Source organism: Podarcis tiliguerta (genome assembly GCF_965153285.1).
Source record: "Podarcis tiliguerta genome assembly, chromosome: 2".
Taxonomy (NCBI): domain Eukaryota; kingdom Metazoa; phylum Chordata; class Lepidosauria; order Squamata; family Lacertidae; genus Podarcis; species Podarcis tiliguerta.
Genome location: NC_139535.1, coordinates 71,579,432 through 71,651,520, shown reverse-complemented (window position 1 = coordinate 71,651,520; position 72,089 = coordinate 71,579,432). Strand labels below are relative to the sequence as shown.

Sequence of the window (72,089 nt, the reverse complement as noted above, 5' to 3'; positions counted from 1 at the left end):
ATTTAATTTATTCAAATGTCACTGATCCATGATTTAAAATAATGAGGAAAACTACTTCCTTCAAAGGAATATTTTAACATCTTGTTATATGGTTTATCTATTCAATATTTTGCAAGAAGGACAAGGATTTTGCCTTATAATTCACCATTAGAAGTAAGGCTAACTCATAGTCTCTTATTATCATTAGGCTTCTGCCACTTTCATTGATGTGATTCAAATTGTGTAATTGAATGTATCACAGAGTAGTAATTTTAACTGTGTTAGCATCATGTTTTTGAATGTACATGAATTACATTTTCAGCTTGATGTCAGTGCCAGTTTCTACTTTAGTTGTATTGGTTATAAGAAGTGTTGTGTTTTACCACTATGGGCTGATTTATGAGCATTATTCTTAACATGTACACACAATGCACATGTTAAACTGTGAAGGAGGCAAACACATTTCATTTGGAACATATACCCATGTGCCTAGAAGCACCAGGGGCTCTTTGTGAAATATACACATATGTATGAAATAATGTGTGTGACTGTGAGACTATATATCTATATCTGTCTATGCCTGTGGCTGCTTGTTAAACAGTCTGCTGCTTCATGTGAGAAGGTGCTGCACAGTCCATACCACCTTCTGTGATCTGTATGCACAAACTTTTTTCATGCAAAATTTTCCATCTCATTAAATTAAAAAAAAAAACCCCCACTGTTAAATAAATACAAGTTCTGGCATGATTTGTCTACATACAATATTTTTGTTGACTGCTTCCCCCTGGTATGGCACATACCATTGATTATGGATCCTTTCTCTCTTATTCCTTTGCTGCTCTGCAGCTTGACACAGATAATTTTGTGTGACATTTTAGTAGAAGCCAAACTATGCTATGTCATTCGGTCTGTGTATTTGCTGCCTCCAGAGAGTTCAAGGTGGTGTAAATGGGATTCTCTCTTTGTCCTTGCTACAACCTGGTAGGCTTGGTTAGTGAGAGAGTGACTAGCCCAAGTTTCTTTCCTCAATAGGGAGCTGAACTTGAATCTCATCCTCCTAGTCAAAACTTACAGCCCAATATTACACTCTCTTTTTACAGTCCTGGAGCCCTGCTATTCAAGAATTCTGTTTCGTGGTTCCCTTTCCTCTCTCTCTCTCTCTCTCTCTCTCTCTCTCTCTCTCTCTCTCTTTTGCAAACAGCATCACATGTACATGCATGCAAGGGATGCAATTGAACAACTCCAACATTTACTAAGGGGAAAAACCTTTCTGTTGAAATTCTGAAAGAGGAAGCAAATATAAATAGGAAATATGCAAAGATTGGTACTGGGGCGAAAAAGGAAGTGGGAGTGAAATGCAAGCAAGAATACTGACCTGGAAGGTTAGCAGACAGCACAGATACAGTCAATATTGAAATGTCAATACTGTCTGTGTTATTGCTAATCCATGATGTAAAAGCTGGTTCTAAATAGCTCTGGAAAATACTGTTAGGAAAGAGGTTTGCTTCATGGAGGGACAAAGTTGAGTCTTTTATCACTCAGATACTAGACTTATAACAACACCACACCAGAAGATACAATTCTTAATGATCAGCATCTAGCTTTGACTATACCTACTGGGGGGTGGGGAACCGGATTTGGAGGTGCTAGCTCATAAGTAACACCAAAAAGTGAAATAATGCATTTTTAGGGTTAGACCTTTTAAAATAAAAGACAATAATGTTTAAGGCCAGTCATTTAACAATGTAAATAAACAGGCACTTGTGTTATCTCTTCTCACATTTTAAAAACACTTATCAATAGGTAAGGCAATGTGGTTCTGTTGACATACCTCACATATCTCTATTTCTAGTCCACAGTCTGGCTTGGAGTGTGTAAAGTAATTTCTAAAATGATAGAAGAAAATGGACACTTTAGAAGCAGATTGCTGTCGTGTAGCAAACTTCCAAGTGAAGGTAGGTAAGAAGTAAGCTTCTTGTGGTACTCTTGACTCCATTACTATGCCCAGAGTGGAAAGTTCTGGTGATATCCAGACATACATTTCACCAGTATCATCTGGTAAGATGGACTTTACATTCTGTCATGCTAAATAACATCCACTCCTTTGTTTCCTTGGGATCTGAAAAGTGTAGCCCTAATCTAACTAAAGTTAGTTGGGCTTAATGCCCCTGATATAAAAAGGAGAAGGTGGTCATGAATGATTGAGTTTCCACTGATTTGACTGAGACTTGAAGCAGAGATAAGTTTAGTTGGATAGGGTTCTAATTTGAATTGCTGTGATGCTGCAGTGAGCTAATACAGAACACAGTGGCTTTCTTGTAAGAAGGAGAGCTCACAATGAAGTACTTTGGGAGCAGATTGCACACGTGCTTCAGAATATTTCCAGGCTTCCTCTAATCTTGCACGCAGAACTCAAACCAACAGTTTGGACAGAGAAAGCCTTAACTGCCTCAGGCTTGTATAGGCACTAGTGCCCCAATACCATCCATAAATTATATTTGAATATAAGAGATAGATACCACTTATTCTCAGTACTTATTCCACATTTATAAAACACTTCTGGATATTTATCAGAATAATTGTCTGGAAGTAGTATTTTACGTGTGTTCTGACATGTGGTGACTGAGGTTTACCTTCTGTATTCATTTTATATTGCTTTAAATAACAATGTCACTCCTTTTCTCTGGAGCCTCTGGGATGGTGTTGAGGGCAGAATTTACAGTTAAACTTCCCTAGCAAAAGAGATACTTGCTACTTTTCCAGGATTAAACTAGCTATCACAGCTGACACCATCTACCTCTCCTTTCCATACTTTCATTTTACAATGCTATGAATGAGAGTTGAACAAACTTCAAGAAGGAATGGGAAAATTTTATTTAGGAGACCACTGTAAGCAGATGAAAACATTAGCAGGATTTTAACAACACTTGTAATGTAACAAATACTATGGACAATATGGAAAGATACAAAATATGGATGATGAAATATTATGCAGTTGAAAATGTTGACAATAGGACCTGTGGAGGGGAGGGTGGGAAGTCTGGAGATTCAGAGAAATCTCTATATATGGTTATGTATTTGGCATTGTTATAACCTTTCACTTGTAAAATCAAATAAAAATATTTTTTTTAAAAGAGAGATGCACAAAGATGCTGCCATACTTGTTTGATACAAAATCTATCATGAAAATGAGTTTCTTCTGTAAAATTAGAAGATGACTGCCTATAATATATGAGTATTACATAAATAAGTGAGTTTCCAATGAATGCTGGCTATGACTTACACTAATATAATATTAGAATATTTGCGGCCTAATTGAGGCCTGGATGCAAATGAATGATGAATGGATGGATGGAAATGAAGCATGAATTAAAACTGACATTCTATTGATGCAGTTTCCATTAGAGCTTTGTAGCTGCTGCACAATTCAAAGTAACACAATATTATGCTTACAATCATAATTGGAATTTCTGGCTTCACAGTTTAATTAGTTTTAGGAAACAGATTAACCAATCCATTAAGTGTTATGTGTTAAATTTAAAGTGACATATTCTCAGTTTGTCTGCTGAGCTTACATTAATGTCAATAGAGGTCTGCAAACTATGTGAGTATAGAATATGCATTGGTATTTGGAAATAACCATTGGTAGTTTCTGTTAGCAATGTTCGCATTCCATATAACTCCAAATAGCCAAACGTAAATTAGCTAGAATTTCTAATTATCTATTTGGAAAATCCAATATTGTAGACTGGTTTCAGCTATAGTAGCATGGTTTCAATTACAGTAGCATAAACATTGACAGTACCATGACAGTGATTTTGTGCTAATGCAGACACTTACTTCCAAGTAAAAATGCATAAATTTCACTGTAAGTCACTCTGTGTTCAATGGGGCTTTCTCCAGATAAGTGTGTATAGGATTGCTGCTTCACTATAGAATTAGGGTATTAAACCAGTATCTTAATTTCCTCCAATGAGCTCAGGTAAGTAGTCAAAATTCAACAAGCCGTTTAGAATATTAGTAATAGGTACTTGTTCCCCACTCCTAGACTGAAAGCAAATCCCATGGTTTTGAGTGGCACTTCCAATTCCTATGTGTGTTTACAACTCATTGAACTCCACAGAGTTCACTTCTAAGTAATCAACCAATTTTACTCAGAGTAGGCCTGCTGAAATGAATGGATCCAACTTAATCATGTTCATTAATTACAGTGGGTCTATTCAAAGTAAAACTTAGTTGAATACCACCCAGTGGAATTTACTCCAGGTAAGTGTGTATCAAATTAAACTATGTCCAGTGGGGCTTTTTGGTGGATTTCACTCTCTGAATGTCATATTATTTATATGTCCCCTCTCTGTTCCTGTATTCCCAAACCACTGCAATACCTGTATGCAAGCAGAAGAACTAATTTGTGGTCTTTGTGACTGAGGTTCTGTTTGCCCGGTTTACAGCTGCTGCAGCAGCTGTGATTCATAATACTTGAGGTTCCCCTACAGCCTTTTTCTGTCTTGCTCTCTCACTAAATTACAAAAAAGAGTTATAGGGTTTCCCAGAGCATTTGTGTTTTATTTAAAAACAAAAGAAAGCCCAAAGCTAACATTCTGTCTTGACAGATATGAATCACTTAAAAATGCATCCCTCTTCCACTGGCTTTGACAGTAGTAAGCGTGCCCTAGTTGAGAGCTTTGATTGTACACCAGGAGGAAGCAATGGACATTGGTTTTTCCCCCCCTTACTTGTGTTTTCTGATGCCCATTGTTGTTATCATCCATTAGAAATTACATAGTGGCAATAATCTTTGGCTATAATTTGCTTCTTTTTGAAAGGCACCATTATGTTACCCTCAGTGCTAATTGTAGTTCATTTTTGCAGAGCTTTAATAGTGGCTCACTTATTAAACTCTATTTAGCTGAAAGCACTTGATTCGAATGCCTTCTTTCTAATTAGCAGATTTTGCACAATATTGCACTAAGGAGATAAGTCTCCTATTGATCTGAATTCTTTATCAGATAAGTAGTAAAAATACATTGGAGTAATCACAGTAGGACTGCAAATGCAGAACAACATGTCTGAATCAAGAAGCCTCTGTTTTGCACCAAACAGTTATTGTTTTGCACTTTTGTTTATATAGTAAAAGCAAGATTATTAATGCCACATTTTGCTATTTCTGTAAATTGTTTTCTTTAAAGGTGATTATTGCAATTTTAATACCATAGATTGCTTCAGATGAAATGTAATGAGAGTTCCAATACAAATGAAAGCAATATATTTGTTCTCATGAAATTCTTCCACAGGCAGAGATGTAAATGGGAATGTACAAAATGAGACTTCTTGCATTGACACTGTAAGTAAAACTCTGCTTCAGTTACATTATGGTGATAGAAAATTATTTAATAAAGGCTACACTTTCACAGAGGTAAGCAAAAGTTGTAGAATCAGGGATGACAATGGACCGTACACTTCATATATTTAGCATTGCAAATGTTGATGCTCTTTTTGGAATGCTTCAGTTAACTGTGGTAAAATTCTGTGAGAGTTAATTTATCATTCCAAGTGACATGCATATCATCAACTTATCTCAGGTATATATATATATGAGAGGCATTTTGATGGTGAATTGTCTAGAGGTGGCCCATGAGAAGCTTTGCTTATTGGTAGGAAGGGCATATTTATGTTTTGTAAACTATCTTAGTCATGGATATATCTTACTGTGCAATGGCAAAAGCCATACAGAATTTACATTGTTTACTATATTTCTTTGGTCTACTGCCAAGACAATTTTTTTTCCACCTAGATACTTTGCAGGTTTTGGAGCTAAATATTTTCAAATGTTTGTAAACTGTGGTATCAACATGATTTAAAAACAATAGAATTAAGTCTAAGGGCAGTATTCAGCTATGTTTTACTCAGAGTAGACCCATGTAAACTAATGAGCATGAATAAGTTAGATCCTAGTTGAATACCACCCCAAGAAATATTGAGTGGAATTCAACATATTGCTAAGGTGATTGTTCTTTCAGAACAAGGATTTGTACTTGCCCGGAGGAATGCTCTTCTGGGGAATCTTGTAACCCTCAACAGCAGGTGTGGGGAGGTGACGGGGGAAACCTCCATTGCACTAACGGCATCCTTGTGTTGGCTTCTGCTAATGGAATGAGGTGTTTGATTTTAGTCCAAATTTTGGGGTTGATATGGGATCCAAACCAGGAGAATAGTCCCTGCTCATAGAATAATGTGGAAGGAAAATGTTTCTGGTAGGATCCAACTCTTAACATGTAGGAAATATTGGATATGATATTTCCCACACCTCATCTATGGATGCACTATGGTTTGACTATGCCGAAGTTCTTCCTTAATTTGCTCTATATTGTAATTTCATCAGGAACCATCCTAAGAGCTGATGGTTGACAGAACAAATGAGCCTTCTGTCTATTTGCCCATCTCATCTGGTCAGGCAAACTTAACTAGAAACGGCAGTACAGAAACTCCTGAAGTTGTCTAGGCATTGAGCAATTAAGCAGCTGCTTTGCAAAGCAGGCTTCTTCCAAAGATAACTATTCCATAAGCCTGTTTATTGTAAACAAGAGATTCATAACCAAAGGTTTCTTTAATCTCCCTTTTCCATTAGGATGAAACCATTTTTGGATGGGTGTAGGAAACAAAGCAACAAGGAAATGAAGATTTACTTCAGGTTTTGCATTTTAGCTGTTTTCCAGTAATCCTTTAACTATACTGGAGAAACAGATTCTTGGTGTCAGAGGTACTGGAATACAAATACTAGACATGTTATGTGGAACAATTTATGTGTTTTTCATGTAATAGGTTAATTGTAATGTAAGTTTGATTTTGTTTAAATGTGATTAAGCAAATCAGCTTTGCACTTGGGTTTAGGTATTCATAAAGGAATACAATGCAGTATGATTACAATACAATATAATATTTTTAATGTTGATTTTATGTGTGTGTACTGTACTAATCAGCTTCTCAAAATAAAGTATGGATCTATGAAGTAAATGTACAGGTCTGGGAGTTTGTATCTCAAAACTGAGTTTTAATTCCTGCTTCCATTACACTGTAATGGTGCGCTTGAATATTACCTGAATCTCATAATGTATTTCAAAAATATACAGGGTAGTCATCCTCCAGGACAGTGGACTGTGGGTAATACTACAGGGTCATAAGAACAACACATTATGAATTGATGGTGTAGAAGTTGGGATGCAGTGTCAGTGTCTCATTAGCGCAAGCAGGAGTCCAAGAACTATTCAGCTTAATGAAGTCTACTGGGAGTTAGAGGAAGGTTTCACTTCCTTCCAGCTTTCATTCTCCTGGTACATACCAACTCATTTCCTTCTATGTGGAATTGCCTGGAAGTCCCAAGACTCATAGCAGAGGATCATAGTTCAAGAGTCATACAGTTTCTGAGGCCATAATAATAATAATAGTAATAATAAGAAATAAAAATAAATAAATAAATTTTGGTCTGATCCAGCAGGGCTCTTCTTTTATTTATATTGCCAACTCATTAATTATCTCCAAGACCTCTCATTCTCCCCTGTCAGATTTTGATACATTTCTCAGCTCCTTACAGTCTGTCCTCTGCAAGGGTATGGGGAGAGACAGGGTGTCATCTTTAAAAATTTAAATGACAATTTAAAAAGAAATGGAAGGAGGGATTCATTGTAGCTCTCTGGAGATCATTCCATAGGCAGAAGCATCTCAGCTTGCTGGATGAAGAGTTTGGATTTGGATTTGATATCCCACTTTATCACTACCCGAAGGAGTCTCAAAGTGGCTAACATTCCCCTTTCCCTTCCTCCCCCACAACAAGCACTCTGTGAGGTGAGTGGGGCTGAGAGACTTCAAAGAAGTGTGACTAGCCCAAGGTCACAAAGCAGCTGCATGTGGAGGAGCGGAGACGCGAACCCGGTTCCCCAGATTATGAGTCTACCGCTCTTAACCACTACACCACACTGGCTCCCCCAGTGGATGAACGATCCCCTGTCTTCTCCCCCCATGTGCTTTATCGGTGTGTGTGTGTTTCTCCCTAAGTGACTTGACGCCTGATTACTTCATTGACCATCTTCCACCAAATGTTCCCACCAAGTCTTAATATTCACATAGGAAGCTTCAAATTTCCCCACCTATTTTGAGTGGTTACTAGGAATTTGGCCTTTTTGTTGGTGATATCCTGTCTACAGAATGCCCTTCCCAGAGGGGCTCACCTGGTGCCTATGTTATTCTCTTGGGTGCTAGGTTAAGTCTCACAGGCCTTTTAATACGCTTTTAACTGTACCCCCCCAAAAGACTTTGGATCTTGAATTAGAATTGTCCTTGTACGTGGGCTTATGCTGCTGCAAAACTTCCAGCTGCTGTTTTCATACTGTTTTAAATGTTTTGTATGGTTGGTTTTTCATGATGGGGATTTATTGTTTTTAACATGCTCTGAACTGCCTAGGGAACACAGCTGGATAGGTGGAATGAACAAATAAATAAATAATCAATGTTCCAGCAGGGATAATTACCAACAATTCCTTAGAAAAGAGAAATATATTGTAGAAACTGGGTTAGTAAGTCAGTTATGTGAAATTTTGATTTAAAATGTTGACTGGTGTATAAACAGTACTAAAGTACAAACGAATAGAATCCGAGGGTCATACTTCAGTGCACTCAAATGAGCAAAACAACCTTTGATATTAATACAGAAAGCCAACAACATAGGAAGTATAGGTGTATTTATTTAAAATGGTAACAGTGAGTGGTGTTTTAAAATCTTAGGTTTATTTTGCCTTTTGAAAAATTTCTGGCTCAGTTCCTTGTGCTCTCTCTCTTTGTACATTCCCTCATGTGGAACCTTCCAGAGACCACATGCCTGAGGTGATTGGGGCCAGAGCCAGAAGTCAGTAAAGCAATAGGCATGACTCTTACTTTTATACAATAGGCTGCATTCCACCCCTGCAAAACTCAGAGGTTTTTGCTTCCCCCCATCTCTCCATTCTCCAGCCAAGAAAGAAGCATTGTCTCCTTGCAAAGGCACATTCCAGACTGACAAAACCCCTTGAGGAGGATGTGGAGTGTGGCCAGTGAGGGGTATGGCCTGGGGAGGCAAGGGGGATAGTGGCAGTCCCAAGGGTCAGATAGGGAAAACTTGAGAGCTGTATTCAACCCCCAGGCACTTGCGTGTAGACAATATTGATTAAGTTAGACCGATGGTTTGACTAGTACTAGTTGATAGAGTGAATATAGGTCTGTGGGTAGACACTGTGTGCAAGCCAAAGCCTGTGGTGAGTATAACCAACTAGCTTATGGCTTTGGTGACTACATGCATCTCCAGCCTGTTATGGAGAGTTAGCTTCCAGTATCACATTCCCTTTTGAAGCAGTAGTGCTGGCATGGGAACTCATTATAGCCACAGCAAGACTGAGCCGTCTTGTAGAACAAGGATGTGGAATCACCAGCTTGTAGGCCAAAGTGTCCCTATCCTCATAGTCCTAGAATAGTGGTGTAGCAGAAAAAAATACTGTAGTCGTGAATGCAATAATTAGTGGTTCCAGAGAGGACATAGACCCGCAGAATTCTGTCAAGATGTAGCACACCTGACCTGCTACTGATTTTGCTGGCATATGTACATGTGTAGCCATTGTAGATATACAATGTGTAATTTAAATAATGGTTTGTTTTCTGTGATGTGCACGATAAGGAAAAGAGCTATTTGGAGTCCAAGACGAGAGAGAATACGCTTGCTTATTCATGTTTCAAACATGGCTGGGAAAGTTAAGGAAATAAATATTAGCAAGGTAATATATGTGTTACCAGTGCTATTTCCAGACTTTAAAAAGCAGGCAGAAGAGATGACTTTGTTGTTTTTTCTGCCCAGACCCTTAAGCATATGGGATCATCAGAAGTGATAGTGAAAATAGCAATTCTACTATGATTTGTTTATGATTTTGCGGGTAGATATGTCAGATTACATCTAATATGCGATAACATCTTCAAGTTTTGCTTTGATTTGTTGTTTCCAACTTGCTTTGCCTTCTGCTGCCTTAATAGTGTCTCCACTGAGATTTCATTCTAAGTCTTTGGGCAGGGCTGACAGCTTTAAACACGAAGCATCCAGTTTATACCAACTCATTAGTGCTACGTCACATAAATGTGCAAATAATTGATTTGGCAAGTTTCAAAGAGAAGGGTTTTCAACCCTAAAATCAACCTTTAAAACTTCTAAAATTGCTATAGGGGTTTCTACAGCCTTAATAAGAAAAGCCCGAACTATTTCTTCTTCTAGAATTGTCTTGTCTTCCACCACCTCTGAAATTATGGAAATTAGATATTGCTACATGTGTGGCTCGGGCCTCCAAGTAATAATGCCAGTCTTTTTTTTATGTTTTTAACTCATGAGTTGCATTCAGGCATCATGCTGGATGGAATGGTGGTTTTGTCCTGCAATAAGTAGTCAAGAGATGCTTCCTCTGATGTCCAACAAATAATTAAATTCAATCTTGGTCTCATCTTCGCTCATTGTTACCTCTTACATGCTTTCAGATATCATGAAAATAAGAGAAAGAGCCAGGCTCATGTCCTTTTGTCACCTCTTGCTTTGCTTATTCCTTTCTCTCATTGTCCACCTCTTGCCTCTTAATTTCCAAATGTCCATAACAGGCAGGGAACCAAAGGTAGGACCACTGGGGAGTCATGTCTCTTCCAGTGTGTTTCTGGATGTGGGGTCCAGTCTGAAATATCTGGATCTTGTACCTTCAGCATAATAGCTGAAGTTATTTTCCATCAGTAGACATAAATCAGCTCACCTTAAGCTGTGTTTTCACCCCCTCTATTCCTCTCCTAGGGGCTGAATGTAATCCTCCAGGCATCTCTGTCTAACCCCTGTGGCTTGCACCTTACTCATTGGTCCTCCCTCCCAAGTACTTTTACCCAGCTAGAATGTGTTTATACTATGAAAACACTGCTTGCTTGTTTGCCTGGATGGAGGTGTGTATGTTTGTGTTTCATGCTCCTATGTAACAACCCAGTTTTCTCATCAAGTGTATGATCACCAGAGAACCATTACTAATCCAAGCTTTGGATGATGTTACCAGGAGGATATACCAGGACATGCATTTAAATACTTGCCTGCCACATCCACACTTTGCATTGTTAGGTGTGCACTTTAATTAAAACACACACACTTAACCGTGCTATTAAAAATGTAATGTGCAACTGAAGAGGCTTTAAGTAGGGGATGGTAAACTATATTTTTTACAACAAGCTTTAATTGCCTTTTTTCCTTTACAACATACAAATGCAATTATGAAGCATGCACTGACAAAAATGTACATGCTGTTTTTGTTCTATCTTGCATCAAGAACATTCACTCATGGTACAAGTAGCACAGCAGAGGTACAAAGATGTTTGGTGTTTAATGTGAAAACAGCATCAGTTTTGTCAGCACTGGGGAATTCTCTTTTATTTAAAATTACTTCCCACCAGAAGTGGCAAAGTGGATTGGCTCCTTTGTCACATTTTCCTCTCCAATGAAATGAATTTGGGAATCAACACAGGGGTCCAGACCAGTGGCTGAAAGTCACTGTACTAGTCACCATGTTGTTTAGTGATTAAACATAGCTGTACTTGGGGCTAGGCTGAAATGCCTGGTAGTAAGATAGATGAACAGCTGGCTAGGGCAATTAAAGTCAGAGCAGATATAGACCTTGACATCTTCATGTCTGCGGTACTGGATATATTACTGACTTTTCCACTGGGAGGCTGAAAAGAAGCCCTTATCTTCTTCCTCATCTGATGGTTGAGCACGTTCAGTTGGAAGCAAGTCCCCAGAATTCATAGAATTGGAAGGGACTCCAAGGGTCATCAAGTCCAACCCCCTGCAATGCAGGAATCTGAAAACCCGGTTTGAATCAGCACGTACATTGTGCATTGTGTTGCAACTAGCCCCTTGTCCCCCTCCCGCCAGCATACTCTTTCGAAGGCTAAACGTTCTATTTCTTCAGATTTACCCACTGGTTCCCAGTGGCTTTTACTTTTTATATCTCGAGGTTTGCCTCTAGTTCGCCTATTGCTCATGATCAGCAAAATCACAAACTACCCCCCCTCTTCCCTGTTCCATTAATTCGCCAAGGACAATGCTCTGTTCCTGCCTAAGGTTTTTTGTCGACAAGGCTCGTCCTGCTACAGCCACAGATATTGCACGTCGCCCTGTCTAACGCCGGAGCCGTGCCCGTTTGCAAATGACATCATACCAGGCCGACGACGATGCACGCCCACTTGTTGGAGACGCGCATGCGATGCCGGGCCAGAAATCCAGCCGCGCGTTTCTCCGAGCTGCCTGTAGGCGTCGCGGTGGGTAAATGCCTCGCTTTCTGGGCGAGCTCTTGCGGCTCCGCTCTGCGGGCGGCAGGTGGCGCCAGATCCCGCCTAGAAGCCGCCGCCCCAGCTTGCGAGCGTTTGCGTTCCCGCAGGCTCGAGCTCCTTTCTCTTGCGCACTCGGTCCCAGCTTCGCCTTCAGTAGCATTTGCAAGCAGCCGGGCTGAGGAGCGAAGCGCTGTCCGTTCAGCACCACCTAGGCGAGAGCGCGGGGGGAGAGCAGAGCCAGCCCTTTTGCGCAATCCGGACGGAACCTCCTTCTGAGAGCGCGGTGTGCCCTGCAGTAAGTAGCCAGCGCGGGAGACTGGCGGGCTCCGAGGTGGGTGGGCTGGGCTGGGCTGGGGGTCTTGCGTGGGCGTTTGGCTTGATCCTTCCGCTGGTGAAGCGCCCGTTCGCTTGTGTCTCTCCCGCCCAGCACTCCTGGCGCAGATTTATCTCCGGAGAAAACGAGGGCTTTCCGATTCCTTTCCTGTTCAAAACGCAGCCCCAGACGCAAGCGTGTCCATCCTCGAACGGCAGGCTCAGAACAGGGGGGTGGCTAAAAGAATGATTCTGATTAAACACCACACCCCAAGGGGTTAATGCAGCAGTCGTGATTAAAACAACAAGGCACAGCGCAACACACACACACAAAAGCCCCAGGCCAGAACCACCCTTTCCTTGTGCAAGTCTCCTGGTTTCCTTGGATTTCTAACAAAGCAGCAAGGCGGGGTTCGCTCATCTGACATGATCGTGATTTATCGCTTTGCTTATTATGTTTGGATCTAAGCAAGGGGAGGCTTGATCTGGGCTCTCTTGGAAGGTGGCTCAAGAAGCATGCTTGGTAATGATGTTCTGTTGTTTTAAATGGTGCCCAGAGATTGCTACCAAATGTGAGATGCTTCCCCCGCACCCACCAGTAACTTCCCCCAGCGATCTAGCAGAGACATTCAAATGGAAAGGAAGGGGTGAGAGGCAAGGTTGATGGAAGCAAGGCAAAGCAACATCTCTCTTCCTTAATTTCCAGTTTCCTCCCTCCCTCTTAACACTAGTCGTCTCTATATGTTTTTTAGGTCTGGAAAGTGAGGTCTAAGGATGGTGAAACTTGGGAGCAATTTGAATGACAAGAACAAGCAGCAGCCGTCCAATGAGGATGGCTTTCAGACGGTTCCATTGATAACACCCTTGGAAGTAAATCATTTGCAGTTCCCAGCTCCGGAAAAGGTAAATGGAACAGAACAGAACAAAACAGGAGCAGGCAACACTGTCTTCCCACTAGTTTGTTCTGTTGTCCCTTGGAAGCGGTTTTTTTTTTAAAGCACAGCTCTGGTTCCAATTAAATGCTACCTTATAAAAAGGAATTGACTGTTTCCTGTGTGTTTGTGTGTGTGTGAGAGAGATTTAAAGCCCAGCAGACACACCACCTAAACCTGGGAAATGGTTCGTGACTGAAGTCTGCAAAATGGCAGAGTCTGTTCAACAGATTCTTCACTCAAATTTAGTGGGGGAAGAAATAAAGCTGCGTCTGATCCGCTAAAATGATTTTATGAATCACTGGCGTTCTGTGCCTGCTCTGAGATTGTGATGATTTGGGGTGTTTTATTTTACAATTCTCAGGAGTGTGGTTAATATCTGTAATCCATATTGGTTATTCAATATTACACTAACCTTCTATAGATGAGCAGGTAAAATAATGTAGAGGGGGTCATTCAGTGCCTTCATCTCCTCCCTCCCCCATAAATGGGCTTCTGGGAAGTGATCGCTTTTGTGAAACTCATAATCAAACCTCATAGCTTTCGACTGGCATGCTGAAAAGTGGGCATCATTGATTAGCTTTGCATCGACCTGTTATCTTTATATAGCCTGTTTTGTATTCCATACACATTGTTAACTCCCAACTGTACTGTATTTGGAGAGATAATGCAATGCCATCAACACATCTCACCATAATGCTATGTGCCCAGAGCATCTATGTAGCATTAATCCTTATTGGAAAAAGAGAGCCACTGCAGTGCTGCGTCTTTGTATTTTAATGAAGTATATACAATACAAAGAAGGTGTTGCCCTCATGCAGTAACGACAGAGTAAATACATTTGATTCTCAAATTGCACATGTCATAAATGTTCAGAAAAACATGTTGATATGGGTGATGTAATGCTAATATATCTGTTGGCAAATAGAAAAGGGGAAAGGTGCAAGCGACTGGGCTCGATTACTTCAGTAAAATCAGACTTGTGGCAAAAGACTGTAATATGCCTAGTGAATCATTATAACAATATAGAGGAACTCCACTGGGACTATATTATGGTAACTGAGGGAGGACTGAGTTTGGTATAAGCAAGGAGAGATGAAGACAAGCTGAGCACCCACAATTTTGGTTGCAAGAAGGTATAATCCAAACTGATTTCTCAGAAGCAAAGAACACACAGTTTGCAAGATGAGTGTTCGTAGTGTGGTGTTAAACTTCTGGAAGCAGGTCTGACATTGGGGTCTAGAATGGAATATTTCTTTTCTTTTCTTTTCTTATATTTTTCAAAAAAGAAGGAAGAGGGTTACTTCCTAAGTGCTAGTTTTTGGGAGTTGTTCCTTTCCTGTTGTCGCTGCAAAATAAGACTGCAATTCTTTCTCCATCCTCTACCTCCCAAATCGTATAAATCAAGGCACACATTTTGCCAAGTAGATTAAACATTTCAACAAAAATAAAATAAAAATGTGGAAATGCAAATCTGCCCCTCCCCCCCATTCTTTCCTTTTCCAAATGAAAACAGTTCCTCTGAATTCCACAGGAGTAGCCTTGTGACTTACACATCAGTTGTAGCATGTAGGCAAGAGCCTGTCTGCTTCATCAGGGGCATGCAGTGAACTGTCTCCCTGTCCTCTTCAGATATATGATATGAATAAAACCCTTGCCTATGAAATCAATTTGCTGCAGTTTTGCATGAACCTAAATGGTTGGTTCACCAAAAAGCATGTTTTGCCTGGGACTTCAAGGTCCAGTGAGTAGCATTAGCTAATCATTTCATCACCCTCATCACTCCATATCTCAAAATGGGAAGAGGAGGCAACTGCTGCTGGCCTGGCTCTATTTAGGCAAAAGCTCTTGGACCAAGTGGATGAACCAGATCTCAGAACTGCAGCCTCTTGTAGGTTGTGCAGCCCCAAGATCTGGCAGGCAAGCGCTTAAGCAGGTATACACAGGGGGATGGAAAGCTGCAAGGTCAGCATGGACGGCAGCAGCTTAAGTAGAGTCTAGGGAGCTAGGCTAAAATAAGTTGTTGCACAAGCAACTGCTGGGTTCACACTGACCACCTTCATAATGCTGCAGCTCAGCTGTGTGATTGATGACAGTGTGAGTCGAGAGCTGAATCAGAGTCTTCATTTAACATTTGCTGCCTCATGGGTGGGTCAGATTAATTTGGCCTCCAGGGCGTGTAAGGCATAACATCCTGGTTGTTGCTGTTGTGGTGGTGATGCTTTTTGGAGGAGTGAGAAGGATCTCGTGGTTTCGTGATGCAGAACCAGGAGGTTTGGGGCGGGGATGCTGTTCGAGGGAGATGCACTCCACAGTGCAACTAAATCCTTATGGTGTGAGGATTCAGTATCTGTTGAGGAACCAGCAAGCTAAATAGTGTGGAGGGCTGTTTTGGAAACCCGACTAATGTCTCAGATAAAGGCAATTGTTTTATCATTACTTTCCCAAACCCTTTTGTCTCATTCCAACAATTTCTTCCGGTCCTGAACGCATCAACTCATGTAAGGGCAGCTCACCTTCTATTCGATTGGCAAGGTAGACAGCAAAAAAAAATCACACTTGAAGCTGGCCCACCTACTAGGATGGAAAGAGAGCTTAAATTACCTTGAAGCTCCACATGCATCTTTGAACACATGTGGAGCTTTCGACCGAGGACTGAATAATAATGAACAGTCATGATGATGATGCTAATAACAACCAGCATTACGTTGTTGTTATACTTTAAATTTTCATATCAAACAACTAAGAAGCTTTTAGTGAAAAAAAAACTTTCTCTCCTTTAGTGACAGCACAAGGCAAAACAAAGTGTTAGATGTATCACATTTTATTATTTTAAACAAATTAGCAGGTGTTTCTTCTTGAAAATGCAAGAAAACTTTCCATTATGTGCAGCCAGGCCACTGAATTTTTTTATACTGAAAAAGAATACTGTTGTACTGAAGTACTGAAGAAGAATACTACTGAAAAATCATTTGAACAGTATGGATCTGTTGTCTGGTTCCCCACTCAATGTGACTTCTGAGAATAAATGTGCTGTTCTCATGCAACCATTCCATGGATGTGTAGTTAATAAGTAAATATTTCTTACAGCCAGTTGACAGAGCTTTCATATGTAGGAGCTATAAGAAAGAGGTCAGCTCTTAAAAATACTGAGTATTTCAAAGTAGGTTGTGGGGTGCTCTGGCCCACACTATAACTTACTTAAAATGGATTAAATTGATCATAGGCACTTGAATGGTGAATAGCCAAAGAATAGTAACGGAATAAAATGATGATGGAATCACCACTGTACATTCTAATTGTTTCCTTTCCTTTTGATAGATCTGAAATTGGTCAGTGTTGGAAACATGTTAGTAGGTGAGATAGACTTAGCTAAGTGTAGCTCTTATCTATGGGAGCTCTGGAGCTGATTGGAAGCACATTGGTTTGTTTTATATTGAGTGTGGATTGGTATCACTTGCCCAGGAGACAGATCCTTAAGAAGTTCCTATTAATTAAATGAGGCTTTGTTTGAGAAGAGGTTAAGTAAGGAAGGAAATTTCCCCCAACTAGAAAATCAGCATGTCTTCCAGCAACCTGTTGATGCCCATGAGGGTTTTCCTGTAGCTGAACTACAATGGCCTTTCCAAATTCTCCATGCTATTTGTGTGTGGCAAAATTGTATGCATGTGGTTAGGGGTATATTTCCCTCAGAAAACTCTTACAAGAAATTTTGCTCAGGGGTAGTGCACATCTGCTTGGGATGCAGAAGGTTCCAGGTTCAGTGTGTGCCATCTCTCAGGACCAGTGGTGGGAAAACCCTTCTCCCCAGACCCTGAGGAGCCATTCCTAGTCCCAGCAGTACCAGATGGGCTAATTCTTCGACCTGATCATAGTCTTATGTTCTTGCCTCCGTTCCTGTAACCACGCTCCTGTTCTGCAGAACTCATAATTCATCTGTTTTCCAAAATCCACCCCTCTTGTTCTGACACATCATTCTGTACTTTTTAGATAACCTGGGTTTCAAGTACAGAATATGTTAAATAATAATAATAGCAAAGCAGAGATGTGTATGTTTGCTTAATTTCCACAAAGGATAGTAGTGGCTGATGCAAAATGTTTGTATTTTTGAAGGAGCTCTGTGTGCAAGCCAAGGTGGGGTGGGGCCTCTCTCACCAAGGCCTCCCTTTTCTAAGCTGTGTGCTGAGCGCTTCTTTCTCCTACGTGTGTCACTGAGCAGCAGCCTTCGGTGGACATTTTGTGAGCATTTGCACATGAAGATGTGAACAAAAATGTGGCAGCCACAGAAGGAGCAGAGAAGAGAAAATGTGTGCATGAATGTGAGAAAAGAAAAGGGGGTTTGGTAAATGAGAGAAAGGCAGTGGTTTGTTTGGGTTGCAGGGTTTTTGCTTTTGTTTCCCCAGTGATAAGTGTTTTCTCTTTTCAGTTTTCCCAAACAGCCTCCTTAAAATGGTACTTTAAGGTTTCAGTTCTATATCTGCTTTCCTGGGAGTAAGCACCTTTGAACTCAATGGGGTTTACTTCTGAGTAGACTTGTGCTCTTAGAATGTGCTGTTAAAGCACTTGTTGAGGTTTCATAATCTCACTATCTATCCTGACGATGTGCTTTGTAAGCTTTTCTTTCTTAGAAACCCAGTGTTCTCCCAGGCTACTAGTCTATTGTAAATGTGTGCAATAAATTGGGTTGAGCATTATCCCCATGGCATTTCTGAATGTGGATTTTAGCTGATGAATCCATTTTTCATCTTGTCTTAATGGGGATTTTTACTGCATCCTTCTTTAGCTCTCCCAGTGAAATTGTGACAATCCAAAAGGCATTTAAACCACTTCAAGGATTTTGTTGTAGAGCCAGAGCCAGTTGATACCGTTTGTTAGAGGCTGTTATCTAGTGGGTTTGTTTATGGATTTTTCTGCTAGGCTTATTTATGGGTTAATGCAGGTGTGGGAAACCTCCAGTCTGTGGGCCAAATTTGGCTTGACACAGTCCCCAGTTCAGATTGTGAGGCTGATTAATGCAAACCATGCCCACTTGCCCCACACCTGGTGTCATATATGATTGTCAGATGCAGGGCAGGTGGTAGAGACCCAGCTGATCTCAGCAGAAAGCAGGGTTGAAGTCACCACCCATAAGCATCTGGGTTATGAGTTTGAGCCTACTGGCTTGTCTGCATGACTGAGTTTCCTGTAGCTGATTCAACCAGAAAGCAGCTTTGCCAACCCTGTGGGAAGTACTAAGTATCAATCTAGTGAAGGCTTTCGCAAATGGGTCTCCAGCTGTTTTTGGACTACAATTCCCATCATCCCTGACTACTAGGCTTGCTAGTTAGAGATGTTGGGAGTTGTAGTCCAAAAACAGCTGGAGACCCAAGTTTGGGAAACACCAGTCTAGCGGTTCAAGTGTTGGGACCTGGAAGACCAGCGTTAAAATCCCAACTCAATCATGAAACTTCCTGGGTGATATTAGGACTGTCATTTCTTAGCCTAACCTGCCTCATGTGGCCATTGGCAGGATAAAGTGGGGGGGGGGGGGAGAGAAACTATGTATGTCACCCAAAACTCATTGGAGGAAAAGTTGGGATTGAAATGAAATAAATCATAGGGAAAGCTGCCAACTACTGAGTCCACCACAGATTTGTTTTTAATGGAGAATTAATGAGAGCAGTGCTCCATGAATGTTGTGTTCCGGTTGCGTGTCCTTTGCTTTGGTGGCATTAAATGCCAATATATTGTGATGATAAACGACCAATTCCCAGCTGATTTGCAACATACACAGGCAAGCAGTTTTCTGACACTGGTGGGTCACATGTGGAGCATGGGTAAATGCATGACAGATTGGAGAACAGAACAAATGGGCCTGCCCTCAAAAGCTCCGTAGACCTACCAGTGTTCAGTTCCAGGTTTTGATGGATAGGCAATGTGCTCTTACTCATTGGGCCCCATTCCCTGAGTGTCCCCAGCTCCTTATCTTCACCCCTGCTGTTGCGGTGGCACCCATTCACTTGCCTCCCATGTGTGCAGCATGTGTGCTCAGATATTTCCATTCAACTGGAGTTGGTCTGAAGGAGAAGGTGCACAGTGTACTCAGTGTGGCTCTGTGACTGATGGAACATGCAGCACATGACACCAGTTCCTTCTTGAATGTCCTAGGATACGAGGAATATGCACTTTGACTTCAAAGTATTGCTTTTTATATCCCCTGTTTGTTTAAGATATAGGAGCATTATTATTATGTTTTATTCAAAAGGATAGTGCCAATCTGGTGGTGTTCTCTGCAGGTTCAAATGCACTACACCCCATATAGACTTTAGGTTTCATATTGCTTTCTGTCAGATTAGGAAGGCTCTCTGCACATGCCTGGAGGTATTCAGCACTTCATTTCATTTTTAATAGAACCTGGGGCTGGATTCATCTAATGAGATCCACCAGCATAAATGTTCTGCTAGTGAACGAGGGCTTTTTTGCCTCTTCTCTTTGTCTCACATGCCCCCCGCCCCCCAATTGGCTTTGGGGTGTGTGTATCAAGGGAACCCTCAGAAGAGTGCATGGGAGGAGGAGAGGAGAGATAATTCCATCTGGGAAATGAAATGCTTGCATTGATGGAACAATCTCCTTAGTGCTCTGCTGAATTCCTTCTGGTGTTCCTTCACAATGCACAATGGAGCAACATTCTGTTCATGGTCAGAGGAACTTTGCTCTCCTGGTGTGTGTGTGTGTGTGTGTGTGTGTGTGTGTGTGGTGTGTGTGTGTATATATATATATATATATATATATGTATATGCATATATATGTATATGTGTATATATATATACAGTGGTACCTCGGGTTACATACTCTTCAGGTTACAGACGCTTCAGGTTACAGACTCCTCTAACCCAGAAATAGTACCTCGGGTTAAGAACTTTGCTTCAGGATGAGAACAGAAATTGTGCTCTGGCAGTGCGGCAGCAGCAGGAGGCCCCATTAGCTAAAGTGGTGCTTCAGGTTAAGAACAGTTTCAGGTTAAGAACGGACCTCTGGAACGAATTAAGTACTTAACCCGAGGTACCACTATATATATATATGTATTGTTCCCAATGGGGGAAATATTTTGTTTGTGCCCAGAGGCATTCAGCTCGATATACTGAGTTGGCAAACCTATTCATAATAGCAGCCAGAGGCACATGCATACTTATTATGAGAAATAGATGTGTGCTCGGTTCCCTTGAAAGCAAGAAATTGCTTTCTCTGAGGGCCAGGTGAGATGTTAATTAGGTTGGATTCATTCCAACTAGAGAGGGCTCCTTTCCATCCCCTGCCCCAACCCTAGCACACAGTGGCGTAGCGTGGGTTGTCAGCACCCGGGGCAAGGCAAGTAATTTGCGCCCCCTAACCTGTGGATTTGCTCCCCCTAACCCTAACCCCCAGATGTTGCGCCTGGTGCGGCCGGCCCCCCCTGCACCCTCCACGCTACGCCACTGCTAGCACATGCTCCCGAGAGTGTGGGTACTTCAGGACTGCAGTTAATGGAAGAGTAGGCCTCAAAATGGCCAATAATGCCCGTGCTAAAAAGTACACAGTGACGTAACTTGTGAAAAAAAGAAAAAGAAAACCGGTATCCTAGTTACATATCAATGATGACTGCTTATACATGAGTTGCTACCCCTCAAAAAGAAACCTTGAATAACTTACTGAATGTGATAGCTCAATGTGTTGCAGTCGCCAGAAACCTGAACAAGCTGTTAGGAACAACTGGGGGGGGGGGAAATGTCATTAAAATAATCAAAAGATGCTTCTGCTATAAACTGCTAAGGTATCTTTAACATGAAGTAGGAATGGGGGACCCTGGTGTGCTACAGATACTGGACTACAACTCCCATCATCTCTGACCATTGGTCCTGCTGGCTAAGGCTAATGGGAGTTGGAGTCCAACAACATCTGGAGGGACAGAGTTTCCTCATCCCTGACCTAGAGCCATCCAGTTTAAAGAGGAGATAATAAAAATGAGAAATACTGACATACTGGGGGATAAAAGTGAATAGAAACCAGCAGTTTCCTCTTTCACAATACAAGCGTTAGAGGGCCAGTGCTAATAACATACAACAAAAATACTCCCACACAGGTTAATAGCATGCATAGCATGTATAGCTCATTCGCCCAGGGTGCAGTCTATAGCAAACTGGAGCGGGTGGCGGCGGAAATAAGTCTGAATAAATCCATAGGAAAGAGGAATAGTTAGCAAGGGTGGATATTCTTGTGCTTAAAGTATCTCTGCATGTTAGAAAATCCTATCAGAGTGTCCTCCTGTGGTTCCTCTATCCCTTCTTTCTTATGTCTGTCAGCACTTCCTGTCAGACTCTAACAGCCGATTGTGGGCGCAGGCAAAAACGGCTCGCTTGATGTTATAGTGATGGCAGGTGAATGACAAGTGGGTGGCCCTATGGTGTGGTGGGGGAGACAAGGAACCTGCCCACTGGTCCTATCCAGTTCCCTGGCACTGTGTTAGGGAATTGATGGACCAATAGGTGCTTCACCTGACTCTGCGGTGCTGTCTGTACATTGCTGTGCAGACAGAAAACGTTTTCTTTAAAAAATGGAGATCCTCCCCGCAGCAAACAAAGCATGGAGTCATGTTTCAGGATATGGACTGTGGATTTGGAAATTGAAGTACTGCGTGAGGCAATGCCTTTTCATACCAAGAACTTCAAACTAGAGGTGATGGGATTGTCTGCGGCCAGCTTTAGATATGCAGCAGAAGGACTTGGTAGGATGCTGAGATGACAGAGTGGACTGTACCACTTCTGGCTGCAAAAGGTAAAGGTAAAGGGACCCCTGACCATTAGGTCCAGTCGTGGACGACTCTGGAGTTGCAGCACTCATCTCACTTTATTGGCCGAGGAAGCCGGCATACAGCTTCTGGGTCATGTGGCCAGCATGACTAAGCTGCTTCTGGCAAACTAGAGCAGCACACGGAAACACCGTTTACCTTCCCACCAGAGCTGTACCTATTTATCTACTTGCACTTTGACGTGCTTTCGAACTGCTAGGTTGGCAGGAGCAGGGACTGAAGAACGGGAGCTCACCCTGTTGTGGGGATTCAAACTGCCGACCTTCTGATCGGCAAGTCCTATGCTCTGTGGTTTAACCCACAGCGCCACCTGTGTCCCTCTGGCTGCAAAGGGGGTGCAATTTTGTAATACTTCCCTGACATCAAACACATGCGCCCATCCTCCTCCCTGCACATAGCATATCAGGGAGAAAGAGTCTAGCATAGCCACCTCCTTTCTGTGTGTATCTCCTTGCGGGAGTCAAAGCCTTGATTTCAACTCCACTAGCCGTCTGAAAGGAATATGGTCCATCCTCTCAGGACTCCACCACTTCATCCTCTTGTGCATTTAGATCAGGCCTGAGACTCTCTAGGAATAGTAACAGAGCCATTTTGAAAACAACTCCTATGTTCTGCCACTCAGACCTACCTAAGGAAGTTGCCTTGTACGGAATCAGACTATTGGTCCATGCAGCTCAGTATTGTCTATACTGACAAGCAGGCTTTCAGACAATGACATCTCCCAGTCCTACCTGCAGATGCCAGAGACTGAGCTGGGGCTCTTCTGCGTGCAAAGCAGGGGCCATGAAGCTATTTTGGGGCTAATGATGTGGGTAGGACTGCTTTTGTATTAGTCTCCCTTCCCTTGAAGGACAAATGTCTTTCAGTAAAACCATAAGGGAATAATTCAGCATTCCACTAAGGAGATCCTCTACCCGTGCAAGCATTTCAGCTTTCGGCTGTGCTGGAGGTTCTCCCAATCCCCTCAGCGCCAATTCCAGGGGTGCAGGAGGGGTGCAGTGTAGGGAAGCCCCATTGTGCAGGTGGAGGTCCTGGTGCAGGGCTTTTGCTGATGGGGCTCATTAGGTGTGTCCCATCCTAAGGTTGGGTATGTTTAGCCTGTAAAAGAGGAGGCTGAGAGGAGATATGATAGCCATCTTCAAATAGCTTAAGGACCATCTCATGTAAGGTAGAGCAAACTTGTTTTCTCCTGCTCCAGAGGGTTGGACCCAAACCAATGACTTCAAGTTACAAGAAAGGAGATTCTGACTAAACATCAAGCGGAACCTTCTGACCGTAAGAGCTGTTTGACAGTGGAATAGACTCTCACAGGAGGTGGTGGAGTCTCCTTCCTTGGAGGTTTTTAAGCAGAGGTTGGATGGCCGTCTGTCATGGACGCTTCTGCTTTGGAGAGGGTTGGACTAGATGACCCTTGGGTCCCTTCCAACTCTGATTCTTTGCTTCTTCATCAAAAACCAGATGCAGCAAACACATAGCATTCTACTTAATAGAGAGTTTACAGAGTTTAAAAAGCAGCATGGAATTGGGTCCAAAGAAGACCACACTATCTGAAGTCACATATTAGGTCTCACTTCTATTTGCTGCAATGCTAAGCTGCTTATAAGGAGTTTCTATATGTCCACAGGCTCTTTCTAGTGCTGCTGTAATATAATTCGTGTCCCAGGCCCAAAGGGTTGGATTATTCTGAGGCTTCTGCAATTCACGATAATTCGGGGACACGTGGCTTGCCCCATCCCCTGCAATGAGGCAAACCCTGCTAGACCTGAAGATGCAGTGTCTGGAAAATAATGAGTCGTCTTTTTCTGAAATAAGCCTCCTCCAGCAGTGAAGACTGTAGCTTCTGTAGGCACTAGCCAATTGCTGATATCGGTTGTAGTCTTGTGTGCAGTTCAGTCTCTGTCAATCCACTACTTTCATTTTAAACTGAACTTCTTGGTGTGTAGCTCAGTTGCACACTGCAGTCATGGGCCATGAGCAACGGATACATGAGTGTGTGCTTAACTTTCTCCTGTTGAAACTTTGCTGGATCATGCTTATAGTTAGGAAGACACTTCCCTGCAGTTTAAACCCATTGCATCTTGTCCCTGGCAACAGAGAGGACAAAATGATGCCTCCATCCTGCCAAGGAGATCCATGTGTGGAGCAAGCATCTGACTGACTGCCACATCTTGCATTATGATCTGTGGGTGTGAACAAGCTGTGCATCTGATTGTGCATTGGGCATGCATGCTTACTCCCCACATGCCATAGCTTTCAATGGGATGTGCATTTTGAAACTATAGTCCCCCAGTACATATTCAGGTACATATTCAGTCATGTATCAAAATACCCTTTTACCTCATGGTTAGGTCAAAGTTGTTTATTCTATGAGGTTTTCAGTGTTCGCAGATTGTCGATGCTTGACTTAAGAGATAGCAAACATATAACATCATGAAATGGTATTACTTCCCCTACCTCGGAGGGGATGCATTTCTGATAATGTGTTCTGATAACAGTATTTTTCTTACTGGCAGCAACAGTTCAGTTTTTTGTCCAATAGAATCCTCCTCCCCCTCAAAAAATAACACAAAAAGCTATTTTGTTGTGTTATCCCTTTGGTTTGTGGTGGAAAGCTTAATTCACCCTTACCCACCCACACCTGTTCTCTCACAGTCTGTGTTTGCATTTGTTTTTTTGCTGATTTCTATATATTGTTTGGAGCCAAAGTTTCCAGTTTGCCTTCATAAAATCATAGAATTGTAGAGTTGGAAGGGACCCTGAGCGCCATCCAGCCCAGCCCCCTGCAATGCAGGAATCTCGACTGAAGCATCCATGACAGAGGGCCATCCAGCCTCTGCTTAAAAACCTCCAAGGAAGGAGAGTCCACAACCTGTTCTTCAAAACGTCAGTCCATCTTCCCATCACCAGTCCTGATGGGCTTACTTTCTGTGGTTTTTAAAAACGTATGTGGTTCATAAAGATGAGCTGTGCAAGTAAATAGATTGCCTTTTAAATTTACATATAATGACATCCGTTCTTGGGAAGAGTTGTAGCTCGGTGGTAGAGCACTTGCCTTGCAGGCAGAAGGTCCTTGGTTCAATCCTCAGCATCTCTGGGTAGGGCTGGGAAAAAGCCCTTTCTGAAACTCCAGAGAGCTGCTGCCAGTCAACTGTTCAGATCTGGGTGGACCAACAGACCGAGTCACTGGGACGCTGCTTCCTATGTAAGCTGAGTATGTACATGAATCCATGAGGGCATGTTGGTCAGGGGATGTTTGTGCTGTGTGCCTCAATAAATCTGACTTTGGCTCAGATGGAGGATTGATTCATGGACTCACTTTTCTCCCATCATAAGGCTTTTTTTTTTTGGGTAACCACCCCTTCATGACTTCCATGTGGGACTGGGCGTTGTGAAGAGTTCAGCATACACTCGGTTTTTCCAGACATCATGCATTATCAGAGGGATAAGAAACTCCCGTTGCTTCCTGCCGCCGAGGAAATGCATTAATAAAAGGGCTTTGAATTATTTTATTTTGGGGGGTGGGTAAGTGAATTACTTCCGTATGAGAAATGGAAGGGATGAAAGCAGAGCTTTATAAAGTAGTGTCATCTAGGTATTCTAGACGTCAGCATAGCACCAAGCATTGATGGGCTCTTCATAACATGGAAATGTCCCCTGTCTCTGCCTAGTAAGCACATCTGCATTGGATGGAGAAGACTGAAGGCGAGATCAAGGTCAGGGAACATCACATGGCAAAGAGAAGGCAGGCAAGATGAGGCTAGGATAATCCAGGCAGGGATTTGTTGTTAGAGTAGTGGGTTTCTAGAGAAGTAACATGGAGGAGAAAAAGGAGAGTGAGCAAAAGAGATCAAGCCTGATGGAGACAGAAGAAGAAGCTGTTCTAGGCAGAGGAAGTGCAGCCTGGCAGATGACATGGAGACTCAGGGGATCAGAGAAATGACATTGAGAGCAGAGGGGTGACTTAGAAAGGCAGGGCCACCCCAATATATTTTGTTGTCTGAAGTGGAAAAACCCCCACTCCCTCTAATTTAGATACCTAGTACCCAATGTCAGCCAAGATATTCTGGCATCCAACAAGTACCACTCATACTTCCGGACAATAAAAATAAAATAGCAACAACATTATTTGCTGCTCTTTCATGACACCCCAGATTGGTTGTTTGAGATGCCTGTCTCACTCTGTCTAATGATAGGGCTGGCCTGAGAGAAGGGCTGTAAAAAGAAGTGGGAAAAGGGATGCAGAGCTGACCCACAATGCTGATTCAGACTGCAGATAGTCTACTACTATAAATTTGAATGCTCTCTTCTTACAAAAACATACTGCCTGTGCAAAGCTCACATGCCAAGGGTCAAGTCTTTCTACAGGCAAGAACAGCTTGATGTAGGAAAACATTTCAAACACTCTGTGTGAAGTGATGTAGACTCCGGAGGGGCAGTACTGTGTGACACTCTTGAATGTGTAGTTCAGCCCATAGCAAGGGCTTGAGAAGGGGAATGCTATAGGACTCAAACTTTCATGTCAAGTGTTACAAAAAGATAGTGAAAAGACTTAAGGAGCTGGATGACATGGTCATAGTAACTGGAGAGAAAAAAGCCTAATAGTGACTTTCTGAACCAAACGAGTAGACATATTTGGCAGGTGGGAAGGACACTTAGGAAGATACAACCACAGCTTGGACACAGGCTTTATTGGCCAACAGTAAAAGAGAAGTGTAGCTATTGGAGATGCGTGAAACTACAAATTTGGTGACTGAATGGACATGGGAGAAGGAAAGTGGGAGGTCATTCATTGATGAATCTCAGGTTGTTTGACTCAAGTGGTAGATAGATGACTACCTTATTCATTGAGAAGGGGGGGATTGGTTGAGGAAAACCATAAGTCCTGTTTTGACCTTCTTCAACTGTTGACATTGATGGAATATCTAAAAAGAAATCTCTAGAAATTTCTTTGCATACCATGTGAAATATTCTCAGAACTTCCAAATGTTACTCAGAATCAGGGATCCAAATTTCCTGCTGCTTGAGCTTCTGGTGCAGTATGTCACGTTGGACCTCATGCATCTCCCATGCACTCACATCAGATAGGAGATGCAGGAGTTTCACCTTCAGATGTCACACTAGAGGAAGACTGAGACATTTGAGAACATAAAGAGAAGCCACTCAGTTTGGCTAGAGGAAAGTCACTGGAAACAACAAGCAAGTGAGAATGGCAAAAACTAGACAGAAGAGGGTCAAGGTGCACGTTGGAAGATAATATATGATGGCCATGGTTGTGGATAGGATGTACGAAGGATTTAAAGGTGAAACGAAAGATGATGTTGGTTTGTTTGTGTACTTCTTTTCAGCCCAAAGTGGTAAAGATGGGGACAGTATGGCAGCAGCAGAGAGAGTCTGTTGTTTCTTTATTCCAGATGGAGGAAGACAGAAGCATGTTTGAAAGCAGAGAGGAAGGAGCCAGCAAGCAGGAGGAGAGTAAAGATGAGGGCGAGATGGGGGTGGAGACAGAGGCAAAGAGAAAGGACATTGCATTTTAATACAGCATTTTACTATTTTATGCTTCTGAGCTGCCCAGAGAACAATGTCATTGGATGGCTTATATAAATGCCACAAATGAATAAATAATAAATGCAAGCTTCGGGGCAAAACTTAACTATGTATCTAAAAGACGGGTGCAATCCTATACATGCTTTCTCAGAAGTAATTCCCCCTGTGCTCAGCAGAGCTTTTCTTCGGGAAAGTTTGTGTGTAGGATTGCAACCTTGAGGGAAAAGTTATGTAGGCTGTCTCTTGACATCCTTCTGTGGGATTCTGAAGGTGAAATTCAGGTGACCTCTCCCTCACTACCCCCAAGCTGGGCACATTAAAACCTAGAGTCCAGTTTGGCCACAATGACTGTCCTTGCCACAGAGATTGCAGCTGGAGAACAACAGAAACATGCAGCCCTTTGCGAAAGCACCATGAGCTTTGAATATAGAGTTAGATGAGTCAGAATTCACCAACAAAATGTATGAAAACCCTTAGTTTGCTTTTCTCGTTCCTGCTCGGGGAATGCCCTGACCGTGAGCCTTGGAAGAGTGCACAGGCCAATCCTGAACCTGGAAGCAATCAATCTCCTTGGCAGGAACAGTGTGTTTTATTTCTCAGTCTTGCCAATCCCCGGGACTCCTGCAGCGAGCGAGACTTTCTATTATTAATAATCCCGAGGAGCAGTATTTTAAAATTTCATGATCTGCACTTTTTTTGCACCACCTGACCTACAACATATTATATACTCCTTGGCGGCAAAGCGAGAATTACATCAGGGCTACATATCCTTTCCTGAAATGAATAATTTAGGAGCATTCACGATGCCCAGCTCTGTTAAATGTTATCGCTCTATCCTGGGCAAAGAAGGAAAGGAAGAGTTTTAAGTGCAAGTATAAATGATCCTGGATTTCCTCAAGTGATGGAAGGATTCTGAATAATTACAAATCAGAGTGCTGGGTCTTCTTATTCTTCAACATGGAAAGCAAGCTATTGTAATCCTTTTTAAAGGTCTCCTATCTTCTTTCACTCATTTGGGTTTCCATCAAAGGGCTATCAAAGGAACGTCCTTGTTTTGACCTTGTTCATTGGTTCATTAGTACTGTTGCTTTTTAATTGGGAGGCTTCTCCAAGGCCTCAGAGCTCTTTCCAAGCCCTGCTAGCTGAGATCTTTCAAGTGGAGAATATGAGAAAGCCATTTCCCTTCCCCGGGGAAATGGAGTTGCGGGCTGGACACGATCCTGCCCCGTGCGCGGGGGTGTGGCTAGCCCCTGCATCATAGGGAGTCCCTCCCTCCATGACGCATCCTAGGCCAACCAATCTGGTTGGCCAGGGGGCGTGGCGTGCAGCATTTAAAGCAGCCCGCGGGTGGGAACTTGCCCCCTTTTTCTGGTTCGAGTTGGTTTCCATCGACGGGGCTCCCCCTACTGGTGGTTAACCTTTCTGAGACTTCCTGCAGGTGGGCAGGAGTCAGATATAGTCAGTTTGGTTCCAGTGCCTAAGCCAATACCACTCACCTTCTGTACCCAATAAAGTTGCGGCCCTTTTTAGCCCATTAACCTAAAATATTGGTGTCAAGTGTCTTTATTCCAACAGGGGGAGGGTTCGGGGCCTTGCCATGCAATTTGAGCTCATTCCTACAAAGCTGGTGATCTGTTGCTAGTCGTGGGGCAAACTGCCCCCCCAGTCAGAACTAAGCTCAGAAAACTCAAATAACTCCCCTCCACAAAGCTGGAAAATAAAATCTGAGCCAAACACTCTTAACCACCCCCTGCTCCAGACTGCTGTTCTATTGTGGGTGTACAAAGTAATACGTTGTGGTCCTAGTTACAGTGCCCCCCCTACTTCTATGTGAGGTGTGGAAAGCATGTGCTGCCAGCCTTTTAAGCCTTGCTGCCAGACTGGGCAGGGTAACAGCCGATGCTTGGCCAGCCAGCAAGGCACCACCCTCCACTGGGGCACTCCTTTTGGCCCATTCACAATTGCCCTCTTTGGTGAGAAGACCGCTCCTTGCTACCACTGGCCAAGGGGAATTCCCCAACAGTGGCTGGCAAGTGAGCAAGCTCTAGTTGCCGGGGACGAAGGCAGAGCACGAGGAGGCCGCAACTGTTGCCCCCCCGTAGATACGTTGAGCAGCCATTGTTGATGCATTAATAGTTCATTTGAAGTGGATTTATACTGGATTGTCCAGACATCACCCCACTTATCAGTTGTTCTGCGATGCTCCCCCAGTGTTCCCGCATTATTGCAACAACACTTCATTGTCTGTGTTCCCTCCCTGCTACTCCCCCACTTTAAGCTACCGTACTGTCATTTGTGTACTTTTTATGCTTTTATGGCCAGGCTGTGGTTGCCTGTGCTAAAGCATTGCTCATTTCCACAAAAATATCCCCCTCTTCAGGGATGCCAGTATCTGGCATCATCAGGAAGCATGGGTTGGAATGGGTTAGAAGCAGATACACTTTGGCACCTTGCAGAGGTGCTCTTATGCTATGGTGCAGTAAAAGTGGGACTCTATAGAGAGCTGGAACAGTTGTAGCATAAAGAGTTATGGGATTTTAGCAGGAAACCAAGGGGCACACCTCAGTGGAAGCTGAAGCCATATAACCACCCTGATGTTTTTGCAGGTACAATTGGCATTGAAAGTGTGATTGCATACAGCCACCCTGATAGCATCATGAGCACAAATGATAATGCACAATAAAAAGAACATCTGGAGGGGCCCTTAATGTAATCAAAAACACCTTGCATGGTGGAACGTTCTTAGAGCACCATGTTGCACACAATCCATAGTTCTGAGACTATGAAGTAGGTATAATTTAGCAAGTTGTGAAAAGGAGAAAGGAGAGGTTGCTTGTGAAGGATCCAGGGTGGAGTGAGACTTGCCAGACCCTCTGGGATTGTTGGTGGGAAGGGCAGAGGAGTGCAGCTTCAGAATGAGATTGAAGTACATGCCTTTGGACCTCATCACCATCAGCTAGTTAGCGGGGGCTCAGGTGTTACTGGAGATTGGCCTGCAGGTAGGACACAAACTAGCTCTGAGGGAATCCTTCAAAGTATATGGGAGACATGCAAGAATGTGGGACTCCTTTCTGAGCATCACACAGTACTGAGGCCTTTAACCGAGTCAACAGGGAAGTAAGATCTAGAGTTGGAGTCAAGTGATGTGACATTTAAGCCTTATTAACGACCATGATTTTGGAATGACACTAGTTTGGCTCAGTGAGTATTGAAATCAGCCTGAGCTGCAGATCTCTTGGTGACTATAGGCAAGTCACTATCTCAGTCTCCATTCCTTGATATGAAGCATTTCTGTCTCATATTAGTCACCATAGAACCTTCTTGGAGAGGTTATAGCAGAAGTCATTAATGTTCTTACCTTCAAAGAGGAGCAGAAAACCTCTTAGATAATAGTTCTTAATTTAGCCTGGCCTGTTTTTATATCTAGGTCAACCCAAGTTTATTTTTGTGAATGACATGTTCTTGTTCTTTTTACCTACCCCATGGTTCTGTAAAGGGGGTTTAGCAAACATTCCACGTGTTACTCAGCAGCAGGGACCCACACCTGTTCTTGAGCATCTGGTGCAATGTGTCTTGTGGGATCTCCTGCCTAGCGTCAGATGTCACACTAGGAGCATACAAAGAGGAAGCCCAGAACATTTGTCCTACCCTGATCCTGCTTCTGTTGTAACACCCATGACTTCTCCTCCTGTGAGCTGGAGCACTTCGTAGCCTAAGTTCATAATAAAACACTTCCATCATAGGTGAGGTTCTCTCCTTCAAGTCTCATGCTGAAACAATCCCTTATGTTTTGTGGCTCCTTGTGTGCGCGTTAGCTTCAGTTTCTACCCAGCTAGTCATAACTTCATTTTTACTAGGTTCTTTCAGGGAGCATTTTAAGTTCTACCCTTCTGCTTCAAGGGTGTTGGGCAGGTGTTAATTGTTTTGCCTTGTTTGAATAGCCTGGGCAGTATCTAAAGGGAATCAGTAGAGCGAGCACATACACCATTATCTTTTTCCCCCCTTCATAATATTTTATTAAGATTTTCAAATAAAAAAAAGAAAAGGAAAAAAGAAAACACAAAATCAAAAAAGAAAACAGGTAAAAACAAATAAATACAATTCCATTTTCATAATATTACTTACATTCGCTTATTTCCCAGACTTCCCCACACCTCCCCCTCTGTATTCCAATTCGAATATTTAATCAGCAAATCCCTTCCCTCTGTCATGTCCTTATCTTTATCTTAGTGTGTTATACCTTAAGTTCTTCATCTTTTTAACCTTCGAATTTTCTATTCTCCTTCACCACATTATTACTAATAACCCTCTAACCTCCATCCAACATCATTCTAACATTCATTAATTTTATAGTATTTCTGTAAATAGTCTTTAAATTTCTTCCAATCTTCCTCCACCGTCTCTTCTCCCCGGTCTCTGATTCTGCCAGTCATTTCTGCCAGTTCCATATAGTCCATCACCTTCATCTGCCATTCTTCCAGCGTGGGTAGTTCTTGTGTCTTCCAATACTTTGCGACACCATTATCGTCTAACCATTGGGATCTGTCTCTGGAGGGGCACCTGCTGTGAGATTGGAAGAACATAGGGGCTTAGGAAGCTGCCTTACAATGAGCCAGACCCCAGCTCCATCTACTGCAGAGTTGCCTATTTTTATTTATTTCATAAATGTATATGCCGCTAGATCGCAGTTTACAAAAGCGGTTTACACAAAGAATAAAACAATAAAATTATTGGTGAAAACAGCTACTTAAAACATTCAAATCATAATCACAAGAAAGCTAAAAACAGATTAAAACACATGGAGCACATGTCCACACCGACTAGCAGTGGCTCTCCAAGGTTTCAGGAAGCCATAACTGGAGATGCTGGGGACTAAACTGGGTCCCTCCTGCAGGCAAAGCAGATGCTTTAACGCTGAGCTACGGCCTTTCCCTAGGGAGGAGAAATGGAAGTATTGCCTTCTGGATCAAGTTTGGGAAGTGGGAAGACACAATGGGTGGTGGATGAACGGAGTGGGACATAAGAGGATCTCCAGGTTGCAATTTGGCGTGCTCATGCTGGTTACAGATGAGCTACTGAATGTCAGGAATGGAGCCATTGGAATCCATCAGGCATCATCAAGGGTCATATTAGCACCTCTCCCGCCCCCAGGACTAACGGTGGGATGATGAACAGTTTGAATGAAAGGGGGGGGGGGATACAACACTCTGAGATTTATTACATTTGGTTTCCTTAAAGGGAATTCTTCTGGAATGATTAATTAAGTTCCGAGTGAAAGATCTGAAAATAATTTGATTCTGCAAATGTATGTGTGTACATGATATACGAGCTTTGAGAAATCAGGTCTAATAAGACCTTAAGTTATTTATTTAACTTAAAACCGTGCTAGTCCATTTTCTATAAAAATATTCACAGTGTGTCTTTCAAAAGCAGGACATTAACACGGTATGATACAAACAGCAGACAGAAAAAATAAACTACGGTGAATAAAACTCATTAAGATCTTAAAAAGCAGAGAAGCAGAGAGCAGTAAAATCTATAGGAGCGGCAGTAAAATAATTTGTAAAAAAACAATGACCCTGCTAAGAGCCTGGGAGAACAAAGAGGTTTTTATGGGGGCAATGAGCTAAAAGTATTGGGGCTTTCACAATTGGTTGGGGGAGTGGTATTCCGTAGGCAAGGTGCCACCACAGAGAAGCCCCTCTTCCCAGTTTCCACATGGTGCAAGTGCCATGAGGAGGACTTCTGAAGCAAATCTTAGGTATCAGACAGATTCTCATTAAAGGTGGTGTTTTAGATGCCCTGCTCACAAGTAATTTAGGGCTTAAAGGTAAAAACTAATTCTTCTTCAATGATGGTATGATAGTGGTAACAGCATACTATTAAATGTTCTTACATGATCTTTCTTTACTGATGAATATGAGGTTCATGAAACTAGTTTTGGGAGGTTCAAAAGACTGATGATAGCTCATAATCCCTCAAGAACAGAATTCTGCTGGTAACATTTATTCCCCGTCATGAGAACACCTTTAAGATCAGGTACAACTCCATGCATATGTCCTTCTGGTTTATATTGCTTCCCCACCCCCGAGAGGAGTGTATACTTGAGGAAGGCTCCGAACTGTTTGCATGTTGTAGGAAAATTAACTGTGTGAGATGGACCGCCATGTCTGTTCATTGATGGGAATTGGATATAGGTAAGCTGGCAGCTGCTGTAAGTTGAATGTATATAAACCTGCTCACAACAGAAAACATTGTGGGTTATAATGGTAGCAAGGATGGCATGCTAAATACCAATGTACAATACTATAGAGGAATTTTAATGGAGACCAAATGTAACTGAATGGAAGGAAAGTTCAATAATTAAATTCTGTTTAGGCACTTTAATTATAAGGATTATATGAGCATGCAGCACACCTACAGGTCCAGGGTGAGGCAAGTTCCTTGTGCTCTCATGTAAATTACAATGAATCTGGGTTGTGGAATGGATCTGGCTGGCAGGCGGGATCCTGAGCGACCCTTTTGACTGGTGCGCGGGGCATCTGACATTACAGTATAGTGGTTATCAGTCATCTGGTGTCAGATGACACACTGTCAGAAGACCCTTTTCAACACTAGTTTGAATTCAGAAAAAGATGCTGATTTTTCAGTTTGATAAAAATGTGGCTTCTTGATGCAAAGGAAGTATTAATCTCCATAGCTACTTCTTGACATTTCTCACACTTAACATAATATATGATGTCAGCCTGGTAGGCCAAATGACCCACGACCTGGAGGTCCACACCAGTGTGCTAAATGGTAGAAAGTGTGCAAATGGTAATGAAACATTTGGGGAGGGGTGTCAAGGCATAACTCCTTCTTATGGATGCATTTGATGAAGCAGACGCTTTGCCACACACATTTATGCAGTTCAGTTTCTGCTGTAATTAGGCAGTTTCTTCATGCAGGAAATTGAAGCATTAATTAAAGGCCCTGAGTTCAACGACAGTCTATAAAACAAAAGTTCATCTAAACATGTGCAAATGCACCCCCCTCGCTGTTCAACAATCCACACATGTGGTCTGCCTTTCCAAGTCAAAGGCAAGCTTTCAAGCTGCCAACTCCTTCTTGAGAAATTATCTGCTGGCTATATGCTCTCTAAACATACAGCAGTACCTCCGGTTACAGACGCTTCAGGTTACCTACTCCGCTAACCCAGAAATAGTACCTCAGGTTAAGAACTTTGCTTCAGGATGAGAACAGAAATCGCGCGGCGGCAGCGGGAGGCCCCATTAGCTAAAGTGGTACCTCAGGTTAAGAACAGTTTCAGGTTTAGAATGGACCTCCAGAACGAATTAGGTTCTTAACCCGAGGTACCACTGTACTTGCAACGTGTGCAAAATTCAGTCCCGGTGTGACGCATTCCCAGGTAAGTGTGCAGAGGAGCCTTAGTACATCTTGTATCTCCTTGATTTCCAAAGTACATTAATAGATGCTTGATGTCCTTGAGTATGGGAGGGAAGTCCTCCTGTATCGATTCCAATAGGTCATCTACAAACCAGATATAAATTAAACAAGGGAATAAAAGATTTAAAGGGAGACTAAGGGATTAAACCTGGAAAGAAGTCAGGCACTACAGAGGGAAAATGGATGCTCTGGCAGAGCTTCTGCATTGCATTTCATGATGAGATAGTGGGAAATGTGCATCCACACGCTGCAGAGCTGCAAGGGCCTGGGTGATATGCCTGATTGGTTTATAAACAGAACACAGATGCATTTTCTGAAGAACATTACTTAGCAGGTGCTAATGGGACACTTCTATAATTAATGGTCCGGGCTGCACAAAGGGCATGGAGAAAACAAATGGAACGCTGCCTTAGGGCCCAGCTAGGAACAGAAGACACTGCAGCAAGGAACAAAGCATGAGAGAGGGATGTGAACACTGCTTGGTGCCTTTACGGCTGGCATAACCAGCAGGCAAGACTGCAGAGCTCAGAGATCTTAATGGTATTTCAAAAGCTCTATATTTTGGCCATCTGTGGCTTTTTGTTGGGTAGTTTTTGGGTGCAGATTCTGCACAAATAATCTCCACATGCATCGAGCAGTGTGAAATTCTCTTGTTTTGTCAAATCGTTCTTAATAAAAGATAAAGCTCCTCTCATGCTACACTACCAGTCAAACCACAGAGTGTGGTGGTGCTCTCAACAAGCTATTCCCTACTGATGTTAAAAGCAAGACAGGGTTGTTCCTTCAGATATTTGGATCCTCCGCCATTTTGTTTGTTAGCAAATGGCAACATGCCAATTATGTTTCTGCAGCAGTATTTTAGGGCCTGTGGTTCATATGGAAGACACTTAACTATGTTACAGCTGGTTTCAAGTATACGGCTGTCTGATCTACAGTACTGGGAACAGCTTCATGTAAGCTAGGGGAAATGAAGTCGAAAGCATGTCAGCAACACATATAAGGTAACCTGTGTATTCAGGGTCACTCTGATGCATGCTGGAGTCAGGATTATCATGCTCATTCAGAATGCTAAAGTCAAAGGCCAGGGGTTGACTAGACAAATCAGGCAGTACAGGCAGTTACTACTAAAGTGATGCAAGTTGTCAGGATCCACATGAGTACCTGCTTAGTATATGAAGGCTTGGAGTCTGTGATGGATTGGTGGTGGTAGAGGCTTTTTCTTACTGGCAGACTCCCTTTGAGAAGAAGAGGACCCTTTTAAAAGAATGTCAGTAGGCTGCCAGCAGACAGGATAAACATCCAGCCCCAGCCTCTGGTTTGTCTAACTGCTTGGGGGACTTTTTGCTCCCCTACCTCCAGCCCAGCTCTTGGAGGAAAAAAAAAAGCTTTGGATTTGCTCTCCCAAAGGACACAGAACTTAATATGCCCCCCCCCCCAGTCTCTGGGACATTTTTTAATTTTTTTTTTTTTACTTCTAAAAAAAGTTTCTTAAAAAAATAACAACAAAGCAGTGGATCAGTCCTGCTTTGTGGCAATGCAAGGCAGAAATCAGGCTGTGAACAGGGTGAGATTCTGACTGGATACCACGGAAACTAAGGCAATATAGTCATGTTGTTGTTGTTTAGTCGTTTAGTTGTTTCCGACTCTTCGTGACCCCATGGACCAGAGCACACCAGGCACTCCTGTCTTCCACTGCCACCCGCAGTTTGGTCAGACTCATGTTTATAGCTTCGAGAACACTGTCCAAACATCTCGAATACAGTCTTACCTTGGGTTAAAGTCGTTTCAGGTTGAGCATTTTCAGGTTTGCTCTGCAGCGACCTGGAAGTAATGGAACGGGTTACTTTTGTGTTTCACCACCCGCGCATGCGCTCAAATGACATCATGCGCATGTGCAGAAGCGGTGAATCGTGACCCGCAGACACGGGTTGCGTTCTGCTCAGGATGTGAACGGGGCTCCGGAAAGGATCCCGTTTGCATCCAGAGGTACCACTGTACAAAGTAGGGAAGGGCTCAGGCTTTGCTCAGGAAACACAGAATTCCCATGTTGCTTCAGCAAGGACGAAACTGAGACTTAGCCCTAAATAGTAGCAGCCCTATATAGTAGCAGCTGTATCCTGATTGTTAGCCCCCCCCCCCCCCAATATTGGAAGATGCTGCTTTGCTTAAAGGTGCAGTAGTCTCCTAGTATGGCAGACCCTCTGGTCTCACTGCGTCTTCAGTGAAATTCTCTGCATCTACGAATGGCAGTGTCACAGCCTCTCGTGATGTTGCTGTGCTTCTAGGGCTGGCTCTGCATGGCTTTCTGCTTGTGGTTCAGAGTCCCCAGCTCCATCACCCAAAGAGGAATCTGACTCCTGGCCCCTGACAAAACCAACAGATGAATGTACAAACCTTTGCTTGATCCTTTTCATTGTCGTTTTACATGCCTTCTGACATCTGATCTGGATGCTGCCATTAGCGCAGAACGAGTGAGATCCTGCCTGCAAATAACCGCTCTGCTCAGAGGTGTGCCCACCTGCTGCCAGAACAAGTTCAAAATGTTACTGTTAGCATTTCATGGATCAAAACAGAACAGGGCCTACATCTGAGCAGCTGGGCATAGGATTGCACTGCGAATTAAAAAGCAGATAACTTCAGAGTGGCAGGAGGGAGACTAGTTACGAAGGGGCAGGGCAAGGTGAGAATTATTGATTGATGATTTTTAATTATAAGCCACGTTTCATCAAAGAATCACAGGGCGAATTACAAAATATGACAGAGAGGAGATTGCTGTCAGTTCATCCTACTTAAATCTCTCAGCATACTTCTCTCTCTCTCTCCCTCCCTCTCCCATTTGCTATCTCTCTCTTGGCAAGGTGAAACATTGAAAATGACTTCCTTGTTGATAAGTCCTAGTGGTTCACTCCTTATCAGTGCTCACTCTAAGAGCTCCTTTTTCAGAAAAAAATGAAAAGGATCAGCAGTCACTCCTGTGAGTTCTCAGTTGTAGGTGAGAAGGGTGGGCTACTGACGATAAGAGCTTTTCCGGCGCGTGGGTTTTAAAACGATTCAAGTGTTTGGAAAGCAAGTAGCCAGCCATGCTGCTGAGGGAGGTTCTTATGAACAACACCATGTAAATCTAGAACACAAATCCTGGATGGAAAATAAATACTTGCTTAGTTATTCACACAGTGGTGTTCACTGCTGGGGGAAAAAAAGACTTTCTCCTCTCAAATATATTTAATTTTATTTTCCCTTTCAGCAAAAAATGGGCTCCCAAGGTGACCCACTGAAATTAAAATGCAATACAAAACACAATGAAGACCTGGGAAGCATGTGTGTATTGCATAAGTGAACCAAAATGACCAGCATTAAGGCTGGCTGCTCTTTGGGGTGGGGAGTCAAGGAATATGGCAGACAGGACCCAAATTAGTTTTAAACAAGGGTGGATGAAGAAGGATCTACATCAGGGATGGGGAAGCTTTTTGGGGAACCTGAGGACCACATATCCTTCTGGACAACCTTTCAAAAGTCACACGCCAGTGATAGGCAGGGCTAGAGGCAAAAGCGAGATGAGCGAAACATGCAAATTTGCCTTTGAACATTAAGCTAGTATCGCCACACTCTCGTATACCCATCTCTATCTTTCATCTGGACAAGCAAGTTCAGTGACATGCACCAACCAGGCCAAAATGCTTGGGGTATGAAGCAGGGAAGGCTGTTGCCTGTGGAGAGGAGGTGCAGCCTCAGAAGAATTCTGAGGGCCGGACAGAAATGTATGGAGGGCCGCACCTGCTCCCCAAGCCTGCGGTTCCCTACCTCTGGTCTATATGGAGCCTTAAGGCTTAAAATGGAAGATCTCTGTTCTCTGACATCTTTCATCTATGAATTTCTGCACCTCTGGTCTCTATGGAGGCAGGAAAGACACAGTGCAAAGAGGCCAGGATATGGTTTAGTTGCACTGCATGTTATGGAGGGGAAGAAGGGGACTCAGCAAAGAGGCCACCATCTCCACCAGTAGCTCCTTGTAACGTTTGGTTCCAACCTTAATTAGACTGCAAATTTTCAGCACTGTTCTGGATTCAGATTGCTGAAATATCCACAGAGGGCAGAGCAGTAAATGAAAAATATACAATTAGGAAGACAAAGCTGGAGATGACAGATTATTACTACATTTGCACCCCACCTTTCTTCAGAAGAGCAGAAGGTGGCATAGATGATTCTCCCCTCTTCACTTTGTCTTCATAACAACCTTGTGAGTTTGGATGCACTGAGATACAGTAACTGTTCCATGGTCACCCAGTGAGCTTCAGGGAGATAGGTTTTTGAGAGCAGGTCGATGGAAAGAGTCAGTTGGAATGATGCTGGTTAGCATTGCCAAGTGGTTGCAAGGCTAGCGCCACAATCTGGGTCCCAAGTAACTTGAACAGTATCAAGAGTGTGGAGCACCCAGATCTTCCATGCCACAAATTGCCCTGGCATACTGTTTCTGCATAGCTATCTGGGGGAGAGAAGATGCAGGCTTCTGTTGAGCCATAAGCAGATCCTACCACATGTAGGATGCTCATGCACTTGAAACAAACATTCCATCTTTCAGAGTTGTGAGGTTTTAATGATGCACTTAGTTGACCTCCTCCTCCTTGCTTTTTACAAATAAAAATTATGCTGATTGCGGTATACATGAGGTTATCTGAGGAGAGGGTTTGTGAGAAAGTAACATTTCTGCCAACAAAACCGTGCTTGCTTTGTTCTGAAAGCTTAAGATGTCAACATTTGCTCCTAGGTGATTGTGAAAACAAGAACAGAATATCAACCAGACCAGAAGAACAAAGGAAAACTCAGAGTGCCCAAAATTGCTGAATTCACAGTCAGTTTCACTGATGGTGTAACAGAAAGATTAAAGGTAAGAAATGCTAATTGCTAACTGGCTATATTCAGTGCTAATTACCATGGAATAATTAATAGATGACAGTTGCCTTGATTCTGGTTTTAAAATAGCACAACTTGGTCCCATAGTCCATTATGTTGGGGTCATGGGATTAGAATTCTCAACGTGATTTTGTTCTTTGCATTTATTATTATTTTCTTACATTTATATCCCACTTTACTTCCATTGTGGAACCCAAGGCAGTGTACATGGAGGGTTCTCAGGTGGCCACTCTTCCAGACCTGCTCTTCTTTAGCTTCAGCTTCAAGTTGTCAGCCTTCAGCCCCTACTCCAAGACCTAGGCAGGGACTAGGTAAAGGTAAAGGTACCCCTGCCCGTATGGGCCAGTCGTGACCGACTCTTGGGTTGTGTGCTCATCTCGCTTAAGAGGCCGGGAGCCAGCGCTGTCCGAAGACACTTCCGGGTCACGTGGCCAGGCAGGGACTACAGCTGCACAAAAGCAGCTGTGGGGTGGGGAGGAGATTGGATCAGTCATGACATGGGGGAAAGGGGTTCAGCCCACCCCCCACATACTGTGGTCCCAGCTGCTAGCTCCCTCCAGCTGCTGCTAGTCACAGAAGGGGGAGAATATGAGCACAAAAATGTTTTGTATAGGGCAAGGGAGAGGAGAATTGACCCTTCTCCCCCTGTACTGCAACCCTGATCCAGATTACCCCTCCCTTTGGCTGCTTTTAGAAGACCAAACTGACATTGGAAGCAAGCAAGGATCTTGTGGCACATTAAAGACTAGCACATTCGTGATGATATAAGCCTTTGTGGACCACAACTCGCATTAACAGATACATTGCAAGATCCAGTCCCAGAACTCCAACATAACATGACGTGTGGCCCTCAGTGCTGGTCCAAGGTGTTTGATTTTGCTGTCCTTCCCAAACATGGAAAGTGAAAGGTACTTGGCTTTCACAACACACTTCCAGAATTATTTTTTTTCGTGAAAGAGCCAGACATTAGCTCTAATGTCGATCTTACAGATGCTTTTCAGAGCAGGTGGTTGAGTGATCCAGTGAGGAAACTGTGTGTGAAGGTCGGGGTGGGCCTTTTTAAATGGCTAGGGAGCAAAACCAATCAAAGCCTGCAGGCTCAATTGGTCCTGCCCCCTGAGGAGCGCCTGCCCCAGAAGCTGCCTGCCATTGGCCAATTTGGCAGGTGGGATCAATTCTCCTGACTGGCAAAGAAGCCCATTTTTGACCCCTGCCAACCAAGAGAAGAGTCTGCACAACCCTCCTCTGCTGGGTCAGTGTTTGGGGTGGCCAGTGGCCAGCCTGCAATGCTGTTTGTAGCTTTAAAGTGGTAAGCAGACTTCTCTGACTTCCTCTATGCCAGTAATGGCCAAACTCGGCCCTCCAGCTGCTTTGGGAATACAAATCCCATCATCCTTGACCACTGGTCCTGTTAGCTAGGGATGATGGGAGTTGTAGTCCCCAAACAGCCGGAGGGCCAAGTTTTGCCATCACTGCTCTATGCTATGCCATAATCAATACTAAAACTGTAAAGCTGTGCCAGAGCAAAGAAGGTTCCCCAATTATCCTGGTGTTGCTGCAGATGATGTCATAATTCCTGCTCTGGAAAAAAACACCCTGGAATTGCACTTCCTTGCATTCCACCTCCCCTGCACTGCTGCTGAGATCAACGAAGCATCAGATTGACTACAGAAAGGAGTTCTCCCTTTGCTTTTTTATGAGTGCAGTGGTAGAATCAACTCTTTCCCCTCCTCAACCTGACAGTTTCATTTCCAAGCCCTTTCCTTTCTCCATAGTCCATATGATTTCTATTCCATGCCTCTCAGTGTCACTTATTAATCGCCCATCATGGCAACTGCCAGCAGATAAGGTTGTAAGCTTCTCCTGCCTGTTTTTCATAAGGCTCACATGCACCATATTAACTCTGCGGTATTATTTCCTGACCAAAATGAGCTGAGATAATAGATTATATTTTATTGCCTTCTGTACTTCTCCTGTACTGAACCCAGTGCATATTTTAGGCAAGTTATTAAATATACCTCCCTCTGGTTATGTGCACATCTATTATCTAGAGCTGATGAAATCATCTTGCATTTGTGTTTTTGTAGCGGGAAGGAAAAGAGTAAAATGCTTAAGTTTTATTAACTCAGCTTTTGGCGATGGGTAGATAGATATAGTCGTAGAGACATTACAAATGTGATCATCGTATTTTCTGTTGCTGGGTGGATGCTCTCTCAATGGCCCTCCAGTGAGAAATGTACTAGAAATTTCATTTCCCCCTTCCTGTAATATTACAGTAAAATATGAAACGCTTATACATACACAGAGGCCATGCCTTCATCTTCTCTAAATTGGAGTATGATTGGGCTCTATAGATATTTTCTAGGCCAAATGAGCCATCATCCCATTGACTGGAATAGGAGTGACAATAATCCAAGCTTTCTAGAGAGATCCCTGAGTGAAGGGGGGGAGGGAAGAGATTTTTCTCTTAAAGTTCACAATGATATGATTTTGAATTTGATTAGGGGTGCAATTCCGGACATATTTTACTGAGAAACACCCCCCCACCCCATGCTTAATGGAACTTACAAGCAGGAGTGTATAGAATGGCATCCTTAGTTATGCTTACGTGCAGCTCTAAATCATTTCCAGCTCTTGTAAGAGAATCCTGAAAGACAGTGTCAGTAGAAGATAAAAAAGGAAGGGACTTGCTTCTGGCTTTTCCTGCCATGCCATTGCCAAGTGAGCAATACCACTTCAGGGAATCAGTGATGTAGGAATACTGCAAAGTCTGCCTCTTCTCTGTTACCGTGAAGGGAAAGGAGCAGCTGACATTGCTTCACCTCTTCCTGATGAGCTGTTGAAGCCTTTCCCCCTCCCTCTCTTGAGAAAATGGTTGCCAGGGTTCTCTGCACTCTGCAAAATATTCTGCACCAAGAAAAGCTGCATTCAAGCCTGTCTGAAATATGCAAATCAAGACAAATGTTCAAATTTGCTTATTTTGCATAATGTGCTGCGGTGTTGTTATCAGGGCGGAAGGGCAGGAACTCTGGAGGGTATTCATGCTCCCCTGACTCCTGGAGTTCTTTTTCAAGCTCCCTGTGCCTCTGGGCCTTCAGAAATTTCAGCTGATGGTACGTATGCATTGTCAAGCAAATCTCTGCTTTCAGAAGCATGCCATTTTTCAAAAAACCCAAACCTGAGGCTTTGCACTCACTATTGCAGGGTGTGCTTCATGTGCACGTTTCATGGCATAGACACTCCCTTAACCATTGCCTTCAAACAGCCTGACATACAAGATTGGCTATATCTTTTATTTAGAAAGCTCTACCCTTCGCAGAAGTGAAGACAGAAACCCCAAGTAAAGCTCCCAAAGCAATAACGTGAGAACCAAAAGTCTCTGAGAGCCTTTCATGGCTAAGAACGGCAGTTGTAGAAGCGGAAGTAGGTTTCATGCATTCCCAGGATGCAAATTGGCACCTTCGTTATATCTCAGTCTGTTGGCTCTGCTGGAAGAAGAGCTTGAGGAAGCTAGGGAGGCAACGCGAGAGGGTGTTTGCTTTCCAGTTTGTTTTCTTCCAAGTGTTTTGTGTCCAGCTTTTAAAATAAGTTTATATGGTTTAGATAAAAAGAACACCAACAATAAAAACACACTTATTTGTATTAAGGGCATAGCAGCTTTTAAAACCAACATAAACTGATTTTCCAGAAAGAGAGAATTCCATAGCTGTGGTGCTACCCCTGAGAAGGCCCTGCCACTGGTCTTCCCCTCCTTGAATCTCTGCTAAAGATGGGCCAGAGAAAAGGGCCTGTGACCCTAATCTTAAGATTGGCTGGTTCACAGGGGCAAAGCTGGTCCTTAAACTAACCTGACCCCAGGCTATTCAGGCCTCTAATTGTTAAAACTTAAGACCAACATTCACATTGACCCTGGAAACAAACTGATAACCAATGTAATTAGTGCAAGATTGATGTCATGTGCTTCAACTGCCTTTTGCCTACCAGCGTTCTGGAGGCCCCCTTTCATACCACTGTCTTTAAAGGCGGCCCTGCAATGGTCCAGTCTGGATGTCCATGGGCAGAACAAAACATTACAAGAAGTGTGAGATCGCTGCTGAAACTGGCAGCTCTGTGTCAAATTCTTTCCTCCCTGCTCCACAGCACCTAGTGCAACTTGCCTTACGCCATGTGCTTTCTCGTCTCCACATCATTGGTTGCCCCTACTGGGGGCAAGGAAATAAGCAGCAGCATCACGCAAGGACACGGGCTAAATTGCAGTAGAAATTACAAAGAGGGAGAGGAGAGAGACGAGCAAAGGGCTGTTTTCAGTAGCATCCCTTCCCCACCCCTGACTCCTCTTCCAGGACTAGAAAGATAAAATGGCAAGAAGGAAGTTTTGCTTTTCCCGGGAGGGTGGCTTCACCCTTGGAGGAAATTTCAGAACTGTATGTGCTTGGTAGGTAGCGCTGAAGATGACCTCTATTCTATGCCCAGTGGCGATCATTTATTGAACAAGCTAATGAATGATTAGACATCCTTCTATCACGAAGAGGCTGGAGTTTTCCATAGAAGGGAAGCTTACGCAACTGCATCTGTCATCCATCTAGGATAGCACTGATATGATCTCTTTAATTGTGGTAGCATCTGACAGGAGCTGTTGTCCCTAGGCAACTGCTGTTCGCTCACTCTTCCTCTTGCTGAAATCTTGTGTAATTTCTGCTGCTTGTCACTTTTGAAATATGATACTATATTTTTCTTGTAGCTCAGCTCAATTACAGAGCATCCCGGAACTTTGACCAATTACTCTGCAACTGCATGACTCATCTTGTACATACATTATGACAAACATCATTGCTACTCTGCGTAGGTGGAGTACAAGAAAATGATGTTAAAATGACATTAAGGCCCAGCCACCAATGCCCCAAAGTAATTTCTTTCATTGCCGAGTTTGCCCTGCAGAAAGGCATGTCAAATTGTTCTTAATTTAGAATTCTTTACTCCTGCGCTGCAAGAATGCGCTTGAAAAGGCTGTCTAGAACAGAGATGGGGAAGTGAATAAAGAGAAGTTTTTCTCCCTCTCTCATAATACTAAAACCCAGGGCCATCCGATGAATCTGAATGTTGGACAAGTATCATTTTGTCTGGCCTGAATCTCCCTTCTTCACACAGAACATCGTTAAACGAATTCACTCCTGTAAGATGGCTGTCAACTTGGATGGCTTTAAAAGAGGGTTAGAAAATTCATGCAAGACAAAGAACATACCTATGATGGCTGTTTTCTACCTGCACTGTCAGAGAGATAATGCTTCTGAATTCCAGTTGCTGGGAATCACAAGTAGGGAGAGTGCTGTTGTGTTCAGAGTTTGCTTGTATGTTTCCCATAGACATCTGGTTGATTACTGTGATGCTGGATGAATGAGCCTTTCAGGGTTCTTAGTATGTTGGTCTCCAAATCCCATCAGCCTTAGCCACATGGCCAATGGCCAGGGTGCTCAGAATTGTAGTCCAGCACCATCTAGAAGGCCATAGCTTCCCCATCCCTGCTGAACAAGGTTTTTGTTCTTCAAAAATGTTCTACTTTACAAGGAACCCATTGAACAAACCAGGCTGAACACACAGTGAACATACATTGGATACTCTGCAGTTATTCATCTTACTTGAATCACTTTGGAGTTACTTGGTTTGGTTAGGGGTGCTTGAAGGTGTTTTGAGTCATCTGAAAGCAGTTTCCTATGGTTCCCTGACCAACACTCCAAGGGTTTACACAGAAGCCACCAGAAACCTTTGATTCCCTTGACCCTTTGCATTGCAGGGGGTTGGACAAGAAGACCCTCAGGGTCCTTTCCAACTCTAAAATTCTATGATTCTATGAGCCGAACACATAGGCAATTTAGCTGTGCTGTTAAGCATCACCGTTACTAATCACTAAATCCTGTCAGAGCTGTTCTGTCAGCCTTGGTCTGCCCAGCTCCATGGTTTCTTGAATCATTTGAGGTGATGGCCTGCAGATTCCAGCCTTCACAGTATCTATTCTGGCCTTTTCCTCTTCTGGATCTTTCTTTCATAGAAGCCAAATAGTCAGGCCTCTGAACTTGATGTAAACGAAAGCCACAGTCTTGGGACAGATGGCAGCAATGTACTGAGACAGAATCTGGAGACACAGAAAGCTCCCTTGCCTTGAATCAGACCACTGGTGCATATATCTCAGATTTGTCCACACTGACTAGCAAGCAGGGTTCTCTCCCAGCTCTAGCTGGAGATGCCAGAGACTGAAATTGCATGCAGAGCAGGTGCTCCATCACTGAAGGGTTAAAAAGCCCTTCCCTCTTTAGTGTTTGCTGTTCTGACTGGAGAGAAACAGAAATAGAAATAGCCTGGTATGAGTGAATTTTCTAGAGTCTTTTGCTTCAAACCAGGTTTCAAGGGGTGTCCTGAGAAGCATGATAATAGGCAGGCATCTCTCACTTTCATTCTGGTGTATGTTTCTGCCCTCCCATCTCATTTGTTAGGATGTTGAACAATGCCGGTACTCCATTCAGGCATCCTTCAAGGGCGAACAAAATGGATGAGTCAATTATATAAGGAAAATACCCCTGAAGTGCAGGCTTGTGTGTTTTCAATCTGTCTATTCAGTGCAACTCATTTAAACAAATAGTTACAGGCTCAGGCAACAACCGGTTCATGGTAGGAAAATAAGTTGATGCCATGACAACTATCAGGCCTCGTGCCCAATGCATTTGAGGCATAGAGATACTGCTGAAAACTCCTGTTGCTTCCGGAAGAGGGCATAATCAAACGAGCACAGACTGTCCCCTCTTACTTAGGTGAATTGTCAAGCACAGTTGGGTCACTTAAGCACAGGGGTTGTGTATTGTGTTCAGTTTTTCAAAAAATGTTATTCTAGGAAAGTTAGGGGCAAAGGGAAGGGGGGTGAATGGCACAGAAAGGGCAGTGAGGCTACTGAACAGTAAAAAACCTGATCCAGTAATACTTTTCATGTTCTTTTTACTTCCTCATCCAACACATTTGTGGGTGACATTTGTTGTCACAAGGTGTGAGCCACTGGCTTTAAAAGGGGACCAGATACGATGGATAGATCGGCCAATGGCTACCAGTCACGATAACTAAATATAAATTATCCATGTTTAGAGGCAATAATCCACTGAATACCCATTGCTGGGAGCTATGACCTTCATGCCCTACCTATGGAGTTCCCAGGAGCATCTGGGTGGCCACTGTGGGAAATGGAATACTGGTTTTGATGGGAGACATTCCGTGCACATATTTTTTTTGCAAAGCAATGCTCCTAATATAATGCGTTATGTTATTTTCACTAGTAAATATGTTTTTGTACGCATTGCTTGGCTGGCAAACTGCACAACAATATTTGGAGAAGTGAAAATTTTGCAGGATGGCTGCACGTTGGTTTGTGTATTGCTTTGGAAAGTACAAATTAGGTAGATTCACCTTTAAAAGTGAGGTGAATCAAATTTATGCCCCATCCATAAAGCGGAGCCTGTTGCCAGAGTTTCATGGCTTGGACTGGATAGCCTTCAGATGCCCTCCATGCGCTTATAATGATGTGTTCAGTAGAAGGGAAATCGGTGTACCATCTGTGAATTCAGCTTTTTAAGAAGTTCTGCTTCATGACCTACGATGATATACACAGAGCAAAGGTCATTTGATTACATCAGCTTTTTCAAAACAAACAAACAAATCTAAAACATACTTCAGAATATTGCCTTTGATTTCATTTCAAGTGAAAAGATCACTGGCTTTGGGATGGAGGAATGATTCCTCTGCATTTTTGATCTGTGTACAAGTTTCAGGCTTTTCCAGGGCTCTTGATATTGAGGCCCCACTTCTGAGGGATGTCGCACTAAATGTCAGAGGCACATGAACAACTGAAATGTTAAAATGTGATCTGAGGACAAAAACCCCTCAACCTCGGAAAATTCATCTTGGATTCGTATGGTTCTTCGTTGCTCCAAATAGTGAAGTGGCAGGAAGAAGCAATCCATGTTTGGGTAGTTTTATAATCTGCGCAATGTGTATGACATATATAATGAAGGCCAGGTGTAGAGTAATGGAAGAGTCAAGTCAAACATTTGTAAATTAGCAGTCATTCATTTTTGCATTCCTGTTTTAGCTGATTCAGTGGTGTGAAGTCGCACTCTCAACTGTGTTCTAAATGGATCTTTTGATTTCATAGCTGCACTTTATTCTTTTATTGGTGTCATATTTATTCTCACCCTACCTCAGCTGATTTGTCTTGTAATGCACACAATGAACTTGTGTTATCAAGTGCACACACACACACACAATCTGTTGATTCGCCCTTGTTGCAAATATGAACCCCTTTCATGGCCAATGGTCAGAGTTGATGGAAGTTGCAGTCTAGCAACACCTAGAGGGCCACAGGTTCCCCACCCCTGCTGTAAGGTTTCTGAGGCAATGCCCCTATTCTCAAGATGCCACTGAAGGGTGCATACTTGCTACTACACTTGTGCCCCCCCATCTGTGCAGCTGATCTGTGCTGAGGCAAAAGTTCAGTCTTCAAGTTGAGCATGCTCTGCTCAGGCCTCCTACTTGTGAGAGTTGCGAACTGTATGTTTGAGAGCTCCCCTGTTTGATTTTTGCAATTGTATTTCATTTATGTGAGTATGGAGGCACTGGTCTTTGAAAGTTTATGCTATGATTAATGTGTTGGTCTTTAGAAGGTGCCACCAGACACTTTGCTATAGGTCACCCTTGCTGACTGGATTGTGTTGACTGCTGATTATTTCCCCTTCGTTTTATTACTATTATTTTGCAGCAACAAAAGCTTAAAATGGACTCCTTTCAGTAATTAAATCTGAGATTCTGGGAGATTGAGCAGTAATGCACCAGCAGCCAGATGTTGCAACTCATGAGTTTCCCTCGTGGCCACAGAGGATTCTAACTTCCCTAGACGTTTCTTTGCTGAGCTGTAGTCACTGTTGCATCTAAAAAGGCTCCTTGCAGCTCTGAGGCTTCTGTTAATGCAAAATCCCAGATGTAGCCAGGGTGGCAAAGTGCCACATTGCACAAGCTGATGGGAAGTTATGAGATGTCACTAATGAAAGGTCAGCAGCAGGATGATATGCCCCTATGCAGTAATCCCATTAATTGAATCACCTGCTCAAATTAGTGATTTGAAAGGCAAGTCAGCTCCAATTTTTCTCAACACGCTCCCCCCCCTTGCTAATGATCCACTTAAAAAAAAAAAAAAGATAAAGCTTTTCTGCACCTGGGCATTAATTGGGAACATTGGCAGGAAATTCTTAGCAGGAAAAACAACAGATGCTTTTCAGATCCCAAAGACCAGAAACCCTGAATTTAGGGAGCAAACTGCATTGTTCACATATTGAGTTCAAACTACTCATCCACTTGTATTAAATCTAAAGGATATGTAATATTCTTGTCAGCTACATGCATTGTAGACACTTTCCAGAGCCACAATAGCGGTCTTGGAGGAAAGCAGCTGTAATAATGACAACAAAAGACTCTCTGATATTATCTCCTACTAACAGTTATTAATGTTTCTCCTGTTAATAGTTACTAACACTGCCACAGACATGACTGTGAGTAGCAGAAATAACCCTTTGATGCATGACAACAAGTCAGCTTCACAGAGATCCGGCATATTTGCATATTTCACAGCAAAAGTCACATGTCAGGTGGACAGTGTCTGGCTCTGGTATCCGTCACACCAACCGAGTAGATGGGCATGCTGAAACCCTTAAGCCTCCACTCAAAAGACAGGTAATGCAGGGCCGGCTCACCCATGAGGTGGGCTAAGGCAGCTGCATCAAGCACAGAAACACAAGAGGGGGTGCTACCAGCTGAGAAGCAGCACCAGTAGTGGGAGCCATTTCCAGTGAAATCGCACTGAGAGCTCGCAAGAGCTCCACAAGATCTTGTGGGATCTTGCTGGAACCTATTGTTGCTGCTGCTACTTTGTGGGAACCACCACGTGATCTGGGTAAGGGAGGCTTCGGGAGAGCAGGGTCTTCTTTTGTTTGTATGTTCTTATAGCTGCCTTTTTGACTTGGCCAGCAATGGTGCCTCATCCAGCCTGCAAGCCACTCTCTGCTTTTCACTGCCCAGCTGCATTGTGGGAGTAGGAGATGAGACGCTGCAGGAAACAACTATGAGATGCTGCTGCTTTGTAGATATTCTCCTTGCCTCTTCCTAGTCTGTAGTGCTATGATGATAAAAGCATAGCCACTGCACCAGGCCTAATGATGTTGCCTGCTCAGGAGGCATAGGATTGCAGTCTTATTAGAATCATAGAGTTGGAAGGGACCCCAAGGGTTATCCAGTCCAACCCCCTGCAATGCAGGAATCTCAGCTGAAATATCCATAACAGATGGAGTATTATTGGAGTAAATGAGTTCTTAGATTCACCACCACCCAAAATAAATGTTGACTTCTTTCTCTCGACCCTCCATCCACACTATGGATGGAATAGGAATAGCTCAGGAATAGGAAAATCAAATCCATTTCTACACTAAGAAATCAAATTTGCTAAGTAAGTTTAAAATGTGAAACTGTACCTGCACAGAATATTTTTGTGATGTAACCTGGCTGGCTAGATATGTATGATTTATCTCCTATATTTCCCCCCTGTAAAGTATGGACCATGACCATCATCAAAGCATGGAATTGGGGGCAGGGAGAAACCAGTAGCTCGCTTAAGAAAATAATGTGCTCAGCAAAGAATATTTGCAGCCATTCTGACACTGTCAACCTTCTCCTTCAAGCCCACAATACGAGAACAGATTGCAGGAAAGCAAATCCCATTCCATTTTTTAAAATGTGCTAAAACTCAAAATATTTTAGGCTACTTCCCTGCTTGAATGATGGGGAGCAATATTCCAGGCTGTTCAGTGACAAAGTGGGGGGGGGGGAATCAAGCTGTTAACATTAAGGACTTTAAAGCATCTACCTAGAAATCACATTTTAGGACTTCTTTGGTGCTTGCACAGGGAAATTGTAGTTTTTGTTTGTGCCTAGGACTTGGCAGTGCCGTACATCACATGGCTGCAGCTTGGCACTGCAAACATTTTAAGACATCAAATCCATTAGGACTGAAACAGCCTCTAGAAATCATATTATGTGATGGAGATTGGCCAGTCTAATTGAGCCAGCTACTCATTGCCCAGGCAATTTAATGATTTGACAAATTGCTTGGAAACATGGTGTACTTGTTTGTTTTGTGCTTTCACTGTGCCCACGGGACAGCGGGGCAGGGGAATTAGCGGCGGAGATGTCACCTCAGCTGATAAGCTCTTTCTTAATTACAAAATGTGCGGAAGAAGTAGGGCAAGGGTGTTGTGGGATAGCTACGTAGGAGAGAGAAAAGTTTTTTTTGTAAAAGTGGGAGGGAAATGTTTCAGAGAGTAAGAGCTTTATTTTACACATCGAGTGCTTGGCTTGCAACATATTTCAAGTCTGTCCTTAACATTAAGCCTTTGAATTCTATCGATGACCAGTTTAGAAATCATCACAAGATGTAGGCCACCATCTTGGCTGGGATTGGAAAAAACCATGGCTGCTAGTCATAATGGCTATATCTAACCTCCAGTAGCAGAGGTGGTATGCCTTTGAATACCAGGTCCTGGGAAACATGAGCAGGAAGACTGCTATTGTACTCAGGTCCTGCTTCTGGGCTTCCCATAATCCTCTGTGAAAACAGAATGTTGCCCTAGAGAGCCCTTGGTCTGATCCTTCAGAGACCTTCTTATGTTCTTAACTTGCTAGCATAGCGTCAGAATTTCTCAATTTAATTTTTAAAACTATGATACAAACGAAATACCAGAGAAGTTCTAGAGAGTTACCAACTGTCCAATATTAGAGAAATAATGTATCATAATTCTTCCACTCCATCATACATGGATTATGCTTTATAAATTAAATATTTTTCTTTCTTTCTTTTTTTACATTTTCATTTCTGTGAATAATAAATCATCATAAAACTTCTAGCACATTTTTTCATATTTTGATACTTATTTTAAGCTTCCAGTACAGAATGAATTCATCACATTGTTCCAGATAATATTGTTTTGCAACCTACCCTTTCCAGATCAACTTAAAGTATGAAATCTTTTAGTACAGGCTATACATAATTTCCCCACTCTGAATAATTGTATTGTCAGGAGTCAGAAAACAGAAAGGACTGGGACAGATACATGGCTATGTGGAGGGAAATAAGATCATTAGGTATAGAGAGTTAGTTAAAAAAGGTATTTAAGAAGCCATTTTTAATTTTTAAGAATTAAAAACAGCCATTGCAACATAGCTAGAGCTAATTCATGCTCATTGCAAATCAAGCTCAGGTAAGGTTTCCCATCTCTAAGCATTTATTGGGACAAGGGTGGAAGGATCTGCCAGTTTAGTTTCTCGCATTTTTCCATTTTTCCAATCTTAAGTTCAGATTTCTACATTTTGCAGCTGGTTACAATTTTAAAATAAAAATCCTCTTGAAAATTCATCAGCATTTTACTACAAATTTACCCTAATAAACATTTTCTTATATGCTGTTTCAAGACATATGTTTTGCAAACAACTTTGTCCAATAAATTGCATTTCTGTATGTTTTCACTAATATCTTCATTTTTATGCACACTTCCCACTTACACATGCATTTTTGTAAATGTTGTTCGGCCGGAGAACTGCATTACAAAATTCAGATAACTCTGAATTTTGAAGGCTAGCTGTGTGTTGGTTCACATATGGTTTCCGAAAGTGCAAATACAACAGTTTTGACCTTAAATATGTACTGAATAGAATGTCTCCTGGATTCCTAATTGGAACCCCTACCAGTAGCCGTCAACTAAAGTGCCAATCGGATTTTCTGCACCCAGTATGCTGTATTTAGATTGGGCGCCCTGCTGCACTTGCCAAAGGAGACAAATATTAGCATCCATTTTATGTCACTTGCAGAATTGTACCTTCTTTTACAGGTGGGGTGAAACACTCACAAAAATATCAGAGTAATGAGACAGAATATCAAAAGGTGGGAAACTCCCCAACACTACAAAGGATCGTTGTGTTTAGTATCTGCCCTGCTCTCTACCCATGCCAACCCTAAACCAAGTAAAGAACTCAAACTTCCTGAGCTGTAGATGTGTTATGTTACTGTAGGTCTTTCACCTACTGATTTTAGGCTGCAATACTACACTCAGTGCAACATCAGGCGTAGAGGGGCTCAAAAGTGATCTAAGATTTACAGCAGTTCTGTTCAGATGTTCATGCTTGGATAAATTCAAGATTTAATTAGTCAGAAAGCAAGCCGTGTAGTCATTTGTGGTGGCTATTTATTAATACCTCATAATAACAATTTTTTTTCCTTTTTCATTTTTGAGCTAAAACGATTCGAAATCCCCACTCAGCCAAGAAGCTCACTTGGTGCCCCTGAGCCAATCAGTGTCTCTTAGCCTAACCAAAGCCAGGAAAACAGGCATGCCTCCCTCCTTCTTCTCCTTGCTTTGGTTCCTACCATCCAACTCTAATGTTTCTTGCAGCAAAAAACAGTTTGCCAACCCTGATATAAAAAGTACTCTAAATACATACAGTTTTGCAGTATAAATTGATTCCGCTCATCATTGTTTTGCTCACTTGCTGCTCACAACCAGCAGCAAAACCTACCTTACATTACCGTTGTGACTCTATAGAGGGAGGTATAAAATGGCTGTGAAAGGGGACTTAGTGTTTGTATTACAAGCATTAATTTTTGCTTTACTTAACCAGAATGATGCATCTTTGTAAAAGGACATATTTTGTTCTCTCTTTCTCCCTGCCACCTTGCCAAATTAGTACACCTCTGGGGCTTCAACCAATTTGGCCTGATTATTGTGTGTTTAAATGTGTAAGTCCCAATTGTATTCAACTGTGCTGACGCATAAGTCACTTTCTGCCCCTTTCACACAAGAAAGCCTAGGCTGCTGCAATCCTGTACCCACTTACCCTGGAGCAAGCCCTATAAAGCACAAGGAAGCTTCTGAGTGTCCTGTCTAGGAGAATCTGCGGAAAATAATTTATAGGTAACTGCTGATCTCAAATGGGGATTACATACAACGACCAATTTATGCACGGCCAATTGACGTGCAACGCGTACATTGTGGCGACCCAGAAGCGGGTGGAAAAGGGGGAGGAATGGGGGAGGGGCATAATGGGTGGGGCTGGCTTATGTGTGCTCTGCTGTCATGTGCAATGACCTGGAATGCAATCTCCCCGACAAATTGGGGGTTGCCTGTACAAGGAGACAGAAGCCACTAGACAGAAAACAACTGAAGGTGAGAGGGACATTCCTTTTGTTCAAACAGCTCAGCTGTCAGTCACAACCCTGATTTCATTTATTGACTAAAAACGCTGAAAGGTAGGAGCAGCTGGATCATCTCACAGAAATCAGGGGTGTATTCTGGTTAAGACAAGTGCCTGAAAGGAAGCCCATTGGTTTCTGATTGTTTCATATTCAAGTGCTAAAGTCAGGATTTCATGGAATGAGATAAAAGTCATCTTGCAAAGGAACATAGGTTGGATATTGTCAAATAGGAAGATATGGTAATTGGTTGTTTTAAAAGACACCTACTTGTTGTATGAATCAAGAAACGTGTAAAGGAGGTTTCTTTTGAGCTAGAATTCCACAATGCTTTGATCTAATGTAAAACAATAGGAATTAGACAATGGGATGAAGGGGAAGTATCTTGGTTAGCAACATTATCAGGGCTACTTAGTTTAATAAATGTACAGGTCTCATAAATCTACACCATGTATTCATATTTGTTTATTTAGGAGATTCATTTAAACTCCCAGGATGGTTCCCAGGAATGAAATATAGCAAAAAAAAAAAAATCTGGTAAAATACAGCCCATACCCCCAGAGAGCAGCATTATACAATATGCAAGCTAGAACCGTGTGTCACAGCAATCAAGGTTTTATACATAGTTGCAAGCCCATGACAACTGTTTTGGCAAAGAGAGTGATAAAATTAAGGCTGAGTACTTCCCCACCCCAATTGAAGAGACATGGAATGAGGGCATTAGTTTCCATAGCAATCCAGTGCAGCAATTAAGTACCATCTTTGATAAATCTTTGCTGATAGGATAAGTGCAGTGTCTGCCTGCAAAGGATTCCTGTCTATAATGTCTGTGAGTTTTATCTCCCTCCCTAATTTTTTATTTCTCTTTTGTGGGGATTTATACTGCTTTGAGATTTGCCAAGGTTCATACTCTTCTTTAAAAAACACACCCCAACCCTGAGTTTTATTAGGTAATTCAGCTGCCTGATCATGCAGAATCTGAATGCTAATGAAGTCCTGTATTTCCTTGAGTACCCAGAGAGCTGTAACTCACCCTTGTCACCTTCCAGTCCATGTTTCCCCTCCCCAAATTTTTCTTTCTGGTTTTAAATGGCTGCTGACATTTTAATCCAGATCAATTGTGTGCTGTGCATTTTTCAGGTATAATGCAATACCACGGAATATTTCTGTGGGTGTGTAGAAGAGGAAAGAGAGTAACCAAGGATGCGCAGAGGGAGGGGAGGCTAAGAACAGGAGGGAAGAGGGAGGGTTTGAATCTGGGAGATAAAACTGGAGGTTCACAGACAGATGCAACAGTGCTAGAGTCCCTAAAGAGAATGCTTAAAGCCATCGTTATGGCAAGCGTTCTGTGCTGGTAGCCGTGGCACTTTTATCAATAATCAAAAGCTGGTGTGCAGGAAGATGAATGTTGGAGGAAGATGGGGCCTGGTGGGACAGAGAAGCAGGGACTGGAGGTTGGGATGCGCTAGTGAAGGAGGGAAGAATAGCAGACAAGTTGGGAGGGGAGAAAAACGTGGCTCGGTTTTGGAGGGTGTGTTAGGGACTCTTAGGGAGGGAGCAAAGCAATATTGTTGGTGGGGCAGGTTTTGGGGATGGATTGATAGGGGCAGGAGCTGTGGTCCTCAGCTGTTTGAAGCTTTGGCCATGGGATTTGTTGGCTGCCCTCTAGGCAATGCAACCTAATGTTCCCTATGTTTGGATTGTACTGCATCCCATGACACTTCGTCCTTCTGCCACCTTGACTGTCCCACAAGGTCATGCATTCTCCTTGATCAATTCCCAGACCAATTCCTTTTATGCTCTTTCAGGGATCACTTTTCTTGTTTCCAGGTGCTGTAGTGCCCCAGATGCAACCTGGTAATGTTTATCACAACCCAGTAATATTTCAAGTGCTGAATTGCACATTTTCTGCCTACATACTAGATGTCAGCTTGCTCATTTTATATGTGCTAAAGATTCAAGGAGTTCATAACTTCAAAATGTTAATAACTCTGACATTTCTCCTTGAATATTTGCCTGTTATTGTAACCCTTTCCAATTCAGCTTTCTGTCCCAGCAACAACTCTGTATTTCATTGCTAATCTGCATTTTTATGGCAGATTTATACATTCAGAAAAAAGCATGCCGTGCAGTCCTGCTGAGGGTGCACCACTTTGGAATGGAAATGGAGGGATCACATGAGTTAAGAATCTTCCCTAATACAAATAATATCCTCCCTTTCTGTCAAAATGCCAGCCTGCCTCTTCTTCTGAGATGCTATTAGTTAGCATTGTGCAGGGAGGCTTTTACAAATTACTCTCAGACAACAATCGCCAGAAGCATCTTGTAAATATGCTTTTATACATTTGAATATGCTTTTGGTGTATTATTTTCATTGACTGTCTCTCGACTCCCTAAATTTGTCTTGTGTGGGTTAGACTTAGCCAATTCTCTGAGAGTTCCTATTCTTTTTGTGCTCTTGTGAATGCATATTTGAGCAACTGATCCCTTGATTTATGGTGAAGGAGGGTGCAAATGCACAAGCCAACAAGCTCATGACCACATTTCTCTATGTTAGGGTTTGGCTATCCCTGGGTAATGAAAAGTGCTACTGCCTATACATTGTTGGACTACAACTCCCATCATCGCTGACCAGTGGCCATGCTGACTGGGGATGATGAGAGTTGTAGTCCAACAAGATCCGGAGAGTTACTAATTGGCTATTCCTGGATTACATCATCTTTCACAGCTGGCCAGTCCTAGTGTCAGTTACCGCATTGGATTGTGATGGAATCGGGTCACATTGGCCAAATGGGTGCCCCTCAGGAAGCACCACATGGTCCAAATTTGGTCTCAAAGGCATGCAGTGAGTGCAAAGGCCTAAGGCAGGCGTTTTGATATTTATATTTATCAGACTTGTTCAACCTTTCCCGGCATTAGCTCTAGACGGGTGCAGAACGAAAGGTTTCACTATTCTTAGATTGTTGTAGGTGGAAGGAACATACTGACCCTTTACTCATCTCAACTCCCTGTTCTTAGCACAAAAATACATTCAGCCAAAGCAAGGTCTGCATGAGACGCTCCTGCTTATGTGAGAGGGCTCCATAAGAACAAGATATGTTGTGGTTTTTTTAACCTGGTTCTGAAGCTACTAGCAGTGGCCTGGGATTGTGTGCTGAATAAAACAGCACAAAAATGAAGTGTTTAGTTCTGAGTAACTCTTTATTGCCTTTTTGTGTCTGCCAATAGTCAAGCTCACCACAAACCCATCTGCCACCAGCAGTCACTTGCTGCACAATTCAGAGCAGTGTTTATAACATTTAAAGCCCTAATGGTTTAGGACCATAGCTGTCAACGTTTTTCCTTTTTTAAGGGAAATTCCCTTATTCTGAATAGGATTCCTCGCAAGAAAAGGGAAAAGTTGACAGCTATGTTTAGGACCAGGGTATTTAAAGGATGCCGTTTACCTTCCCGCTATAAAGCGGTACCTATTTATCTACTTGCACTTTAAGGGTGCTTTCGAACTGCTAGGTGGGCAGGAGCTGGGACCGAACGACGGGAGCTCACCCCGCTGCGGGGATTCGAACCGCCGACCATACGATCGGCAAGTCCTAGGCACTGTGGTTTTACCCACAGCGCCACCCGCGTCCCTTAAAGTGCAAGTAAATAAATAGGTACCGCTTTATAGCGGGAAGGTAAACGGCGTTCTGTGTGCTGCTCTGGTGCAGGTTTGCCAGAGCAGCGATGTCACACTGGCCACGTGACCCAGAAGTGTCTTCGGACGGCACCGACTCCCGGCCTCTAGAGTGAGATGAGCGCACAACCCTAGAGTCTGTCAAGACTGGCCCATATGGGCAGGGGTACCTTTCCCTTTTTTATTTAAAGGACACACAAATGTGACTACTCATTAAGATTGCCTGGAGAAGTTTCCCCCCACATCCCTTCAGCATCTTTGACATTGGAGATGAACTCTCCACCAAGGGAGGGGCGCCTTGCTCCCACTCCCAATGATCTTCCTCAATCAAAAAGGCTGACCATGTCTTTTTAAAATGCTGCAATGCTTTACTCTTTTAAATGCTGCAAGCCACCACAAAAAACACAAATAAAACGGGAAGGTGGAGGGTCAATATTTTGAGAGGGAGGAAAAGAAACACACCCTCACCGAATTCCAGGGAAAGTCTCCTTTGGCTAAATCTAAAAACACATCATCATTGTGCTTGGTCTGCAACAGAAGACGTAAAAGGAGGTGGTGAAGGCTTACAAGATGCACTTGGCTGCTTTTGAATGAACCGTGCATTGTTTCTCCCTTCCCACAATGCCACTAACAGTTACACGCTTGGTAGCGCACAGGTTCTTACCATCAAGTGCCAAACAAGGCAAAATCTTCAAAATACTCTTCCAGTGTGAAACCAGCAGAAGTCAAAGGAGATGCAGCAGCGATTTTTGTTTTAATAATAAGAAAGCAAGGTGGGAGAGGGACAAACCCAGGTTTTATAGATGATGCATAGAGAAAAATGCACATCATCAGGGCCTCAATTTAGAGGGGAAATCGACATAAAAACCTGGGGATATTGGATGTGGTATTCATTTAATTTCCATGCTTAGTTAAGCACTGCAAAGTGTGATAAAGACTGCAGTCTATTAGGCTGATTGTTAATATAAGTCATTTAACTGTGAGATGCTGCATATGTCAGTAGACTAATATTAGCCCTCTTTTGCAGGTCACTATTCTCATCAGTCTGGCTCTTGCGTTCCTCGCCTGCATAGTATTTCTTGTGGTATACAAAGCTTTTACCTACGACCACAGTTGCCCAGATGGATTTGTTTATAAGGTAAGAAGTCTGAGATGGATGAACTGTCTCTGCTAATGACAGAATCTAATTCACCGCACGGCTACAATTTAGTCCTGCATTTTCGCATCAGGATCAAAGACATCATTTGTCAACAACATGCTGAAAAGCAGTTAGTGATTTAGGAAATAGGGGTTGGTAGCACCCTCTGCCAACCACAATTATTTTGAACTTGACAGGTTTAGATCTGCATGAAGCCAACCCCACATATTTCTAAATGAGCTCACATAAACTGGCCTTTAGAGTTCGCTCACTATGAAGATTAGCCACTGAACATTTTGGGATAGAGACTGTGTGCAGTGCATTTTAGAGGTTTGGTGGCAACTCTCTGTAGATGCTGGATGTGTGCCCTTGGGGAGAAACGTGTGCTTATTCTAGCAGGATATTTGTCTTGAGGGTTGAGGCAACATAGAAAACAAAAGGTGGTGGTTACCATGCCAGTCCTCTAAAATGAGAGGGATTTAGTAGGAAGAGGTGATTTATTTTGCTGGATCAACTTGTGGATGAGGTAAGCTGGAAGAGCAAATTTCAAAGTCTCATCATAAGTGGGAGTGGGGGAGGGATGAGGGAGTGAGGTTGGGGAAGATTAAGTATGGACAGGTGTGAAATGAACACCTGCCACCCAGTGAGTTTTCTGGTTGACTGGAGATCTGAACCTGTTTTCTACATCCTAACAAGACAATCTGGCACACACTATATTTTATTCTAGAATCAATGGAGACTGTGTACACTACTTGCTTTTTCTATGCAGTCCACGCAGAATCAGATCTGTTGCTTTTGGGGGGCGGGGGGGGGCTGATTTCATTGTGAAAATAAAGGCTCAGCTCAGCTGGTTAGAGCATGGTGTTGATAATGCCAAGGTTGCAGGTTCGATCCCCATATAGGACAGCTGCAGGGGGTTGGACTAGATGATCCTCAGAGTCCCGGCCAACTCTATGATCTATTGATTTCAGACTGATTCTGCATTACCCCGCAGAGTGTCCATTTGGCAATGGAGGGTATAGCCACACCTTTCCAATGATGTTGTCAGTGGGCGTTTACCAAGATTTCAACCACCATGTACATGTGAAGGGAGTAAAAGGCATGGATAACCTAACTGAGGGGAGGTTTTCAAACATGTAACAAGTCACCACCCACCCACCCTTGTGGATGGCAGGATCTAGAATCAATCTCAATTGAAAGCATCATGTTGAGGATGAGCATGAACAATTCAGGACATGAAAAACTTCACTTTTTGTGCTACAAACGGGTTAGTGTGTGCAGCCTCTGTCCCTTGCCCTGATACTGAATATATTGGGAGGGAGGGAAATGTCCAGAATTTCCTGGATCAATGCAGGATGAATAATGTTTATTTTTTAAAAAAAGTTTCTGTAAATGAGATTGCTACTTACTGGTCATGTTTCTCTTCCTTCCCTTCAGCATAAGCGGTGCATTCCAGCCTCCCTGGATGCTTACTATTCCGCTCAGGATTCCAACTCCAGGGGCAGATTCTACACCGTCATCAGCCACTACAGCATGGCCAAGCAAACCAGCTCACGGTCCGTCTCTCCCTGGCTTTCCTCCGGATCGGTAAATCACGAAGCCAAGGCCGCCAAGACAGAAGGCCATTAAAGCCAGCTGGTGGCCTAGGGATGGAGGGGAATGGGGAAGAACAACATCATGTCTCTAAAGCATTGCTCTAGTTCAGCGAGGGCACTGGGCAATCAGTGCAGCAAGAATAAAGCAACTCCAAGTGCAGGTGTCATCTTAATGGATATTTCTCTCTCTTTCTTCTCTCTCTCTCTCTCTTGCTCTTTCACTCTTTCTCTCTCCCCCCTCCTTTGTTGCATTGTTCTCGTTGATTTGTAACTAAGTCAAAATCCTGTACAAAGGCATGTTAGGTGTTGACTATATCTTAACAATGTACAAATATTTTTAAAATCATTGCTTAAGATTTGTTAGAAAAATGAAAAAAAATAATGAAAAAACACACAAACAAAAGCAAATCCAGAGAACATTTGCGAGGAAGTAGAAGAAATCACAAGCATAGTTTCTCAGGCCTTCCTTGCCCGCCCCCAAAGGGAAAACAGCAACAACACACAATACTGTGGAATTTGTCTGTCAGATTAAAAGGGAAATTTGTGTTGATGGAGGGACACAATAGAATGTTACACTAGGCTGGGCAAAAGGGCATGAGCCTCTAGCCCAACTTAGTGCTTTACAGATCTGATCCATAAAATGAAAATGGATGTGGAAGCCCTTGATACAAGGTAACTCGTGCGTTCATTGGAGTCCCCTGCATGTGCAATGACCTGGTGGATCATGGCTACCATTTCTTTGGTTTCTCTCTCAGAGGGAAATACTGAGGAAGGGCCATAGCTCAGTGGCAAAGCATTTATTCTGGATGCACAAAATCCCAGGTTCAGCGCCCAGCATCTCCAGATAGGGCTGGAAATGTCCCCTGCCTGAAACCCTGGAAAGCCACTGCCAGTCAGTGTAGACGGTCCAGAACTAGATGGATCAGTTGTCTGACTCAGTAAAAGGAGACTCCTTATGTTTGTGCCAATTCACATGTCTATATTGGCTAACAAACTGAGATTAAAATGTTCACCCCCAACCCCCACCAGGTAAATGCCCCAAAAGAGCAGGCTACAGTTGAGCTGGTCTGATGGCAACCTTCTTGCTTTCTAAAATACCTGTCCTATTAGATGTCGGAAAAGCTGAAACAGGAATATCTGAAATGACCTCTTTCTGCTTCAGATGCCACAGGAGGATTGATTCTCCAGTGCAGTGAGCAGTATTTTGAGGAAGATAAGCCCCTGAAATTAGCTTATTCTGTAGATAATTAGTAGCTTACAAGAAAGATTCTATGAACACAATCCAGAGGTGAGCGCTTCTCAGACTTGCAAACCTAAATGGGTTTTTTTCCTACTCTTTCTGCTTCAGCTGTTCCTCACCTCATTCAACCTCCAATTGTCTTATTTTTCAGACAAAGTGATTATTTTATATGACCCCCCCCCCAATAATCTGCATGTTACTTGGAGCTGTTGTGGAAAGAACAGGTAGACAAACCCCTTGTGTACCAAATGCATGTTTTTCCTTGCTGGATCATAGCTAGATTCCTTAGGATGATACGTTTTAATCCCCCTAGATTCATATTTTCGCCATGAGCTATGCAGCCCAAAGCTAAAATACTCAACTATTACCATGCAGATGGCAAAGAGACATGGGGCCACTTTGCATCTACCATTCCCCACTCACAAAGAAATAGTCTAATTCCTCTAATAGTTGGGGTGGGGGGAAGCTGAGCCTGCATAGCTCAGTTGGTTAGAGCCTGGTGCTGATAATGCCAAGGTTGCAGGTTTGATCCCCACATGGGGCAGCTGTAGATTCCTGCATCGCAGGGGGTTGGAGCAGATGATCTTCAGGGTCCCTTCCAACTCTACAGTTCTATAAGTCTATAGGTGTTTATTTTGCCAAGACTACTTGGCTACTGCATCTAGGCATCTGGTTTATACTGGGTCAGAGCACTGGTCCATCTAGCCCAATGCTCTGACTGGTAGCAGCTTTCTGGGGTTTCAGGCAGAAAGAGAGCGAGCGAGCTCTTTCACATCATCTGCTGCCTGATCCTGTACTTGGAGATGTTAGGGAATGAACCCAGGACCTCTTGCAGGCAGATGATGTGTGCTACCACTGAGCTATGGCCTCACCATTTTCCTGCATAAAAGCCAACCTTTAATTGGTAAGACTTCAGGAAAGGGTGTTCATTTCCCATAAACAAGTCTTGCTAGGCTTGTCATTGGTGGGACGGAGACAAGTATATTTTGACCGCATCAAGAAGAGTGGATTCCATGCCAGTCTCCGTCACCAGCTGACTGCACAAAACCACCTCGTTGTGAAAACAAAGTACTTGTGTGAATTGACCCTTAAGCCCAATATGATTTACATGGTTTGGAGCAGGGGTGCTGCTTCCTTGCAGTGGATAGTGGTCATCAGGGCAGGGTATGGCAGCATTTCTGGCTTCCTAGTGTGGAGGTTGCTGCTGGTAACTGAGAGGGAGAGGGTTGAGGCAGCTGGGAGGTTGGCACGGTGTGGATGCATTGGCAGGAACATCACATCAGCTCTGCTGCTGAACCCACAACCACACTTGACTTCACTGACACCTCCCCTCTCGGTTAGCAGCAGTGATCTCCTCGTTGGGAAGCCTGCTGGGCAAAGCTGCCCCCTGCCACCGGCTGCTCCTGCTTGCATTATCAATTAAACGTCAAGGCTTACTAGCACCACCTTAGGTGCCCAGATCATATGGGCACTTCCATGCAATTTGATGCCGGTGCAGGAAGTCCCAGGGCATAGTTTGAGGGCATGTAATGCAACCTCCTTGTTAAAGCTAAGCAGGTCTGGGTCTGGTCAGTGCCTGAATGGGAAACTGCCTGGGAACTCCATGTACACTGTCTTATGATGGATCACGGAGGGAAAGCAGGTTATAAACATGCTGAAGAAATATTATAACTTCTTTGCGTGAATGATCATTCAATTAGATGTGTTGGAATTTGCTTGGGAGTTGTCAGCGGGAGCAACGTTTCGATGATTATGCCCAAAGTGAACCAAATTAAAACTAAGCAAAGTGGAATTGAATCAAACCCAATCAAAGTGTTATACTGACTGCAAGTGAGAGTCCTAAAAAATGAACTCGGAAGTCAGATATCTTATTTAAGTCAAATATGTATATTTTGTTTGCAAAAAAAAAAAAAAGTCCATTGAGTTGGAGCTGGAGTACAAAAGGAGTTATGATAAATGGTTGTATAATGTAGCCAAAACTGTAGTGCCAAATCTCATTGTCTGACTTTTTATCCTTATCTCTCTACCCCCTTCCTGCTTCATACTTCACCTGTAAATCCATTTCTCACCTGAAATGTACAAATCCATGGGGAGGGGGGGGGGTTAAGCCCCCAGCAACAATGCCCAGAACAACTACTGGACAATTTATAATTTTGTGGTGTATTGTATGTCAGTAGGTAGAAGAGACTGAAGTATTTTTTGGTGTAGTTCTTGACCTTTTCTGACAGGACAAATAAAGCTAGATGTGTCTGAGAGTCTCAGCTACTATGGTATGGTTATTTTTATTTTCTTCACTTAAAAGATAGGTAAAGGTAAAGGTACCCCTGCCCGTACGGGCCAGTCGTGTCCGACTCTAGGGTTGCGTGCTCATCTCACTCTAGAGGCCGTGAGCCAGCGCCATCTGAAAACACTTCTGGGTCACGTGGCCAGCATGACGAAGCTGCAGCTGGCGAGCAGCACCAGCGCAGCACACGGAAACGCCGTTTACCTTCCTGCTATAAAGTGGTCCCTATTTATCTACTTGCACTTAAGAGTGCTTTCAAACTGTTAGGTGGGCAGGAGCTGGGACCGAACGATGGGAGCTCACCCCGCCGCGGGGATTCGAATCGCCAACCATACGATCGGCAAGTCCTAGGCACTGAGGTTTTACCCACAGCACCACCCGCGTCCCAGATGGGGGAGGCAAATAAAATGTGGGTGAATTAGTATGCCTGGAACTGCAAAGCACTGATTGTTCACATTTGTCTTATATCTCTCTCTCTCTTTCTCAAAACATGATGGGCTGGCATAGGGATGTAGGAAGCTGCCTTATATCGAATATTCGGTAGGATTCTTTCCTTGCCCTACCGGGAGATGCCAGAGATTGGACCTAGGACATTCTGCATGCAAAACATGTATTGTCCCACTGAGATATGGGATTCATGAGCAAACATGCATAGGGTAGTACTGCACATTGCAGCAACCAAATATAACTGAGTCCACAATTATTGCTTATCTAGCATGAACCCAGTGGCACTTGTGCCCAGGAGATTTGCTGCCTCTGCTCAATGCATAGGCCAGCCCGTCGTCAAGTAATATGTTGTGAACCACCCTGTAATACTTGGATGTAGAGCAGTATACAAATTGGGGAGGGGGGAGTTGTCACACCATGATGTGACCTTTTCAGTTGACAGCTAGGATTATTTACTGCATCAGGCTGCCTGCTGGTCCTGAAACCTTTCTTTCGTCTGACATGCAAAGTAAGAAGGGCTGCATTCATAAGAAATCATTGCCTTGTGAAGCTGATAAGCTTCAATTACTTTATAGCATCAGAAGTGAATGCCAGAATGGACCTTAGCACAAAAGGTCAGTCACAAAAAGATATCACAGTCTTGCCACAATCTTATCAGTGCTGCTGCTTAATTCCAGGATGATTAACAGACATTTAGAACCAAGCTAAAAGTCTGCAATGCAAGGCAGTTCTGCTTGATGAGTCATCGGCAATGATTGAGAGATGATAAAATTGTCCCTTTGAATCAAACAATCATGTCATGAAAACAGAGTTATATAAACCAAAGAAGTTAGGTTTCAAAATTAAGCATAGTGACAAGGTCTGTGGCAAAACTCTTTCAACTTCCATAGAAGAGATTACTTCCTCAGAACTCTAGAATGATAGAGCTTTAATTTCCCTAGAGATCCAGTAGAATTGACCTAAGGTGGCTACAGGCTTTAAAAAAAGCCTGCCCTCTGGTGACATGAAGGACTCAAAAAATGGAAGAAGGAAACTAAAAACCCATCAACAGGTGCAAATGATTGGGCTGTTTGTCCAGCTGTGCCGCTCTGCTCACAGAAGGCTTTTCAATCCCATGGAGGCGTCTCTGAAAGGAAGGCAGAAGAAGGCCATTTCTGTTGAATTTATTCCAGAAGAACACCTTATGGGAGACAGCACAGAGAAATGGTGGACTTTGTGAGAATCACACACTGTCTTCCATTCGCGGAAGTCCCTGCTGGAGCAAAGAGCCTTTCATGAGTGGAAGAACACATTTGAGAACATTTCTGATTATGGAAAGTTAGAAGGCGTGGCTGCAGCTCCATTAATGATTTTGCAGGCAAAGGACAATAGATTGGAATAGGTGTCAAGCTTAAGGTATGGAGGAGAAATATAGCTGCTTTGAAAAGTACAGTGAATCATCTGTGTGGAAACTAATCAGCCTGTTTGAATGTGGTTGTCATGGAAGCTAGTGGGGGAAACAATCTTTCTGAATCTGAATTGCTGTGTGAATCAACTTTTATAAAGGCTGCTTAGGGCAGAACTATGAGGGGAAGGACTGCAGCTCATTGGCAAAATGCAATGTGAAATCGGCCCCTCAAAAGACAAAGAACAGGTGCCCTCAAGGAGGTGCAGAAGGCCTTTCCCTTATTGCAAAGCAGGGATGGGGAGCCTGTGGCTATTCAGAGGGTGCTGGGCTGCATCAGCTGAACGTACCTCCCAAATAAGGATGCTTCAGATGTCAGCTAACTGATACCTGACTCCCAACAAGTGTTCAGTCTGTGTCTAAAGTTTCTCATATCCCAATGAAAAATATCCCATTCTCATATCCCAGACAAAAGAACATCAAAAAGCATTCTTTGTTATTCTCTGTTTGAAATTCCTTTTAAAATGTAGAACAGCCAACCGTAAGAGAATAGATTATCTTGTCAAAATTGATACAATATCCCAGTTACCTTACCAGTTGCTCAATGAAAGTATAATGTGAACACTTTCCAAAAGGATAATTCTGATTTGCAAGTAATACATGGACGACAATGTAAACGTGTGTTAGAAATGGAGTTTTGTAAGGTTTTCCCCTCCCTAACCCCACTGCAGAATAAATAGGTGGAGGAGGACTGCTTCTAATTTTCATTCTGCTTCATATTTTTATGGACTCCACTTCCCCAGCCACCAGCAGAAAGTCTCTGTGGCTCAGTGGTGTCTCTCTATGACATTATTAAAAGGGAACATTTTTCTATTTTCAGCAACACTTGGGATTCTATAAGTGCCACACTTTTGACTTTCATATTGAGTATTCATAATAACTTGACAAAAAGAAATTGAGACCGTGGAGGGACCCAGACCCTTGAAATAACTGATATTGCTGTCAGGGGCTGTTTCTGTGATAGGTCATGCCCATTTAAAATGTAGAATAATTGGGATCCCTTGACTCAAAGCAGCACTGGCTGAATTTCTCAGCATCTAATTTCTCTGCAACAGCAAACTGCCAGGGCAGCCTGTTCTTCATTGGGTGGTCCTGGGTAAATACTGCAGAATGATGGAACCTTTAACACATCTCTCTCTCTCTCTCTCTCTCTCTCTCTCTCTCTCTCTCTCTCTCACACACACACACACACACACCCACCCTCTTGCATTGTCATTATTTTCCCAAATAATAGAACCAAGCACATGCCTCATTATAGCAAGAGCTTTTTTGTCTCCAAGGTAAGTGAAGAATTCTAATTTGGCTTATGGAGTTAGGAATGGTTGTACCCACCCCATTGCCAAGTGCCAAAGACATTGCATCTTCCTCCCTCCTCCTGGGAAATATTTATTTATTTATTTGTTTGTTTCATAAGTTTTATATAGCACTTATTAGAATAGAAGACCTAACAGTGGTTTACAATACACAACCCCCCAAAATAATTATCAACAAATCAAATATCAAATATCAAAATAAATATCAACAAATCAAGTGATGTTTTAAAGAGTTGTTTAAATTAAAAAACACAGCCAGCAATTATAAAACACCTATGCTTATTACTATCATGTATCAAGATGACAGGTTAAAGTTATGTGGCTGGAATAAAGCTGTTTTTTGCAGGTGCCACAAACAATTGTTTAGCATCATTGGTCAGGAACAAAAACTTTGTTGTCTCTTTTAAACTAGAACAGAACAGCAACAGGAAATTTCTGACCTTGTGCTTACTAGTACCTAAACTACAGAATGGCACTATCCACGCAGCTGCCATGCAATGAAATGTTCAACTGGTAGGTGAACCCTATCTTCATTGAAGGCTTCCTGTCTATCTTCTCATATAGCATATCGTATGAATGTTGTAAAAAGGGGAAATCTGATTTATGACCCAACCTCATACCCTTTAATGCAATGCTACAAATGGAGCTTGGGCAGTAAATTTTGGGTGTAACATTCTTCCTTATATTCCTGGAATCACTTCTCTGCAGTGGGTGGTAGTGATGATTATAAATATAAATATAAATATAAATTTCATGTGGTGTTAATGTCCTCACCAAAGCACCACATATTCTTGCAATAACAGACACCATGTGGACAGTTTTGAACTGGTGTAGCAGATAAACCAGTCTACTTGACTCCTGGGCATTAAAAATAAATTCAAGCTCCCCCTCAATGTGAGACACAAATCCAAAATAGCAGCATATGCAAAAATGCAGCATGGAGGAGTACATTGTCATTGGAGGCTCAGGTTACTAGGAGTGCCTATATCAGGCTCTGGGTGGTTTGCCAGCTCTGGCACCTTTTGGACAGAGATGACTTGGTCATTTAGTCTAGGCTAGGGTAACTTTCAGGCTGGATTATTGCAATACAGTTTAAATGGAACTGCCCTTGAAGATCACTCAGAAACTGCAACTTATCTGAAATGCAGAATGCTGGGGTTCAGTTTAGAGCCCACATAACACCTGATTTTAAACAGATGCATTGGTTACCATTATCTATATCTATATCTATATCTATATCTATATCATCTATATCTATATCTATGTCTATATCTATATCTATATCTATATAAAATAAATACACACACACACACACACACACACACACACACACTGGTATAACTCTCTCTCTCTGTAGAGAGAGAGAAAACTGTGTGAACTGATTTTGTATTTTTAAATTGCTGTTACTCATCCTGGGACCTTATTGGTGAAGGGTGGGTAAGAAATCAAATCAAATCAAATCAAATTCATTCATTCATTCATTCATTCATTTCCCTCCTCTACTGAATGAGCCCAATCCTCTGTCTTTTCTGTAGCAAGCAGAACTTTGGAGGCAATGGATCTGTAATCCTTAAACATTTGCATTTAGAAAGGCAAAGAAGAGGCTGTACAAGACTGCTGCCAAGTACAGAGAGCAAACCCTGATGTGAGCCCTAAAAAAAATGAGAACTTGTTATAACTGAGCGGAACCTCAAGCAGTGAAGGCAAATGATAATAAGAAAGCAGATAACTCGGTCTACTCTCATGGCTTCCTCTTTCCACTATTGCTCAACTCTGTCAAGAGTATGCAGAATGTAATTAACTGTAACAATTTGGCTGTGTTTATGAAAATAAATAAAAAACCAGGGAGCAGCTCAGATAGAGTAGACTGCTAATTGGTTCTGAGTTGCAGGGAATTGGTTTGGACAATGCAATGCAACCTGCATGAAAATGCAGGTCCTTCAGGGTTGGTCCTCACCCTCTGCCCTAAAACCTCAAACTCCACTTCTGCTGCTTCACAAATGAAATCAGAAGGGAAATCTAAACCAACTTATTTATGGTGGTGGTGTTTTTTAATTGATTTGCACTGATGTGTTGGGAAATCAGTCAAAGCAACTGACAAATGACCCCTTGGTTTGATATAGATTCAGCACAGAATCAAATTGATTACAGGCAGTTTCATATGTTTTGCTAGCAGTTTCTACCTAATTAGAAATCTTTAAAGCAGAAAAAACTCCTTTGTAGACTGTAGCCCTGTTCAAGTGTTATGCCATGGGGTGTGGAAATGACATGAGAAGATGGAAACCAGGGTCACACATGCACACAGCACTGCCAATTTGCCCCTGCTATTGAGGGGGCTCAATTTACAACAGCATTTTTTCCTGCTCTGGTACCAACTGGGAGTCAGCGAATGATCTAAAAATTCAGTTTGAGTTCTCTTCAGTGCACTTCCTAAAAAAGCCCTAGATTCAGTGTGTACTAAAAAAGAGATCATTATAATAGAGATGAAATGCTCCTGTGCTTCCCCTCAGAAGGAATGTCTTCATTTTCCTCACTAGCAGCCATTTTGCTTGCTTTTCACGGATACTCTTTCCCCTCACTTTAAATGGAACAGCCACACAGACGTTGTACTCTTTTTTGATGCTGAGATGTATAGAGAAACAAGAGACAAAAGGCTTAGGATATGTGGGTGGGGGGGCAGTGAGGGAAGCCCTCACTACCAAAGATTTGCTTTGTGTTATTCGCTGTAAGAGATTTTCCTAGCAGGTGACTCTCCATGGAAACTTGAGTTTGCTAAGCTGATGGCTAGGCCTAGAAAATTGTGAGAGGAGGAGGAAACCTTCTCTCCAAGCTGCTTCTTGCATGATGACTGAGGTAAACAAATGTGCTACCTTGAGACAAAATCATTGCAACAGTCCTGCAAGTGTGTATATGGTAGATTATATAGTGCTGAAACAATATGTCCCTGCTCCCTTAGCCATCCTGACATCCAGGATGTGATGTTATGGGGGACTTTTCCAGACCCCTCAAGTGTCCTGAATTTACATAAGCTGCCATGGCTTCTGAACACGTTCCGGGATGCCCCAATTTTCCCAGAATCTGCTCCAGGCCGTGCTGTGTTTACTGCAGTGCAGAGTGGGGTGACCTTCCCAGGGCCACTCTAGGACTTGTGGCGTCTCTGGTTGTTGTGGGCAGTGCTTTTTTCTGGGGGTACTCAAGTGTACACAGTACAGACACCTTTTTTCCTATGAGAAAATCTCTGGTTTAAAATGTGGCACTTACTGTAACAACTTCATGGTGAGTACCAGCACCATTTTTTCTAGAAGAAAAGCACTGGTTGTGGGGATTAAATGAACCCTGAATACCACCTAGAACTCATTGGATGAAATTATGGGATATAAATGTAGTAGTGGCAGTAATACCCTGTGCAGCTGAGTCTCCACCCTTGAGTTATTACCATATTTTTTGCTCTATAACACACACCCGACCATAACACGCACATAGTTTTTAGAGGAGGAAAACAAGAAAAAAAATATTCTAAACGAAACAGTGGATGTATGATTTTTGTGGTTCATGCTGTGGCCACAGACATGTGATCTGACAGTGAGTTTGGAGTAGCCCAATGCAAAAATCCTGAGGATCCATGTGGATCCATGCTTTGTAACCACGTTTTTGCACCTGTTGCGGCCCCAGGCAACAGTGGGTGCGTGATTTTTTTGGTGCAAGATGTAGCTATGCTATGAGGATCCATGTGGATCCGTGCTTTGTAACCACGTTTTAAGTGGGGAGGGAAGGAAAAGCACTCAAGGGACAAGGAGCATGCATGGGGTGGGTGGAGAAGGATGCTGCTAATAATGAAGAAGAGGGGTATAAGGGGAGAAGGCTCCTCTCCTCTCCTGCTTTGCTCCTTTAGAGCAAGCAGGCTCTGCTTTTCTCCCTCCTCCCCGCTCATCCCCGGCTTAGCGAGCTGAAAAACTTTGCTGCTATTTAGCGAGCTGAGTGGGGAGGAGAGAGGGGCAGAGAGCCTGCTTGCTTTAAAGGAACCAGCCGGATAGGAGCCCGCTTTGCTCCTTTAAAGAAGCAGGCTCTCTGTCCCTCTCTCCTCCCCACTCTGCGGCTCTTCTCCCGCTTTGCTGTTTCAAAGTGAGCTACGGAGGAGGGAAGGAAGGGGAACCATGGATCCTCTGCTCATGACTGCAGCAGATCCCCCCCACCACCCGTAGGCATTCCCTCCATAACACGCACAGACATTTCCCCTTACTTTCTAGGAGGAAAAAAGTGAGTGTTATGGTGCAAAAAATATGGTAATTTACATTGTTAATTGAGAGCACAACTTTGAAAT

At 42.9% G+C, this 72,089-nt stretch overlaps 2 protein-coding genes across 4 annotated transcripts in view; both read left to right on the top strand.

The window, feature by feature from the left end:
• Positions 1 to 6,993, top strand: part of LOC310673048 (uncharacterized protein C5orf47) — an 11,550-nt gene extending 4,557 nt beyond the window's left edge. The window contains exons 3-5 of one of the 2 annotated variants that reach the window (XM_083431009.1): positions 1,832 to 1,934; positions 5,274 to 5,323; positions 6,608 to 6,993. In XM_083431009.1, the coding sequence (XP_083287135.1) occupies positions 1,832 to 1,934; positions 5,274 to 5,323; positions 6,608 to 6,634 (180 nt within the window). In that variant the 3' untranslated portion in view covers positions 6,635 to 6,993. The other variant, XM_083431008.1, reaches the window with a different exon arrangement.
• A 5,396-nt stretch (positions 6,994 to 12,389) lies between these two features.
• Positions 12,390 to 64,541, top strand: NSG2 (neuronal vesicle trafficking associated 2). 2 transcript variants are annotated; one of them, XM_083431017.1, is made up of 5 exons: positions 12,390 to 12,637; positions 13,407 to 13,557; positions 40,166 to 40,285; positions 59,335 to 59,445; positions 60,883 to 64,541. In XM_083431017.1, exons 2-5 carry the CDS (start codon positions 13,429 to 13,431, stop codon positions 61,072 to 61,074), a joined length of 552 nt encoding a protein of 183 aa, XP_083287143.1. In that variant the 5' UTR covers positions 12,390 to 12,637; positions 13,407 to 13,428; the 3' UTR covers positions 61,075 to 64,541. The 2 variants fall into 2 exon arrangements, with proteins under 2 accessions (XP_083287143.1, XP_083287144.1); XM_083431018.1 differs by lacking the exon at positions 12,390 to 12,637 and adding an exon at positions 12,859 to 13,177.
• The last annotated feature ends 7,548 nt before the right edge of the window (positions 64,542 to 72,089 follow it).

What these genes read in the sequence shown, in the direction of transcription:
- NSG2 (XM_083431017.1), top strand. Translation starts at nt 13,429, where the DNA reads ATGGTGAAACTTGGGAGCAATTTGAATGACAAGAACAAGCAGCAGCCG. An exon ending in GTGTAACAGAAAGATTAAAG is followed by an intron (nt 40,286 to 59,334) that starts GTAAGAAATGCT and finishes CCTCTTTTGCAG; the next exon opens with GTCACTATTCTCATCAGTCT. An exon ending in CAGATGGATTTGTTTATAAG is followed by an intron (nt 59,446 to 60,882) that starts GTAAGAAGTCTG and finishes CCTTCCCTTCAG; the next exon opens with CATAAGCGGTGCATTCCAGC.